The following is a 72,089-nucleotide window of genomic DNA, read 5'->3' as shown; positions in this document are numbered from 1 at the left end:
AAATAAATAAAAAACAGATTTCAGAGTGGATTCATACATACATACATACCCTGATAACAACATCTCAACAAAAGTGTAACAACCTCTTGAGAGCTATTAGAATCGTTATCACAAAGCAAAATCTTTACTTTACTTCTATCAACAAAACCATCACCCATCTTACACTTATTCACACCACTTGTTTCTCTATTCAGATCAAGCCCCTTTCTCTCCATACTAAAAAAAGAACTACTCAAAACAAAAACCCTTCACCTTCCCAAAACCTCACTGAGCAAAACCATTGATTTAAGCCATAAAACTAAGAACTCGTGATTCTCCAAGTTGACCAACTCTCTGAATCCGACAAAACCAGAACGACGTTTCGATGGCGCATCTTAGCGGAGCTTCGTAACATTATTACATTTTATAAAAATTGAAATTCGATGATTTCGAAAAGATGAAGCATTGTTGCAACTTGGGGTTTGATTTTAGCGTAAGAAATGGTGGTGACTAACATACGCGGGAGGGGTGCGCTGTGCGCACATGGAGCAGGGTAGGAGAAAGGAGGGACGTGGAAAAGAGAGAGAAAAAGTGCAATAAAAAAATAGGGAAGGGGAATGGGTGTTAGGATAGTTGGGTAGCGATAGAGGAGAAGACACGTCATTCGTAGATCTTTCTTTACTCAATTCAAGACTCAAGTGGGGTACACGTCCAAAATATTCCTCACTAGTCACTAGTATGAAATCTTGTTGAATAAATTACATTGCATCTATCAACGTGTTTGCGAGTCGGTTTGTTTCGGTTTTGAGAAAATAAGATGTTTAGATCAATCAAAATTATATAGATTGTTTTTATTAAATTTTCATATCTTTTTTATAAAGTTCAAACCAAATCAAATCGAAAAATAATAGGTTGATTTGTGTTGGAATGATTGAATACATTAAAAATAAGGTAAAAATATTTTTAAAAAATATCAAATTTATATCGATTAATTTTCGTTTTTCGTTTTTTTATATAAGTTTTGAATGTCACAAATAACATTTTATTTTTTTCTTCTTGAAGTTTAATATTTTACATTAATTTCTATGATAATGATGTTATAAATTATATGAATTAATATGATTGGTTTGGATAGACGGACTCGCGAGGAGAATTTTGAAAATCAATTGTCCGAAACAATTAACATCAAATTTCATTAGTTTGATTTGATTTTTGACGGCAACAATTCATAGACATTAAAAATCAAATTTTACAATTTTAAATTTAAAAGATGTAGTGTTGGTTTGTCACCTCTACCCCTTGTATATCCTCTCTTTAGGCTTGATAAGATGTTTATCCTCCTCGTCTCCAACAATAATGAATAATTAAATTCAAAGTTTGCTTCAAGAGGATTAGCATCCAACCCCACGTCAAAATCATTTTTTAAAAATTGGATTAATCTAATTCTCCAATCATATAAAGCCAGAATTGAGAAAGGAGAGAATATCATGAGTAGAAGTGATATAAGACATGAAGTCAATTTTAAAAATAAGGTGGTTCAAAGGGACACAAAAATTAATTTTTTCTCTAACTTCAATAGACCACCCGATTCTATAATAAGTAAAATATCCAAAACTATAGTGAATAAAAGTAGTAGTGATGTGGATTGTAGCATGGAGACTGAGGAATATGTGGATGCTTCATAGCAAGGCGATAACATTATTTATGACAAGGATATGGAAGAGGTCCTTAAGGCACCTGTGGGGACTCAACATATAGTATAACTTGGGTGACCTATTTTCTACATAAAGATTTTTAATAATGAATAGAAAAATACTAATATTCTAGTGTGGAATTGTATATGTGCTTCAAGTAAAGCTTTTTTCAAATATTGCAAACAATATGTTGATATGCATAAGCCAACCATGATGGTAGTAGTAGAAACCATGTGTGACTTGACAAAAGTCAATAAAGCTTTGAAATTGTTGTGTTTCGATGATTTCATTGCTATGGAGAATCAAATATTTTCTGAAGGAATAGTTGCATCCTAGAATAAGGATCACATGGAAGTAAAGTTGTGTGTTTTGAACCAGTTCGATTCGTGAAATACTTACACATTTAAGTATGAAATATCTTCAGGGAAAAGAGATACACTTAAGTGAGATTTTAGATTAGACAGTATGATATTTATACACTTAAGTGTGAAATATCTTCAGGGCAAAAAGTGGTTGCTTAAAGCAATCTATGTCAGTTTAAATGAAAAAAGTAGAAGAATTCTTTGGGAAGATTTGGAAGACATTGCGAAGAATAACAAAATCCTGTGGATGTTAGTTGTGTTGGACATATGGCTCCACACATAATAGAGGAGGTGAATTGTAGGTTTCAGAAAAACTGTAGTTTGAAAATTATTTAGGGTCATTTTCAGAATTTAAATTCATTTTAAAAGAATTTTAGAAATTAGTTGCGGAAATAAAATGCAAAAAGTAAAGACTTAAAGGATAGAGAGATAACACCAGGAAATATAAAAGTTCGATAAAAAAGAAAATATTTAATCCTCTCTCAGTTATTTGTTCTTGAGAGTATCCAGTAAATCTTAAGAGCTTTTAGTAGGTTGAATTCTCGAAGCCCCTTATATAAGGAAAATAAAGTTTTTGGATAACTTTCTTCTAAACAACGGATTGAAGCGGTTAGTATTCTTTCCAAACTTAAAGAGGTTACTCTCCAAGTTAAACCGAGATTTTACACGGGTTGATCTCAAACTTGGGTGACCTTTTTGAAGGAGAACGGCGATCCAAAACGCAGTGGAAATTAAAATTTTCTCCTTTAGTGATCCTTACGAATGGGCATGATCAATGATAGAAAGGTTACCTCTTATGACGATTGAAACCTTTGATGCAAATCTCTTGTGACGATTGAAACCTTTGATGCAGATCTACGGAGCGATCACGAACGTTGAACGATGACAACGTCTCTACTCAGTCCACACGAACGAATTCCTTCAATCTTAGTGCTAGCTGCTACTAATGAAGGCTTTGAGTGAGAGAGAGAGAGAGAAAGGGAGAGAAAACGAAAATGCAAACGCAATGAATGCTTCTGCACAAGGGTTCTATTTATAGAACCACTTGTGTGGGCTTCAAGCTAAAAACCCCACTTAAGTGTATGTGGCCCATATCTTATAATATGCCCAAAATCACTTAAGCCCATGGTACCTTACCATATTTCATATTCTACTTAAGTACACTGTACCTTACGATGTTCTACAATTCACTTAAGGGCACCGTACCTTACGGTGTTCCTCAGTTACTCTATCTCTCATCAATTCGTCCTTTGTGTGTGACCCTGTAGGTTTTCGCGGCATTGACAATTATATTAAATCACGTATTTAACATAATAAACAGTGAGCGGTATCTAGCAACACATCACTGTTACCCAAGACACGAAAATGTCATGTGATCTGACAAATCCTTTTGTGATAATACTTATGTGTAGAATTACCCTTTTTCCCTTATGTCTATATTGAACACAAGACATAGACTGTGTCATCCTTGTCCAGTTCAATATTGGGTCCATAGACATTTATCTTGTTACGCGTGATGGGAAAATTCCATCTAGGTCACTCATGTTCCTCAATATGCTTCGTGGAGTACCCATCAACTGTCTTTATGGTTATTCAGTTACGGACAACGTTTGATCAGCAATAAAGCACTCGACTCTACATCTAGGGTCCATAGTGGTTTCAGGTCGAAGAGTGGTATACACCATTATCACCATGAGAATAACTTATGACACTTTGCATAACATTCTATATAGTATTCTCATAGCGGGTCAATCCAGTATAAATATTACTCTTAATATTCATACCTATGTTTAAGACTTGATAACTCCTTATCCATGATCCATGAGATGTGATCATCAGTCTATATACATAATAGTCTTAATGCTTTAATGTTATCCCACTTCACAATAAAGCTCGACTACGGATACTTTAAGAATAGTGTCCTTATGTTTAATGTGATCTCATGATCAAGTCACACTTGATCCATTAAACAAACTAGTTATTCTAGGGACTTTATTAAACAAACGTAATAAAGAAAAAGCATTTTATTATTAATAAATAATTCGATACAAGTACCAAAAGTATTGGCCTCTAGGGCTTACACCAACACTTTTAATATAGGATAAACTCATGAACCGAACCAAGGTTTTGACGGGATGAACACGAATCAATGAGATTTTATATCGGGCTTATCTCTAACCTTAGAAATCTTTTAACCGAGTTGAGATTACGAACCAAATCGGGCTTTTACCAGGATAACCACAAACCAAAGTGAGATTTTGTATCAGGCTGATCTCGAACTGGTGAAAGCTTTTGAATGGAATGAGCTTTTTGAGCTTTTGAGAGAAAGTGATTTTTTTAGAGAAAGAATGAGGAGTGAGATATGAGAGCTCTCAATTATGGATGTAAAAATATGAAGGAATTATGCTTTATTTATAGGCTAGAGTGTGACACGAAAAAGGAAAAAAATTTGAGCCATCATTAATGCGTGAATCGATTGACATCTTGCTCCAATTGATTGGAAGATCTCAAATTAATCATTTAGGTTGTTTAAACAGGAAGGAAAATATATATAACTATTGTCATTTATTAAGACATTGTCCTAAATGATTAAGGACAATTTTTACATTGACCCAATCAATTAGGTATAGGTGTCAATCAATTAGACAATACATATTTTATCCAAAATCATTCAGAAAATTCCTGATTCAACTAGCACGCTTCAAAACATTTTTAGGAATAATTCTTTAAGAAAAATAGGTTTTAAAACATGTTTTTAGTGTGTGTGATTTAGCCGTATAACTTTACAAAAATGTCATTTGCTTTTACAACATATTGTTCACTTAGACGCAACATAACGAGCTTTCATACTTTGAAGATTCAAAACTTGTAAGGTACTTTAATCTTATAGACATTTTCTTGAATTTTATTTAAAGATGAGGCTTGAGTTATATTATATTTAGGTGCCATCATCAGAGGATGTTTGTAGTGATCATAAAATTCATCAAACTCTACTTAGTTTGTTTGCATCTTTAACAACTTGTAATGCTTGCCTTTAGTTGTCATAATCAAAAGCATATACATCATTAAAGTTTTCTTAACAGGCAAAACATGGTTCAACATTCTCCCCATTTTTTATGATGACAACACATATCTCGTGGAGGTGGTAAAAAAAATAAACAAATATATTTTGAGTGTTTAAACGTCCCCTAAATTAAGTACAGAGTATACTCTATTTGCTCTGAGAGTATACTTCTCCCCCTTTGTCAAAATAAAAAATGTGGGTAAAGGATGAATGGATAAAATTTGAAGTATGCAAACAAAAGCACATAAACACTTAACAAAGGAAAATACATCACACTTTTCTTAATTCAAATTTATAAAATTCAAAGTACAAGAATTGGGAAACTTGTGGAATTTAAAATAACAGAAAGAAACACACTGAATGAAAAACAAAGCACATAAGTGAGACTATTCTATGTCAGAATCATCATTCAAGAATAGGTCTTGAGGTAGTTGTGTCGGGTTGGCAATAAAGTGACGGGTTATAAAGTAGATTTTGTCATTAATAACATTAATATTTCAAATCATGGCTTTGAGTAGGTCTTTAGTTGAGGACATTGTGGAAGGTGTAGTCAAAACATTCTAACTCTATAGGTGCTTCTTGATTTTTTTTTCTTTCTTTCTCTTTTTCTCATTTAAGGGATTTTTAATTAATTTTCCATTGATGACCTCATATTTCATTGTCGCTAAGATTGATTTTCCAATCTTTGTTGCATCTTTTATGTAATCTTCTTCTCTAAAATTGAATTCGGCGTGTTCCAAGATCCTTGTTATCAAATTACCATATGATAGACATACTTATTATTTCTTAATTCCCATCACGTATTTAATTAATTTCTTTGCCTAGTTTACCTTGGTTTTGTTCTCTATCACCCATACAGCTTCAACATCAAATTGAGTTATGAGGCCAAAGTTACTCTTTATTGGAAATAGTATGTAATTGGTCATATAATGGATCATAAGACTATCATGGATGATGTATCCAACAATGAATGGTTTTGTATAAAGGGTGATGAATTCTTCATTAGAGAATATGCAATAATATTGTGGTTGAATTTGTATCATTTTTCTCCAAGGTTCAGGATTGTATCTTCATGGGGGAGATTTAGAATGTTTGTAAGTTCTTCTAGTGACAGAGATATTCTATGCCTCTTTACTTTAGATTGGATTATTCCATCAACGAAGTGGATATTTGAGAAGAAAACTGTAACTAATGATGTGTATACCTTTCTTGAGGGGCTGTAGAGGAAGGTGGACAAGTTTAGTTCTTTAAAAGTGTTAACGAATTCACATTCTTTAAAATCTTGTAAATCCAAAATGTGAATTCTTAGGAGGGTTCCGTTGGCAAACTATTGGGTGAATCTCACTTCTTGTTGTTAAGTGGTGAAGGAATTAGATATGGGGCTGGAAGAAATATTATACTTCAAGGAGCCATGTTGATTTTGAGAAAATAATCTCACACTCACATAATTTGAGAGAAAAATATGCAATGCAAAAGAATGAAAGATGAATACATATTTATAGTGTGCTTTCTGACAGTTTGAGCGTGTAATTGTTGCAAGTCTTTAATGATGATTGTGCATATTGAAAATTAGATCAAAATCATTCGAAAAGTGGTGTGCAAATGGATTGGATTGGGGCTTCAATCGATTGGATGATCAGATATTTCAAGATATTGAGCGTTTATCATAAATGTTGGGATTTGATTGCCTTAGATCACACGTTTAGCTTGGATATGAAATGAAAACATGAGTTACAAGCTTCTCCAATCGATTGCCTCAATTTTCCAACCGATTGGGCTTGCGTTAGTCAACCTTCTTGGTGCTTTTATGGGCTCCGTGATGGATTTTCTTTTGACTATTACTTTTATGCACCACTACTTATCTTTATTTGCACCTCCTTTCTATAAAATACTTGAAAACTCGTCTATTGGTTAGCAAAATAATTTTATTTGATGAACATAATTAAATCCACTATTTTAAAGATTTAATCATATTTTTCTGATTATTCTAAAAATAGTGTACTACCTTAAATATTAAGAGGTATTGATAAACTTTCCCTTAAAAGGTATCACTAACACATCATGACGCGTCCTTCTTTATGAATCATTGGGATATGATATTTGGTTTAAACAACGAGTTGGATATGTCGATCATAAATGTATCCACTCAACCTACTATGAGGTTAATTGGTCATTTGGGATTATAAATGTTAAAATATCCTCAACGTAAAACTTATTTTGATCACTATCGTTGATATCCACATCATCGATTATTCTTGGACCAGAGACTTAAAATACCGTAAACTTTAAAGTATACTCTTTGCACAACTTAATTTAATATCTATTAAAGCTTCGAAATGTAAAACATACTTGGGTTTCACCTATGGTACCCAATTTTTTTTGGGTCCAGGTGCGTTAGTTTTTCCAGAAGGTTTAATGTTATTACCCTTAGACCTTTTTAATTTATCAAAATAGAAAGGCTCTAAGTGATCCAATTCTTATAATAAGAGAATTTATAAACTGGACAATTCTTTTTATTATTAAAACCTTTACTAGGTGTTATGTCTAGTTTGAATCCTATTCCATTTTTATTTAAGGAAGACCTTTGACCTGATAACATCAAGTTATAGTTCTCTTTCCCCTTAGTAAATTTACTTAGGGTTCCATACAAATATGTCATTTTCTTTTTCAATGAGACATAAATATCACAAACTTTTATTGAGTTTCTAATATTGGTCATTTCTAATTTAAGCGATTTATTTATTTCTTAAATAAATTCTACATATTCCTTAAGGTGTAAATTTTTTAATCCTATTGTTTTATTTAACCAACTTAACACTAATTTTAGATAATTTTATGTAAGACGATTTAGTTACCTCATAATCATCTTCCTCGTATGATGCCTTTAAGCAAACTTCCTCATCTTCATTCGAGGAGGATTCTTCTATGGTTCTCCCCGAGGTTGATGCATCATCTTCTTTTCTTCTTTCAAAGATTTCGGTGGATGATACTTCTTTTTTGCAGTCTCTTACAACTGAGGTTCCTTTATTTGATGTTGAATATTCAAAAGATTGTTTAACTACTGAGTATGTTCTTTCGAAGGAATCCATGAGAGTTGTTTGATAGGAGATTGATAAAGTTAGTGATTCTTTATTCTTTGAGTATATACCTTCATCTTTAAGTAATTGAACTATTTCATTCAATTTCTTAATAATTTCCTCTTTCTTTTCCTGAGATATACAAACATTCCCATCTCTTGATTTAAAGATTGGGTTATGTTTCTACTTATTAATACTTAGATATTGATTAGTGACAAATGTTACAATATAGTTTCTAGCAACTCTAAACATTGAAAAACATTGACGAATAATATCTTCATCTTCTTCGCCTCGTATATTCATCTCCCATTGTTCGATACTTGGAGAAACTTCATATATCATTTCAAGAGTATCACATATTTCCTTGACGATTTTATTATTATTATAGATATAAAGAAGCCTACTATCATCTAAAGTTATTACTAAAAAGATTTGGGTTTAAAATCTATTTCAAATTTTTTATTTTCTTATACGGTCCTAAGAGAATCGGATTTATCTACTACTTCTTCATCAATATGGTGAGTAGGGATAAACAGACTGTTGATTATTATTTCCCACAATTCAAAACAAATACTTCAAAGAAAGATTATAAATCTAGATTTCCATAATTCAAACCTAGCACCATTAAATGATGGAGGTGTATTTAGGAAAGATCTATTGTTTAAAAATGTGTTGGAAGTCATCTTCCTTCTAAGACTATTAGTCCTTAAACATGAGTTAGTCTTTGATGTCACTTGTTGGACATATGACTCCACACGCAAGAGGGGGGTGAATTGTGGGTCTTAGAAAAACTGTAGTTTGAAAAAAAATTAGGATCATTTTCAGAGTTTAAATTCATTTTAAAAGAATTTTAGAAATTAATAGCGAGAATAAAATGCAAAAAGCAAAGAGTTAATGAATAGAGATATATCCAAGACTTATAAAGGTTCAGTAAAAAATAAAAGACCTAATCCTCTCCCCGAGATTTATTCTTGAAAGTATCTTGTAAATCTTAAGAGTCTTTAGTATGTTGAACTCTCGAACCCCCTTATACAAGGAAAATGAAGTTTCTAACTAACTTCAAACCAATCTGCGAACAAGGAGAGAAGCGGTGAGTCGTCCTTTCAAAAATTTAATTGAAGCAATTAGTCTTATTTCCAAACTTGAAGCAGTTAGTCCCCAATTTAAACCGAGATTTTACACGAGCTAATCTCAAACCTGAGTGAGCTTTTAATTTGGGCTAAACTTATGAACCGAACCGAGGTTTTGACGGACTGACCACGAACCTATGAGATTTTATATTAGGCTTATCTCCAACCTTAACAAGATTTTAATTATACTGAGCTTACGAACCAAATTAGGGTTTTACTAGAATAACCACGATCCAAAGTGAGATTTTATACCGAGTTGATCTCGAACCGTTGAAAACTTTTGAATAGGTTGAGCTTTCGAACCGAAGATGCGACTTAGAAACTAAATCGTCAAACCAAAGATTTCAAAGGGTTTAGATTTGAACACAAACAAACAATACCTAATTGGATAAATTATTCAACCAAGGTAAAAATATTCCTTGGTGAATTTACAATACTACCCTTCTAGAATTACAAAGATGCCTCACTTGCAAAAGATATTTCTCGAAAGCATTACGACTAAATTTCTAAGTGATTGAAAGTGTTAAAATGATTTTAGAGAGAGGCAGAGAGTGAGGAGTGAGATATGAGAGTTCACGATTCTGGATGTAAAAATATGAAGGAATGGTCCTTTATATATATGCTAGAGGGTGGCCAAAAAAATGAAAATTTCTTGGATCATAATTAATGTGACAATCGATTGGAAGGCCTCAAATTAATCATTTAGGCTGTTTAAAGAGGAATAAAAATATATATAACATTTGTCGTTCATTAAGACATTGTCCTAAATGATTAAGGATCATTTTTGCACTGACCTAATCGATTCGGCATAGGTGTCAATCGATTGGACAATACAAATTTTGTCCAAAATCTTTCAGACAATTTTTTATTCAAGTGGCAAGACTTCAAAACATTTTTTACGAATAATTATTTAAGAAAATAGTTTTGAAAACATGTTTTTAACATGTTGTATGTGTGTGTGCGCATGTGTATGTGTGTGTGCGCGCATGCGTATGTGCGTGTGTGTCTGCATGTATGTGTGTGTGTGCGCGCGTGCGCGTGCATGCGTGTGTGTGTGATTCATATGTATAACTATATGAAAACGTCATTTGCTTTTATAAAATACTATTCACTCAGACGCAACAAGACAAACTTTCATACTTTAAAGCTTCAAAAATTGTCAGGTACTTCAATCTTATAGACACTTGCTTGAATTTTATTGGAAGATGAGGCTTGAGTTATATTCCATTTAGGTGCCATCATCAGAGCATGTTTGAAATGGTCATTAAACTTGCATCTTTAACCACTTTTAATGATTGCCTTTAGTTGTCATCATCAAATACATATTCATCATTAAAGATTCCTTAACCTTCAAAACATGGTTCCACAAGCGGGAGATTTTAATGATATAGCTAGCGTCGTGAAAAAGAAAGGTGGGGCACTAGTTTCTTTTTGAAAATGTGCATCTTTCATAGATAGAATTAATTCTTGTAAGTTGTTAGATATTGGGACAAAAGGACCAAAGTTAACGTGTAAAGGACCTATTTTCAGTAACTAGACGGAGCTTTCAGCAACGAAGCATGGAGGATGAAATTTCCAAAAGCTTATGTTAAATTTTTAATAAGGGTTGGATTTTTTGATCACCATCCCATATTGACCGCACCAATTGCTCTTACACATAATATGTCTACAAGAAAGTTCAAATTTGAAAGTGTTTGGATGATTGATGACTCGTATCAAAATTTGATTAAAAAGGCGCAGATATAAGAGGTTAGCTTGGAAATGAATCTTAAGCTGCTAGAGGATGATATCAAAGGCAAAGCGTAATGATCAAGTCATTGTGAAGAATAAAGATATTACAGCCAGATTAAATGGTATTGAGATTTGCCTTCAAAGAAATTATATTTATGCAGGGTTAAAAAAGTTTGAGCAAAATCTGCAAGTTGAATTGAGCATTATCCATAAAAAGGAATACCTAATATGGTTTCATAGATATCGTGCGCAATGGATAGATATCATACACAATGGTTAAGTGACGATGATCAAAATAAGATATTTTGGCCTATATCTCTGTCTAACATAGAGCAATCCAAACGATAGTTCAATTTTGGCCTATATCTCTGTCCAACACTATATATAAAGTGGTGATAAATGTTATGATGGATAGATTAAAGAACAACATTCCTAAGCTGGTGTCACCCTATCAAACTGGGACAAGTTGGTGTCACCCTATCAAATTGGGACAAGTTGGTGTCACCCTATCAAACTAATTTTGTCCCGGGAAGAAATATACATGAAAATATCATCATTGCCAAAGAGGTATTGCATAATATGCACAAGATGAAAGGCAAGAAAGGATACTTCATAATCAAGGTAGATTTGTCCAAAGCATATGATAAGCTGAGTTGGAATGAAGCAAGAAGCGAATTTTTTTCGACCTCAGCATGGGATTAGACAATGAGATCCAATATCTCCTTATCTTTTTGCTTTGTGAACGGATAAGCTTTGCCATTTAATTGAATAGACTATGAATGAGAAAAAAAATGGAAAAAAACTTTTCATGGGAAAGCATGGACCAATCATATCACATATGATGTTTGCAGACGATCTCTTACTTTTTGTTGAAGCAACGGAAAATCAATTGAAGTGTGTTATGGATACTCTTCAAACTTTTTGTAATGCGTTTGGATAAGAAGTGAGCAATTATAAAACCAGTGTGTTGATCTCTAATAATGTTGCTAGGAATGTCAATAGGAGGTTAACTCAGATATAGGGCAAACGACCATTTTGGAAAGCATCTTAGTGTGCAGCTTAGTGGCAAATCTCTCAAACGGGATGACTTCTAGTATGTTGTTGATCAGCAAGTTTCATCGAAGCTTGCAAATTGGAAAACTTATCAGCTCTCTTTTACAGAACATGTTACTTTGGCGAAAAGCATTATGGAAGCAATTCCAATCTTTCCAATGATGACAAATACGCTACTTAAAGCTTGACAGAAGAAACAACTGATTTATAAACTTCTGTATTTCATTTGAGTACAATTTTGGTCTTTATACATACTCAGAAACCTTAGCCGTGGCAACGGCATTTGATTCATCATGTTTGCCATTAGCTCTGATGCCAATTTGTGATAAGAGAAGACAAATCAATTGCAACGTCTGTATTTTTATTGAGTACAATTTTGGTCTTTATACATACTCAGAAACCTTAGCTATTCTAGGAATTATGGTAATTAGTAAATACTATTAATTTGCCCACTGTCTATTGACCTTCCAAATCTCTCCATTAACTTATTAATAAAACCCATTAACTCTAACATTAAAGTTTATTCAACAAAACTCCTCTGTAAACTTAAATGTTTCTTCTATTCATCATGCCTATCAATTTCTTGCCTCTGTCGAAGATTTCTTTTGATAGTGGTTTTGTGAAAATGTTTGCTGCTTGGTCCTTACTTGCTACATGCTTCAATTCGACATTTCCTTCCTTCACGTGTTCTCGAATGAAGTGGAAGCGAACGTCAATGTGTTTGCTCCTCTCATGGTTTACTGGATTCTTTGCTAACTCAATTGCTGACCTGTTGTCAACTTGTATTATTGTAGCATCTTTCTGTTCTAGCTCCATTTTACTCATCAATCTTCTGAGCCATATTGCATGACAAACGCACCAGGATGCTGCTACATATTCTGCTTCACATGTCGAAAGTGTTACTATTGGTTGCTTTTTAGAAAGCCAAGTAAATGCAGTATTTCCCATGAAAAACACATATCCAGAAGTGCTTTTTCGATCATCTATGTCTCCGCACCAATCACTGTCAGAGTAACCAACCAACTTGTATTTCTCTGAATTCGAGTAAAACATCCCAAGTGACACTGTTCCTTGGATGTACCTCAGAATTCGCTTCAATGCCTTCCAATGTGTGTAAATTGGCTCCTCCATGAATCGACTTACAATGCCTACACTTAATGAGATATCTGGTCTTGTACATGTGAGATAGCAAAGACTTCCTACCAAACTTCGATATTTGCCTGCTTTGACACGTTCTCCTCCATCAAATTTCGACAATTTTGTTCCTGGTTCCATTGGCGTCGAAGCCGGATTACAGCTTTCCATCTTATATTTTTTCAAGATTTCTTTTGCATATTTTTCTTGTGAGATGAAGATTCATGTTTCTTCTTGTCGAACTTCCAGACTAAGAAAGAATCTCATCAGGCCTAAATCTGTCATCTCGAATTCACGTGTCATTGTGCTTTTGAATTCTTCTATCATCTGATCATTACTGTAACACCCTTCTAAAATACCCCAATAATTAATTAATTCAACAAAATATAAATCAGAGTAGATATGCAATTTAAGGGTGTCACACTTGACACTTCACACCAATCACCAAATAACTTGTCATGCTCATTTATTAATCAAAATAAAACATTGCACAATTCGTAGCGGATAGAAATCTAACAACATTCGAACCATGTAACACCTTACATGTAAAATTGTTCAACAACCAACAATGAAAACAAAGTAAAACATCCCGTCCCGATGTTACATATACCAGAGCATGACCCACTAAGGAACTACACTAGACTCCAAGCACTAGCTTCTACTCAATCACTGCTTGTTACCTGAAACATAGTTGTAAGGGTGAGTTCCTCAATCGATATAATAAGCATTATAAAATATCATGTAATGCTAAGTAAATTAACACATTCATCACCCTAATCAGATCACACATTCAGCAACGGCAACATCAACTCAAATCATACTCAACACAAACACAAAACACACGTATAATATTGGAATACATCCATTCATATTATACGCCATACATACATTATGCAATGAGACTCCATGCATGCGGTACCGACTATTCGTGAACACATAGTTCAACCTCACCGATCAAACCCAGATACGGCTACCAAGCTCACTAGTCCCACTCATTTGAGACCTAGTGACTCACTCACTAATTCCTCACCATGGGAATTAGCTACCACCATAAAGGCCATGCTATGCACGCTAAATCACCTAGCATGCAAACATCAACAACAATCCACAATGGACATATGCTCACACTCTAAGCCATAAACAACTCACTAATTCCTCACCATGGGAATTAGCTACCACCATAAAGGCCATGTTATACACGCTAAATCACCTAGCATGCACACATCAACAACAATTCACAATGGACATACATAATAGATATATTCACAGCATTATGCATACCATCATACATCATCAGCATATTTATCACAGAATCATATCATGTCATGCCAAATAATAAATCACAGTATTAGCACACTCTACTAATACTTATACTGCTCAAAACCACGGGAAATGATCCCTACTATATCATACATCAGCTAAATTACATCACTCAGCTGAAACGACCACAACTGCACACAACATCTCAGAAAAATCAAACTTCTGCCCATACAATATGGACACAATATTTAAATATCAATTTTTCACTTTTCGAACAGCGTTAACCCGTTAACGCATTTGGTTAACCTGTTAACGCAAGACAGAATACAATTTTTCAGTTTTTCAACAGTGTTAACCGGTTAACGCCCTGGGTTAACCTATTAACGCAAGACAGAATACAAATTTAACAGTTTTTCAACAGTGTTAACCGGTTAACGCCCTGGGTTAACCTGTTAACGCAAGACAGAATGCAATTCTAACAGTATTTCAACAGCGTTAACCTGTTAACGCCCTGGGTTAACCCGTTAACGCAAGACAGAATACGCTTTTGGCAAATTATAACAGTGTTAACCCGTTAACGCCCTGGGTTAACCCGTTAACGCAAAACAGAAATTAATTATTAATTATCATAACAGTGTTAACCGGTTAACACCCTGGGTTAACCGGTTAACGCAAGACAGAAAGCTGTTCCTGCGCTAACACGAACAGAATGCAGAATTACCCGCATTTTTCGCCGTTGGAGGACTTCCGGACCTCCGATTTCGATTCCGTAAAAAGCTACACGTCCAGGAAATTACGACTCATCCAAATATAGATTCATTCACAGTTTTAACGTAATTTATTTATCACAATTCAGGATATTTATCAAAACCTAATTAGAGTCGATTCAATGGCTTATTACTACCCATTACATGTTAACCCATAATACCCATTAAACGACGATAAACCCCCCTTACCTGAGTTAATCCGGCAACTGATTCTTCGACCTTCAACAATCGTGAATTCTCCTCTTGAGCCCTAGCCTCTTCTTCTCCCTTTCTCAGTTTCTTCTTTGTTTTCCCCTTTTTCCACTTTTCAGTCGCTTCTCTGTTTCCACGTGAAAAACCCTTTTTCTAAATGGGACTCTTTACTGATTCCAAAAATCGTTCTAATTCCAACTTTATAATTCCAATAATAATAATCCAATAATATTCCAATTATTTAATTAAATTAATAAATATAATAATAATAATATATATGAATGGTTTATATAAATAATACCCTCTCATTCATATTATCATCATAATATACTATTAAACTTAAATTAAATAATTATCATATTTTATCGGGGTGTTACAACTCTCCCCCACTAAAAGAGTTTTCGTCCTCGAAAACATACCTCAAGCGAATAACTCTGGATAAGACTCCTTCATCTGACTCTCAAGTTCCCAAGTCACATTGCCACCTGCTGGTCCTCCCCAAGCTACCTTTACCAAGGCAATCTCTTTACCCCGCAACTGCTTCAACTCTCGATCCTCGATCCTCATAGGTGATGTTTAAACAGTCAGGTTATCTCCCACCTGTACATCATCTACTTGGACCACATGCGACGGATCAGGAATGTACCTCCTCAACTGAGACACATGAAAAACCTCATGCAAATTCGCAAGTGACGGCGGTAAAGCGATACGATAGGCTACCTCCCCTATCCTCTCCAAAATCTGATAAGGACCAATAAATCGAGGTGTCAACTTCTTCGACTTCAAAGCTCGACCAACCCCAATTATCGGAGTAACACGAAGAAACACATGATCTCCCTCTTGAAACTCAAGTGACTTCCTCCTCTTGTCGTGATAACTCTTCTGACGACTCTGAGCAATCCTCATCTTCTCCTGAATCATCTTAATCTTTTCCGTAGTTTGTTGAACAATCTCCGGTCCAACCACAGCACTCTCACCGAACTCATACCAACATAAAGGTGTCCGACATCTCCTACCATACAAAGCTTCAAACGGTGCCATACCAATGCTCGAATGAAAACTATTGTTGTAGGTAAACTCAATCAAAGGTAAATAACAATCCCAAGCACCTCCCTTTTCCAAAACACAAGCCCTCAAAAGATCCTCCAGTGACTGAATCGTCCTCTCAGTCTGACCATCAGTCTGCGGATGATATGCAGAACTCAATCTCAGCTTAGTTCCCAAAGCCCTCTGCAAACCTTCCCAGAACTTCGATGTAAATCTAGGATCTCTGTCCGAAACAATACTCGACGGAATACCATGCAAACTTACAATTTTCTCAATATACAACTCAGCTAATCTCTCTAACGGATAATCCATTCTGATCGGAATGAAATGAGCCGATTTTGTCAATCTGTCAACAATCACCCAAATAGCTTCAAAATTCTTAATTGTCCTCGGTAAACCAGAAATAAAATCCATACTGATACTATCCCACTTCCACTCTGGAATAGCCAACGGTTGCATTAGCCCAGACGGCTTCTGATGCTCAATCTTTGACTTCTGACAAGTCAAACAAGAATAAACAAAACTCGCAATTTCTCTTTTCATTCCCGGCCACCAAAATAACTTTTTCAAATCATGATACATCTTCGTAGCCCCAGGATGAATACTCAGGCCACTACGATGTCCTTCCTCAAGAATACTCTTCTTAAGTTCGGTAACATCCGGAATACACACCCGATTACCAAATTTCAAAACACCATTCTCATCAACTCTGAATTCACCACCTTGACCTTGATTCACTAGAGTCAACTTATCAACCAAAAGCACATCGGATTTCTGACCCTCTCTAATCTCATCCAGAATACCACTCGTTAACTTCAACATTCCCAATTTAACACTATTGTGAGTACTCTCACACACCAAACTCAATTCTCTAAACTGCTCAATTAAATCCAATTCCTTAACCATTAACATAGACATATGCAATGATTTCCGACTCAATGCATCAGCCACTACGTTTGCTTTACCCGGATGGTAATTCAAACCAAAGTCATAATCCTTCAGAAACTCTAACCATCTCCTCTGTCTCATATTCAGCTCTTTCTGATCAAACAAATACTTTAAACTTTTATGGTCACTGAAAACCTCAAATCTTGACCCGTACAAGTAATGCCTTCATAACTTCAGAACAAATACCACAGCTGCTAACTCTAAATCGTGTGTCGGATAGTTCCTCTCATGAACCTTCAGTTGTCTCGAAGCATAAGCTACAACCTGCTTATTCTGCATCAAAACACCACCCAAACCCAACAATGAAGCATCACAGTAAACCTCAAATGGTTCTGACGGACTCGGTAATATCAGAATAGGAGCAGTAGTTAACCTTCTCTTTAACTCTTGGAAACCTTCTTCACATTTTGAGTCCCAAACAAACGCTTGCCCCTTTCTAGTCAACATCGTCAACGGTAACGCCAACTTAGAAAATCCCTCAATGAATTTCCTATAATAACCTGCAAGTCCAAGAAAACTCCTTATCTCAGAAACTGACTTCGGAGCTTCCCACTTAGATACCGCTTCTATCTTAGAAGGATCAACAACAACACCACCTCTTGAAACCACATGACCCAGAAAACTAACCTCTTCTAACCAAAATTCACACTTGGACAGTTTAGCAAATAACTTCTTTTCTCATAGAACTCCTAAAACCACTCTCAAATGTTCAGCATGCTCTTCTTCAGATTTCGAATACACCAAAATATCGTCAATAAACACCACAACAAACTTGTCTAGGTACGGATGGAAAATCCTATTCATATACTCCATAAATACCCCAGGCGCATTAGTCACACCAAAAGGCATTACAGAATACTCAAAATGTCCATACCTTGTTCTGAAAGCAGTCTTCTGAATATCCTCAGTTTTCACACGTATCTGATGATACCCCGATCTCAAATCTATTTTGCTGAACACACTCGCACCAACCAACTGATCCATCAAATCATCAATCCTCGGCAAAGGATACCGATTCTTGATCGTCACTTTATTCAGTTGCTTGTAGTCCACACACAACCTCATAGTACCTTCTTTCTTCTTAACCAATAACACTGGTGCGCCCCACAGTGACACACTCGGACGAATAAATTTCTTATCCAACAGATCTTCCAGCTGACTCTTCAATTCAGTTAACTCAACAGCAGACATACGGTACGGAGCCATCGATATCGGCCTAGTACCAGGTACCAAATCAATCGAGAACTCAACTTCACGCTCTGGCGGTAATTCATTCACTTCTTCAGGAAACACATCAGGAAAATCACACACCACGGCTAGATCGCAAATCACCAGTTTATCTTTAGCCTCCAAAGTCGCTAACAGCATAAACAACTCTGCCCCATCTGCTACTGCCTCATCATAGGGAGTGTAATACTTCGACAGCTCTGTGAACTTAGCAGCATACTCAGTAACAGACCGGTTGCCCTGCTTCAATTCTAAGAACTCTATCTCTTTCTTTCCTCTGACATCCTCTGGAAAGTACTTCCTCAGGAATCTCTCTCTGAACACCGCCCAAGTGATCTCAGCACTCCCAGCAGCTTCCAACTCAGTGCGAGCAGCAACCCACCAATCATCTGCTTCCTCTGACAGCATATGCGTACCGAACCTGACCTTCTGGTTATCGGCACACTCAGTAACTCGGAAGATCCTCTCGATCTCCTTCAACCACTTCTGAGCACCATCTGGATCGTATGCTCCCTTGAACATTGGAGGATTGTTCTTCTGGAACTCACTCAGTTGACGAGCAGCTCCCAATCCCACAACATTCAGATTCCCTCCAAGTACTCCAGCTACCATACCCAGAGCCTCAGCAATCGCAGCATCGTCTCTACCTCTTCCAGCCATCTCTATTCTGAGAACCCAACAAGCTAAAACAATAAGTACTGATAGGGTTACACAACACCTATCACATACAGGGAAACAGAATAATTACGACTCGACTCGACCGACTATGCTCTGATACCACTAATGTAACACCCTTCTAAAATACCCCAATAATCAATTAATTCAACAAAATATAAATCAGAGTAGACATGCAATTTAAGGGTGTCACACTTGACACTTCACACCAATCACCAAATAACTTGTCATGCTCATTTATTAATCAAAATAAAACATTGCACAATTCGCAGCGGATAGAAATCTAACAACATTCGAACCATGTAACACCTTACATGTAAAATTGTTCAACAACCAACAATGAAAACAAAGTAAAACATCCCGTCCCGATGTTACATATACCAGACCATGACCCACTAAGGAACTACACTAGACTCCAAGCACTAGCTTCTACTCAATCACTGCTCGTTACCTGAAACATAGTTGTAAGGGTGAGTTCCTCAATCGATATAATAAGCATTATAAAATATCATGTAATGCTAAGTAAATTAACACATTCATCACCCTAATCAGATCACACATTCAGCAACAGCAACATCAACTCAAATCATACTCAACACAAACACAAAACACACGTATAATATTGGAATACATCCATTCATATTATACGCCATACATACATTATGCAATGAGACTCCATGCATGCGGTACCGACTATTCGTGAACACATAGTTCAACCTCACCGATCAAACCCAGATACGGCTACCAAGCTCACTAGTCCCACTCATTTGAGACCTAGTGACTCACTCACTAATTCCTCACCATGGGAATTAGCTACCACCATAAAGGCCATGCTATGCACGCTAAATCACCTAGCATGCAAACATCAACAACAATCCACAATGGACATATGCTCACACTCTAAGCCATAAACAACTCACTAATTCCTCACCATGGGAATTAGCTACCACCATAAAGGCCATGTTATACACGCTAAATCACCTAGCATGCACACATCAACAACAATTCACAATGGACATACATAATAGATATATTCACAGCATTATGCATACCATCATACATCATCAGCATATTTATCACAGAATCATATCATGTCATGCCAAATAATAAATCACAGTATTAGCACACTCTACTAATACTTATACTGCTCAAAACCACGGGAAATGATCCCTACTATATCATACATCAGCTAAATTACATCACTCAGCTGAAACGACCACAACTGCACACAACATCTCAGAAAAATCAAACTTCTGCCCATACAATATGGACACAATATTTAAATATCAATTTTTCACTTTTCGAACAGCGTTAACCCGTTAACGCATTTGGTTAACCTGTTAACGCAAGACAGAATACAATTTTTCAGTTTTTCAACAGTGTTAACCGGTTAACGCCCTGGGTTAACCTGTTAACGCAAGACAGAATACAAATTTAACAGTTTTTCAACAGTGTTAATCGGTTAACGCCCTGGGTTAACCTGTTAACGCAAGACAGAATGCAATTCTAACAGTATTTCAACAGCGTTAACCTGTTAACGCCCTGGGTTAACCCATTAACGCAAGACAGAATATGCTTTTTGGCAAATTATAACAGTGTTAACCCGTTAACGCCCTGGGTTAACCCGTTAACGCAAAACAGAAATTAATTATTAATTATCATAACAGTGTTAACCGGTTAACACCCTGGGTTAACCGGTTAACGCAAGACAGAAAGCTGTTCCTGCGCTAACACGAACAGAATGCAGAATTACCCGCATTTTTCGCCGTTGAAGGACTTCCGGACCTCCGATTTCGATTCCGTAAAAAGCTACACGTCCAGGAAATTACGACTCATCCAAATATAGATTCATTCACAGTTTTAACGTAATTTATTCATCACAATTCAGGGTATTTATCAAAACCTAATTAGAGTCGATTCAATGGCTTATTACTACCCATTACATGTTAACCCATAATACCCATTAAACGACGATAAACCCCCCTTACCTGAGTTAATCCGGCAACTGATTCTTTGACCTTCAACAATCGTGAATTCTCCTCTTGAGCCCTAGCCTCTTCTTCTCCCTTTCTCAGTTTCTTCTCTGTTTTCCCCTTTTTCCACTTTTTAGTCGCTTCTCTGTTTCCACGTGAAAAACCCTTTTTCTAAATGGGACTCTTTACTGATTCCAAAAATCGTTCTAATTCCAACTTTATAATTCCAATAATAATAATCCAATAATATTCCAATTATTTAATTAAATTAATAAATATAATAATAATAATATATATGAATGGTTTATCTAAATAATACTCTCTCATTCATATTATCATCATAATATACTATTAAACTTAAATTAAATAATTATCATATTTTATCGGGGTGTTACAATTACTGCACAGAAAAATAAGATCATCAACATAGAGAGCAACAAGTAATACATTCCTTCCATTTTTCTTCACATAGAGGGCATGTTCGTACGGGCATTGCTCGAAGCCGTTCTCCTTGAAATATGTGTCGATACGTGTGTTCCATGCCCGCGGTGCTTGCTTCAGCCCATATAGCGCTTTCTTCAATTTCAGTACCTTCTTCTCTTCTCCAGCTTTCATGTACCCGAGTGGTTGTTCGACATAGACTTCTTCTTCTAGTACACCATTCAGAAAAGCTGTTTTGACATCCATTTGAAATATTGGCCATTTGAATTGAGCAGCTTGAGATATGAGTAATCGAATTGTCTCCATTCTTGCAACAGGTGCAAATACTTCGTCATAATCAACTCCTGCTTTCTGTCTGTATCCCTTCGCAACAAGTCTCGCTTTGTATCGTTCTATTTCTCCTTGAGCGTTCATCTTTTTCTTGAATACCCACTTTACACCAATGGGTTGACTACCTTTTGGCAATTCAACTAGCTCCCAAGTGTTGTTGTGGATAATCGCCCTCATCTCTTCGTCCATGGCACTTTTCCACTTCTTGTCTCGTACTGGTTCTTCAAAACTGATGTTTTCAGCATCTGCCAAAAGACATACAAGGTGCACTTCACTTGTCGAATCATACAGATCTTGCAAACTTCGCATTCTGGGTTGTGTAGGTTCATCTTCACTATCAGAATCTCCAAGTTTTGTCGAAATGTTTGGTGGTACAGCGACATATGATTCTTCAACTTCGACAACAGCTTCTGTCGAACTGTTCCAGTCCCACTTACTTGCTTCGTTTATTCGAACGTCTCTACTCACTATCACTTTCTTTCTTATGGGATCAAATAGCTTGTACCCTTTTGTTTTCTCATCATACCCAATGAGTATGTATTTCTGACTTTTGTCTTTAAGTTTCGTTCTTCGTTGATCTGGTACGTGTGCATAAGCAACACTTCCAAATACTTTGAGATGAGAGACTGTTGGCTTCTGTTCGCTCCACGCTTCTTGTGGTGTTTGATCTTCTAACTTCGAATGTGGACATCGATTTTGAACATAAATGGCATATTGTACAGCTTCTGCCCAAAATTCCTTTGGCATGTTCTTGCTTTTAAGCATTGAACGAACCATGTCAAGGACTGTTCGATTCTTCCTTTCAGCCACCCCATTTTGTTGAGGTGAGTATGCTGCAGTTAGAAATCTCCTTATACCCTGCTCTTCACAATACTTCATAAAAGTTGTCGAAGTATACTCACCACCTCTATCTGATCGAACTGCTTTAATGTGTCTGTCGGTTTCCTTCTCCACCATTACTTTGAACCTTTTGAACACCTCGAATGCTTCAGACTTTTCTTTCAAGAAATAAACCCATGTCTTCCGTGAGTAATCGTCGATAAAGGAAATAAAGTACCTTTTGCTACTGAAAGATTCTGGCGTGATTGGCCCACATATGTCGGTGTGAATCAAATCAAGGATATGCTCAGCTTGATATTCTGCCTTCTTTTGGAATGAAGTTCTTGTTTGTTTGCTAAGCACACATTCTTCACAGAACTTTCCTTCATAATTCATATCTGGTAGTCCATGCACCATGTTCTTTTTCGCCAACCTTTTTAAACCAGCATGATGTAGATGACCAAAGCGTAGATGCCATAGTGACGCTTTGTCTTCGACACTTACTTGTAAACATTTTTCTCGAACGTTTATCAGATTCAGTTTGTACATTCGATTTCTCTCCATTTCGACACGAGCAATCAGATGTCCCAGCTTGTCCTTCAAATGCAATATCCGTTCTTTCATAAGTATCGAATAACCTTTTTCTGTAAGTTGTCCCAAACTCAAGATGTTGGTTTTAAGATTTGGTACATAATAAACATCTTGAATTGATCCAATCAACCCATCCTTCTGCAAGTAGCGGATCGTTCCCTTGCCTTCGACCTTCACTTTCGATGCATCTCCGAAAGACACATTGCCATCTTCAATCTTTCTCATTTCTTTAAACAGGTGTTTGTGACCACACATATGGTTACTTGCTCCTGAGTCAAGATACCAAACGTTGTCATTTGTGTTGATCTCATTTTGAGCCATCAAGAGAAAACCTTCATTTGCTTCAGCTTCCAAAGTTAGATTGGTTGTTTCTTCTACCTTCTTTTCGATTCAACAATCTTTTGCAAGATGTCCCACTTTATCACAATTATAGCATTTGAATGAGTTGCAATCCTTCGCATAATGACCATACTTGCCACACTTGTAGCATTCAAAGTTGGAATGGTTCGACCTACCACCTCTTTGACCACGTCCTCTGCCACGCCAATTTTGCTGACTCGACTGTCCTCTCTCGAAGTTGCTGCCTCTACCACTTCGACCACTGTCACGTCCTCCACGACCACGTCCTCTTCCTCGAAAGTTTTGAGAAAAAAGTACCTTTTCGTCTTTGATTTGCTCCTTGGTTTGATTTGCATCCTCTACTCCTTCTTCCTTCTTTTTCATCTTACGTTGTTCGTGTGCTTCGAGGGAACCAGCGAGCTCTTCGACTGCGAGCGTCGAAAGGTCCTTCGACTCTTCTATTGCACACACAATATTCTCAAACTTATCTGTTAAAGATATCAAAATCTTTTCGACAACTCGTGCATCAGTTACTGTTTCGCCATTTCTGGTGAGTTGGTTCACCACCTTTTGTACACGCGTGATGTAGTCAGATACATTTTCTGACTCCTTCATTTGCATCCTCTCCAATTCACCACGAAGTGTTTGGAGTCGAACTTGCTTTACTCGATCTGCTCCTTTGAACACTTTCTCTAGCGTGTCCCACGCCTCTTTCGACGTAGTCGAACCGACAATCTTTTCGAAGCCTGATTCATCAACAACCCTAAACAGCATGTATAGTGCCGTTTTATCCTTCGATCGCGTCTCTTTCAACGCCTTGTTTTGAGCTGCCGTATATCCCTCAACATCTGTTGGTTCTTCAAACCCATCTTTGGTTACCTCCCACGCGTCTAGAGATCCGAGAAGAGCTTTCATTTGGATACTCCAGTTTTCATAATTTAACTTCGTTAGCCGTGGCAACGGCATTTGATTCATCATGTTTGCCATTAGCTCTGATGCCAATTTGTGATAAGAGAAGACAAATCAATTGCAACGTCTGTATTTTTATTGAGTACAATTTTGGTCTTTATACATACTCAGAAACCTTAGCTATTCTAGGAATTATGGTAATTAGTAAATACTATTAATTTGCCCACTGTCTATTGACCTTCCAAATCTCTCCATTAACTTATTAATAAAACCCATTAACTCTAACATTAAAGTTTATTCAACAAAGCTTGCATCGAGGAAATTCAGGGTACTCATAGGAACATTATTTGGGGAGATACATCGGATAAAAATAAAGTTCATTAAATTAATTGAGAAATAGAAACCAAACTGAAAGTGTTAGAAGTGCTTAGCTTAAGGAGGCTCGATGTTATGAATAAAGTGTGTGTAATGAAGCTTGGTTGGAAACTTCTTATTAGGTCAAAAGAGATGCGGTGTAAGGTTTTAAGCAATAAATATAAATGCACTAATAATTTCCTTGAAGTATAGCAGTATAGAGGCACTGGTTCGAGCTTATGGAAAGATATTGTTAAGATACTGCCTCAGTTACTCAATACTGGATGTTGGAGTATAAGAGATGGCAAAGATATTGATGCTTAGAATGATATATGGATGGACAACGGGAGATGCATTAGTCAGTGTAACTTGAAAATTCTTGAAGATTTAGATGAAGCTAAACTGAGGGATCTGGTTAATGATAATGGGGTCTGGAACTAGTAGAAGCTTAAGAGCTGGATGGTCCGTGAATTAACGCAAAAGGTTAACATGTGTCTTCCTCCAAATGAAGATTATGGAAAATATGAGTATACAATGTTTGGAACTTGCGATGGTGTATTTTCGATTCGTGACATGTACATGGCTCTACCTAAGTTTGATGAGCAGAACATGGATGGTGTATGGGATGTTATTTGGAAACTCAATGTCAATGAGAGAATCAATTGCTTTTTATGGATATTAGAACAAGATAGATTGCTTACCAACTTCAGCAAGAGTAAGAAAGGATTGGGTTATGCTATGTGTAGTATGTGTGATCATGCATGTGAAACCACCATGCATGTTGTGAGAGAGTTCCCTAGAGCCATGCAAGTTGGAAAATTTTGGTGCCTTCAAGTATATTGCATGCCTTTTTCCATGTTGGTCTATTGGAGTTAATGGATATACCTAAACCTCAACTTTCAAAGTAGTGTGTCAAAACAAAGAAGAACATGATGATACTTACCAAATACCATACAACCTGGCCAACTATGTTGTTAATTTGGTTAAATAGTATGATACAACTAGTCAACTATGGCTAAAGTTAGTACAGTTATGTAAAAGTCTAGAGCATTTTTCATCAGGCCCGGTCTAAGGGGCATGCAAACTAGGCATTTGTCTAGGGCCTCATAATTTAATTTATTATTCCCTATTATACTTGATTGCATCCTGCTAAAAAAAATTAATAACATTCAATTTTAATAATATCATTACTAATTTGTTCATTTTCAATAAAGTGAGAATAATTACACTTTCTTATTAGCATACAGGGTCCCACTGATATGTTAAAATGATTAAAATAACTCTGATCACATTTTTCTAACTAGTATTATTATATTGTTGATTGATTAACATAAACTCTCACCTTCAACTCTTCATATAAATGTGCTCCCACTTTTCTTTTGGATAGTTGTATCCACTTTTCAAAAGAGAGTTGTGTCCATTTTTCCTCTGGTAAAATCATTTTCCAATAAAAAGTTGTTTAGTCAATCATATCAAGCTCTTGGAGCTTACTTTAGACCATAAATAGACTTTTTCAATTTAAAAACAAGATCAGGATTTTGAGAACTTTTAAAACTAGGAGGTTGATGCACATAAACTTCTTCAGAAATATAACCATTCAAGAATGCACTCTTAACATCCATCTGATAAAGTATGATGTTATGATTTACTGCAAAAGAAATTAAAAGACGAATAGACTCTAACCTGACAACTAGAGAAAAGGTTTCTGTATAGTTTATACATTCTTGCTGACTATAACCTTGTGTTACAAGTCGATCTTTGTTTCTAACGACTTCGCCTTTCTCATTCAACTTGTTCTGAAAACCCATCTAGTTCCAATGACATGAAAGCCTTTTGGTTTCTGAACAAGATCCCAAACATCATTTCTGGTGAATTGATTCAGTTCATCTTGCATGGCCAGAATCCATTCATTATCCATAAGAGTCTCTTCAGAGGGTATGAATGAAGATCTAGTTCTGACTAGAGCATTCTTGTCTCCCAGAATCAGTTCTTTGAAAGGAGAAGTTCTTGATCTACTCTTCTTCCGATGAGTTGGATCAACGATTGCTTCTGATTTAGCCATTTCTTTATATTCTTTGGCTTTGCCTTCTGAGTCTTTTTCTCCAGAGACAATATCTTTGGATTTTGAAGGGTTGATCTTCAGATCTGCAAGTTTCTCAACTAACTTTGACATTTCAGGGTCAAGATTATCATTGAATCTAACATTAATTGATTCCTCAATAATTCATGTTTTTATATTAAAGATTATGTAGCCTTTAGAGCGTTCAGAATATCCTAACAATAAACACTTATGTGCCTTAGAGTCAAACTTGCCAAGATTCTCTTTAGTGTTTAACATAAAGCATTCATGTTGCACCTTTAAAAAATAATAACACGACTTAGCAAAGCGGAATCCCACACTCGTACGATGGACTGAACAGAGTTGCCATCGATAAAACCCAAGAAAGAACGACAATGATTATGGTCGTCGCAACCAAATCAGGGTTCGGGAGTCGATTATGCAAGGGGAAGATATTAGCACCCCTCACGTCCGTTGTACTCAACGGGAACCGTTAGGTTAGTTTTGCGCGTTAGTGTTAGCTTAGAAATGTTAGGCGTCTCGAATTTGTTAAGAGGGAAAGAAGAATATGATCAAAAGAAAGGAGGATATGTTTTTTTTGGATTTTTTGCAACGAAGGAGACTAAACCTAAGTTTTTTTATTAATGAGCCTAACAAGATTTCGCAATCCTGCTCCTACGTATCTCTATAGAGAACTCAAGACACACGTAGTTATGGGTAGAAAATATTTGTTTGTTGGTTGATTTTAGGGAAAGTTGTCTTGTATTAATCGACAAGAAACATTGTTTTACCCAAAATAGATGAGGAGCGGACGTATACATCACATCAAATGGATTTACAAGACAACATTCGAAAAAAACGTCCCTTATCTCAATTCAACAATTATGGATGAAGCATTATTTTGCATCATCTTAAGACAAGATGTCTTTCATTTATGAAAAGGTTTTTCTGATCAATCTCACGGCGGCAAAAAAAGAGTTTGATTTGTTGAATGTATTTTTGGGCTTGAAGGATGGGTATTTATGACTTGCAAGCTCTTACAACTTGGGTCTAATACTCAGGACTACGTCTGAACCTTTCACCCAGGTAATCTTTTTCTTTCAATTTTATTTAGAAAAGAAGTTTGAATATTTACAAATGTTTTAGAGGGAAGACGAACACTTATGGTTTGCAAGATCTTACAACTTGGGCATAATATTCGAGATTACAACTGGACCTTTCACCCAGATAATCTTTTTCTTCCAATTTTAATTAAGAAAATGTATTGAAATTAAATTAAAAAGATCAATGTACGGAAGTTTGAAATTATTGAAAATTAAATGGATATTGCTTAAAAGCTCAATGTAAGAATGCCCCAAAAGTAAGCCGAGTGAAATAAAGAAAGAAATAATATAAAAAAACAAGTTATTTACAACAACTTAATAATTAAATTGAAAAGAGTAAAATCAACAAGTATTAAAAAAATAGGACTAGATAAAAAGGTACAAAATGGTAAAATAAGTCGTGAGAAGTTATAAAAAACATTTCAATAAAGTAGCAAGTATAAAAATAAAAATAAATTAAATTAACAAATGTTGTCACCAGAGATTAAACCCATGGCCTAATGGGAAGCAACAAATGCCTTAACAACCCGACCATGGGTGACTAGTTGGAAGGTAAACGCATTCATTAATACAAGTACAAAAACCATTCAAAAAAATTTAAAATAAAAAACAGTTGGGCCCAAATGGGCGGACGATTGGGCTTGGAGAGGGTCGGATCCTTCCCAATCTGACTCGACTTTAAATCAAAAGCCAAAGAAACCTAAACTCGCGGTCGTTTCCCTCTTCTTCTTGCAGAAATGCGGCCGCCCCCTCTTTCTCACACTTCCTCTCTGAAACTCGCTCTTCTTCTTCCAAATCCAGTTACGATAAAAGAAAATAGATAGCAAGCATGGCATTGGCTATTTAAAATCCACCCTCAGTCAAACATCAACACACATTATGATGAAACCTTCACAAACCAATTCTTCGGGCAAGATAAACATGTTATCGACAATAATGATCAAGTAATGAATATTGAATGGAAACGATACATGTTTAAACATTAATCAAGAACAATATACTTATTTGATGGAACAGGAAGAAGAAAAGAAAATGAATGTGAGGAAAGATGAAGCGTAACGGAATGAAGTGAAATAGAGTATGAAAAAACCTCTGAAGTTAAGATTCTCGATCCACTCTTTTACGCGTATCTTTGGCCCTCCTTATCTTCTAACTTTTATGTTGTTTGGATATGGCAGTATGATTGTGAAAAAACTCTCTGTGTGCTTTTGATTCAAATATATGCTCTCAATCTTCTGGTGCTACTAGTTTTGTGCTATGGTGCGATTTAGGTTCCTTAGTTGTTAAAACCTTCTGATATGTGCTTCTTATAATCCGAATATGGTGGCTGTTGTTTTTTCGAAAACATCCCCCTCTCCTCATTCTTCTGCTTGCTGCCTTTTATACTGAGTGCACTAGGTTTTTTTATGGTGAGACCAAACCATAAATGTCTTAAATTTGATTCCCCTTTTTGAATTTTCAGACTTGTTGACATTTTAGTGAAAAGCATAAAATTGTCTTGCTAAACTATTATGCCCTGTTCTGCTGTTTTTTTTTACCTTTGCCTTATTTGTCTTTTGAATATATCAGTAAAACTTGTTGCCATAAAGCTTATGTAATAGCAACATCTTATTTTTTTCTCCCTTTTTTTAAAAAATTTGAAAGCTTAGCAATTCGTCTTGGTTCAATAGGCCTATCTTGCAAAATTTGCATTGAGAACGCATGCCAAAATGGTGAATCAATATGCTTGATAACGAAGGAGTCAAAAGGAAAATTTAGAGGATCTTAAAAAATGAAGAAATTTAAAGATGATTTGGACTTATGAAGCAAAAATCATGGAAGATATAGGACATGAGTTTTTTTAGGGGTGTCTTAGCATTGAAAGAACTTGTATCAAAATGTGACCCAATGAACCTTGAAGACCAATTTGAAGTTTGGTAACACTAGATCTTAGTTGGGAACAAAATTGGTCATGAAGTTGTAAATGTGTAATGACATGGACTTTGTACATTGTGATCCCTTATTATTATTCCAATTGTAATACTAAACTTGAATTGATAAATCTCTTTGTACCATAATGATATATTGTGAAGCTTTTCAAATATTTTGAAAACAATTGAATGCATATTTGTTACTTTGAGTTCAAATAGGTCCTTGGGTTGTGATATTGTAAAAAAAATGTGTGCCATTTGAAAACAATTTGATCCGTGAATTTAAACATTAAGAGTGCGAGATCAAATGAAAATCAAAGCCAAAAAATGATTTGTGCCATTGAAATCAACTTAAATCATCTGAGTGAGATGGTAATACAAAGAAAAATTAAAATGAAAGTAAAATGTCAATTTGCAAAGTTTTTCTGATTTTGTTTTTTAAAAAAAGACAACAATATGATTTAAAACCAAGAAAAATAATACACTCATTATTTAAATCTATATTCCAAACCAAAGTCAAACATTATTCAAAAAATAAGACTTATTTGTTAAACTGGAATTGTGATGACAATGATCATAGATGGTAGATTCAAACGGTATGAGATTCAAAATTATCCTAAATTTAATGAAAGGGTGTATATATATATATATATATATATATATATATATATATATATATATATATATATATATATATATATATATATATATATATATATATATATATATATATATATATATATATATATTGATCTTAATAAAGTAGCACAAGCAAAGTTAATTAATCCTCGATTAATGAATTCTGACTGATGCATGGAAATGGGATCTTAATTTGATGAAATGATCATGAGACACAGTGCAGATGAAACACCTAATGAAATATAAATTTAGGAAAATGAATGGATGCAAACTAATGAATACAGATGACTGGAATACATATGAATGACTTTAGGCAGGGCAAAATTTAGGATATGACAATTCACATCCAAAAGGATGAAAGTAAGAAATGTTGGGCTTTCTGTTCTTCCACAATTCATAAGGAGTCTTACCCAGAATAGGTCGGATAGAAATCCTATTCTGAATATAACATGATATGTTGACTGCTTCTTCCCAGAAATGCTTAGCCATATTAGTTTCTTGGATCATGGTGCGGCCCATTTTTTGCAACGCCTTATTCTTCCTTTCTAAAACTCCATTTTGCTGTGAAGTTCTAGGATATGAGAAATCATGGGAAATACCATTTGAATAAAAAATATTTTCAAAATTTTTATTTTTAAATTTACCACATGATCACTTTTGACTTTGACTATTTTGCAATTCATTTTTTGTTTGCACTAGTGAGTAGAAGGTAAAAAACACAGAGTGTGACTCATCCTTGTGTTTCAAGAACTTTACCCATGTCCAACGACTATAGTCATCAACAATGACTAATCGATACTTCTTTCCATTGATAGAAGCAGTTTTCACTGGTCCAAACAAATCAATGTGCAGAAGTTCTAACGGTCTAGAGGTAGAAACAACAGTTTTAGCTTTGAAAGATGTTTTAGAAAACTTGCCTTTCTGACATGCTTCACAAAGAGCATCTGAAGCGAACTTCAGTTTGGGTAGACCTATGATTAATTCAAGATTATTTAGCTGAGAAATCCTTCTCATGCTAACATGAACCAAACGTGTATGTCAGACCCATTGCTCTTCATTAACAGACATTAGACATTTTACATTTTGATCTTCAAGATCACAAAGTCTAATTTTATAAATGTTATTTTTCCTCTTTTCGTTAAATAGGATTATGCCATCTTTCTGACTAACAGCCTTACAAGACTTTTGATTAAAGATGATATCATAACCATTTTCACTAAGTTGTCTAATGGACAATAGATTATGCATTAGACCATCAACTAAAATAACATTAGTAATAGAAGGAAGTTTATCGTTACCAATGGTTCCAGAGCCAATGATTTTCCCCTTATGGTTTCCTCTGAAACCAACGAAGCCTCCAGGATTTAGTTCCAAATCTTGGAACATATACCTTCTTCCCATCATATGCCGCGAGCATCCACTGTCCAGGTACCATGACTGGTGTCTCAGCCGAGCTATTAAGGATGTCTGCAACATAAATTATTTTATCCTTATGTACCCACTTTTTGGATCCTCTTTTGTTAGTTTTCCCAGATTTTCTCATAACTTTGGGTTTTTTGGCAGAAGGATAATCTTGAGGGATTTGTGCATGATACTTACGTTTCAGAATGGAGTTCATATCCTTAGTATGCTTCTGTGTCTGTGTAGAAATATCATATTCAGTATCAGTAGGCACGAAATGCCCATATAGAGGTTTTGGTTTAACCTTCTGACTTTCATCAGGTTTTGTAATTTCTGTACAACCCAAACCTTTCTTTCCATTTCTGCTAACTCCATAGATTAAGAAAGCCATTTTTGCTTATATTTATGCTTTTAGCCAGAAAGTACTGAAATGCTCTGTCATATCTGATGACGCAATCAGTACCATAAGCTTCTGAAGTTATTTCCTCCTCTAGTTTTGAAATTTTGCTTTTCAAAGCAAAGTTATTACTTTCTAAAGAAAATACTTTTTCGTTTAGAGAGGAAATATCATTCTCAAGCTCTTTCCTAGTTTCAGAAGAAATTACTTGGACTTGTTTAAGGTCCTTGTATTTGCTTTGAAGACTTTGGTACTTTTCCAGCATTTCAGAAAGACAAATTTCAATATCATAACGAGATAGATTAGAGAATACCTCTTAAGAATCAGAGTCAAATATTAATTATGATAAAACCTTGTCTTCTGGTTCCTCAAAGCTTGTGGGATCCTCAATAGTTACCATCAGTGCAACATTAGCTTTTCCTTCATCTGAATATTCTTCTTTAGATTCTAAGTCATCCCAGGTACCCATTATCCCCTTCTTGACTTTAAAGAAGTTCTTCTCGGGCCTTCTGTTGTTCTTCAGCTTGGGACAATCATTCTTGTAGTGGCTTGACTCCTTTCACTCGAAATAGATAACTTATTTTCCAGAAGTTTGCTTCTTTTGACCAGATGAGGATTCAAAGAGACCATCAGTCCTTCTGACTCCTTTGAATTTCTCTTGACCACTCTGCCTGTGTTTCCAGAGTTTGTTGACGCTTTTTGGGATTTGAGATAGCTAATCATCATCTTCTGAATCTTCATCAGATCCTTCTGATTCTTCCTCAGCTTGATATGCTCTAGTCTTCTCAGGCTTGGATTTTAGAGCTACAGATTTACCACTCTTGTGAGGTTCATCTTCTTCTAGCTCAATCTCATGACTTCTTAAAGAACTAATAAGTTCTTCAAGACTGATGTTGTTAAGATCATTAGCCATCTTTAATGCATTTACCATAGGTCTCCATTTTTTGGGGAGACTTTTGATGATTTTCTTGACATGATCAGTTGTAGAATACCCTTTGTCCAGGACCTTAAGTCCTACAACAAGCATCTGAAACCTTGAGAACACGATTTCGACATTTTCATCATCTTCCATTTTGAAAGTCTAATATTTATGGATTAAGGCCAAGGCCTTTGTCTCCTTTACTTGAGTGTTTCCCTCATGAGTCATTCTCAGAGAGTCAAAAATGGAGTTGGTAGAATCTTTGTTGTTATCTTCCATTACTCCGTATAAGAGATAACATTGAGCAATATGGTTATGGCCTTATGAAGATTTTTGAAGTCTTTCTTTTGTTGATCAGACATAGCACTTCTTGCTAAAATATTTCCATCAACATTTACTGGGTGAACATAATCATCAACTACGAGATCCCAGAGATCAACATCGTAACCAAGAAAGAAACTTTCTATTATATCTTTCCAGTAGTCAAATTTTTCACCATAAAAAATTGGTGGTTTAGCACTATAATGATCTCTATCATTATTATTAACAACGTTAGCACCAACCATTATTTCTCACACAACTGGATCGGTCCTGAATACTATGAGGTGTTGATAAAAACTTTTTATCATAATTAGAATCAGATCTCTGATACCAATTGAAGGTATGAAAAACACAAGAGGGGGGGGGGTGGGGAGTGAATTGGGTTTTACAAGCAAAAGCTTTTTCCAAAATAAAAACACCACTAACAAGTTTAATAATGAAGAGATAAAAACACAATAATTTTTATTCTGGTTCGCTTGAAACTCAAAGCTAATCCAGTCCACCCGCCAAAGTGATTTGCCTTATACACAAGGACTTAATCCACTATAATCAATAGATTACAATAAACATAAAGAATACCCTTCTTTGTCTTCTCAAGGATCCAACTAAACCTTAGTCTCCTCAAGGACTCACAAAGAATAAATTTATTTGTCTTCTCAAGGATAACCTCCTTAAGGAATCAAACAAATAATTCGAATAATAGTTTGTGTGTTACAAGGTGCTTCTACAAAAGCAGATTTACACAAAAGAGTAATAAATACTTAAAGAACATTATATACAAAAAATGATATCTTTTCACAAAGAAAAATAGCTTGTCAAAATACTTGTGCAAATCAACATTTTCTTTAAGTCTCCAATGCATGCTTATATAGTGTAAGCATGTGAGCGTAGGAGGGGAAAATGGGGGAAGCTCCTTGAGCGGCTGTCCACTGTTGGATGGGAAAGGAATGATACCACGTATTGTCCTTTCGCTACATATTCAGTGACAAGTGTGATGAATAGTATAGTCCTTGCCCACGAAATTAAGTAGTGGAAAGATTGTTTGATTTGTACTATGTACTATTTTATCATGTTCTCTTTTGATCTTATCTTCAGATTCATTGGCTTCTGATAAAAGGTGATTGAAACATGAAGTGAAGAAGTAGAGAGCTGGATTCATAAACTTTAGAATCTTGGGTCAGAACCTTGACAGCGTCAATAGTCTGACTTGAGTTCTTCAGTGTCTTCAGAATCCTTAGTCAGAACCTTGATAACTTCAATCGTCTGTCTTGAGATCTTCAGAATCTTCAACTACATAACACAACTTTAGAAGCTTTCCATTCTTCAGAAGTTTGTTGATCAGAGTCATGTCCAGAAGCAAAAACTAAGAGAACATTGCCACAATAATATAGAGTTTCCTCAGAAGCTTCTGATGGGTGAAATAACACAGAAGCAGAAAGAACATTGCAGCAACAATATTGACGTCTTTCAGAACTTCTAATTGCAGCACATAAGAGGTTTTGGAATGCAAAGTTCAGAAACTGATGATGTTACACGTCATATGATCAGAATTAGAACTAGTTGTTAAAGCTACACAATAACAAACCATTAAGGTACCAAAATTATTCTCACACAAATACAACATTGTTATCATAAAAACTCAAGGTATAGATGCAGAACTGAATTTGTTCTAACAATTTTGATCCATCTGAGTGTTCTAACCAGGCGCTTTCCATTTCAAAATTTGATAAAAACTTGTATGTTTCGCACTGATCATTAGGGTGCAGTTACTTTAATTTTCCGGACACTTTCGCGCCCGATTTTTATTTTATTTTTTATCATTTTATTTGTATTTTTTTAGTCAAAATGATTGATTTAATTAATTAGACTTTTTTTGATTATTTAGTTTGAGTTTTGATTAAGAGTTTTTGTTTTTACTTTATTTACTAAAAAAATTATTTAATAAAAAATAATAATAATCTCCAAATAAGGAAGTTGATATTATTTGAACTAACTTTGGATCCCCTTTTACCAACAATTGTCCAATGACAGCCAGCATTGGCCAAAACGAATCTCTTCTCCACTAAATATATCACACACGCCCTCCACTTACAATATTCCTTCTATTGGTGACACTCCACTCACATGGCCAGTTGTAGGAGGGTGTTTTGTTTCAAAATTAGAGGCACGTGTCTTCTCTTTTTGGAAGAAGAAGAAAAATGTTATTTTGATCCTCCCCTTTACACAATGACAGTTGGTCGGTCCCATGCAAGAAATAATTGTTTTCCAATTTTCATGACACTATCTTAATATGTTGAGGGAATTAACTGAAAAAAAGAGCTCCCCACTCAAGTAGGGACGCACGTCCTAATGAAAGAGAAAAAGGCGACAATAAACGTAGGATGTTACTCTCCGTCACGTTCATTGCCAGTGGATGGGGGGACTCTCAAAAAGAAAAGGAAAAAACCATTCACTAAAATTTCTTTTTTTCTTGGTTCATCTGTCATACTGTTCATCACCTTCACGTCCCCTCAGTTATGGTATTTCCGACAACTTTACCCTCCTCCTTATTCTAACACAACAACCATAACTTCACCATTTTATCCGCCTACAACAAAACAACACCAGGCTGAAACCTCCATCCACTCACAACCTTCAATATCATATGGAGTTTCGTAGTGAATCCTTTTAATTTCCACCGGACCAACCGTGTTTTTTTCTTCGTTGGCGTAAATAATTCTGTGAGCAAATTCTTTACTTTGAATAAGTTTTGAATGATAGCAAATTGTGTGATCATTGTCTAATTGTTGGTTGTGCATTATTTTACATGTTTCATTTGTGCTTTTAGCCTATACTATTGTTTCGTGTCTATACATAAAGATCCACATTGATACAATTCTTAAAAGAACTCATAAAAACTGTTTTGTGTCAGTATGTATCGATACATGTTCATCTGCATCGATACATAAATTTGTTTTAAATCACAAAACGTTTTTGCTTCAGTATGTATCGATACATACGAGCTTTGTATCGATACATGCTTGTATTAATTCTCTAAAATTAATCAAAGCTATAGTATGTATCGATGCATAATCTTTTGTATAAATACATAATTATGTTTTGTCTACTAACAACTTCTGTCTTTCACATATAAGAAGTATTTTGACAGCTCAGTTGGAGTGACGAATTCAGAAGTGAAAAACAGTTGAACACAAATCAAAGGAGTGTGTAGCAGCAATTGTTTTTTTGAGCAGTTAGAAACTTGAAAGAGACTTCATCTTCTTCATCTTCTCAATCTCTTTTCTTCAAGAACATCAACATATAATCATTCTTGTTCTTTGGATTAAAGGATCAACGAGATAACATTCAGTGGAACGATCAAGGATCTAGCTGAGGTGTTCAGTGGAACGATCGAGGATCTAGCTGAGTTGAAGGTTGAAGGGGGTTTCTAGGAAAAAACCAAATGGTTTGTCCTTCAAGAACTGGAGTGTTCTTGCGGGTTTGTTAGTCACGTTTGCAGAACAGATTCAGCCGTAGCGTAGGGTTTGGAAATTGGGTAATTTCGCAAACAGGTCATGGAACCGGTGAATTATTTGCAATTTCTTGCAGGAAATTCTTGATCGAGCTCAGATCAAGTGGAGGTTTTATACAAGAAGAAGATCTTGGGATTTAGATTTCTGTCTTTGTATTGTAACCTTGCATCAACGAATTCGGCATTATTGATAATAACAGTTCTCAATTTCATTTGAATTTGAGAGGGAGACGTACCCACACGCGAGGACGACAGTGGGGAACTTCCTTACCAAATCTCTGCGTATCTTATTCCTTCCTTATCTCTCTTTACGTTTTCAACAGTTTTGTGATTTCAGTTGGTGGATTATGACTGTACATTTCGTGATACAATAGTGGAAAGAAAACGTCTTTATATAAACTCCACCATTGTTCATCATTGATCACATACACACCAAATGTTTGACAAAACTGTCAGCTGAGTTTTATTCATTGGAATCAGAATTTAGTGATAAGTGCATTTGATTTGATAATATTCTGGTGTTAATAATCTCTATCGTTCCTATTCAAATCCAGCAATAAATTCGCTTGTCCGGTTTTCTAGTAGCGGTTCAGATTAGACGAAAGTCGATTCGGGACTGTAATTTTCCGCTAAGTTTCAATAACTCTGATAAGATTTTTTAAATCCGTTTATTAAAAAGAGGTGATCTATTCACCCCCTCTGGATCACTAGCCATACCGTCTAACAAGTGATATCAGAGCGCCGGTTCGCTGGTGTTATGTCGCTTCCTGTAACGATATGGATTCTGAACCAAAGGGGGCGTATAATAGAGCGCCGATTTTCAACGGTGAAAATTACGGCTACTGGAAAGACTGCATGCGAGTTCATATAAATTCTGTTGATAGGCTAGTATGGGCTGCCATTGAAAATGGTCCTTTTCAAATTACTATGACAAATGCGGCTGGCGCCATAGTTCCTAAACCAGAAGCTGATTGGAATGAGAAAGATGAGAAAAAGTGGTCGAGTGATTGGAGAGCTCGAAATATGCTAATTTCAGCACTTGGTGTTGATGAGTATTATCGGGTATCCCATTGCACGACAGCTAAAGAAATGTGGGATGCTTTAGAAGTTGCTCATGAGGGTACTACTGAAGTAAAACAGTCCCGCATTAACACACTCAATCAAGAGTTTGAGCTCTTTCGCATGAAACAAGGAGAATATATCTCCGACATGCAAAAGAGATTCACTCATCTCACTAATCGGTTGAATGCACTTGGAAAACCTGTTTCCAATGAAATAGCTACTAATAAAATTCTGAGATGTCTTAGCAGGGAATGGCAACCTAAAGTAACAGCTATTAAGGAAGCCAACGATCTAACGACACTTACGATTACAACTCTGTTTGGAAAGCTGGAAGAACATCAGCAAGCATTAGAAAGTCTTGAAAAGTTTGAGAACAAAAGTAAGAAGGAAAAGGAGAAGAAGAGAGACAAAGAGGGAGAGAAGAAGCCAATAGCTCTTGTGGCCTGCAGCTCTAAGTCCTCACGAAAAGAGCAAAGTGACAATGATTCTAGTAGTGACAAAGATTCGGATGATGAGGAAATGGGACTTTTTGTAAGGAGATATAATAGATTCATTCGAAAGAATGGAGTCAAGCATTCCGACAAAAACCTCATGAAGTTTCGAAGACAATCTACAGATTCAAAACAGGAAGAGAATAAGAAGAGTAGAGGAAAAGGATCTTGTTTTAATTGTGGTAAATCTGGACATTATAAAACAGATTGTCCTATGAAGTATAAGGATCAAGGAAAAGCTCCATCAAAAGGGTACAACAAACAAACAAGAGCTTACATTGCATGGGAAAGTGATAGTGATTCATCAAGCACACAAAGCTCAAGTGATAGTGATGAAACCGCAAATCTGTGCCTTATGGCTCACACCAAAAATCTGTCCTACCACAAGAAGAAAATCAATGATAAAAAGGTAAAACAAGCCTACTATAATAATTTCTCTTCTATGTCTTTTTCTGAACTGAAAATAGCTTTTGAAAAACCGCATAACGAAGCTGTAGATGCTTTTAAAAGATTATCTTCCGATAATTTTTTTTTTCATTTCTGGAAGGTAAAGTATACAAAGCTGAAAAAGATTTAGAATGGTTAAAAGCTAGTATTGCAGAAAATTCAAAAAATATTGACATTGATGGATGTAGTAAAGTTGGGTATTGTGAAGCTTGTCATATTTGGCAACAAGAGGTAAACATTCTCAAGGTCAAATTGGAAAAAGCTTTACAACCTAAGGTTACTTATGCCGTTGACTCTAGGTTGTTTAAGAAGTCATTAAATCCACCATATGCAAAATACTCTTTTATTCCAAAGGATTTAATGAACAAGAATAAACAAACACATCATCATGGTTTATGTCATTATTGTTGTCGTGCTGACCATACCATTGAGAAATGCAAGTTTAGGAGATTTCTTGTTCCTAAAGGTATTTATCAATGGAAGCCAAAAGGCAACCATGTTAGCACTTACCCACTTGGACCCAATGAAAATTGGGTACCAACTTCTCTCTTTTGATATTGTAGGATGAGTGCCTTGCTTCCGTAGATAGGAGATGGTTTCTTGACAGCGGTTGCTCAAGGCACATGACCGGTGACATATCGCTTTTTATAGACTTCAAAGCAAAGAAGAAGGGATATGTTACTTATGGAGACAATAACAAAGGAGCTATACTTGGCAAAGGTAGTGTAGGTAATCCCTCTACCACTACTATTTCTGATGTCCATTTAGTAGAGGGGCTTAAACACAATTTGTTAAGCATAAGTCAATTGTGTGACAAGGGTTATAAAGTTTCGTTCACAAAAACTTGCTGCATAATTGAACATGCTGAACAGAACGTTGTGTTTAAGGGTGTAAGAGTAAACAATATCTATATGCTTGACCTTTTTGATGTATCTTTAACAAGTACTAAATGTCTAGTTACCTTGAATGATGATTCTTGGCTTTGGCATAGACGTTTAGCGCATGTTAATTTCGATTTGCTTAATAAGGTTGTTGAAGGTGAGAAAAACAAGAAAGGGGGGTTTGAATTGTTTTGGAAAATAAGCGCTTTTGGAAGATAAAATCACACAGGATTTTATACTGGTTCGCTTATAACACAAGGCTACTCCAGTCCACCCAGCCAAGGTGATTTCGCCTTCAACAAGGACTTAATCCACTAATCTTGAAAGATTATTACAACCAACGTCTAAGAGAAAGATCTCTTAGTCCTCTCAAGTATACAGACTGCGCAGAGTCACTTGAGGAATATAAAAACAACTTAGATAAAAACAGAGTTTGTAATCTAGAGTGCTTCTAGGATAAAGTAAGTATTACAGCAGTAAGAGCAAATAAAATATTTCACGTTCTGAGCAAAAGCTCGTGAAACTTTGAGAGAGAGAGAGAGAGAATATTTCAATGTGTTCAGGTGTGTCTCTCAATGATGTTTGCTGTCCTTTATATAGAGGTGAAAGGACCGTTGAAATTGATGGCAGATGATTTTGCTTTGATTAGGAATCAATGCCATAACTTCTGTTGTTTCTTGCCAAAACAGCTTTGTCTCCCTGAATAACTTCTTTCCAATAATAGTTCCTTTCCATTTAATTCAAAGTTGACGTTATTCTTTCTGAATTAGGAAATCCATTATCAGAGTCTACGTAACTCTGTAAATCTGAGATCTTGCTATGTGGCTTCAGAGCTTCTGATGTTTTGATCTCTTAGGGTTCTGATGATGTCTTCAGATGACGCTGAGAGCTTCTGGAATTTGGATATGCCTTTGTTCAGAGTCAGAACTTCTAGAGCGTACTCCTTGTTCAGATGCCTCTGATGTTTTGCTGTTGTGCTCAGAGTTAGAACACCTTGAGCGCGTTACTTCTTCAGATGCTTCTGATAATTTGTATCTGATATGATTCTGTATCTGATGACGCAATCAAATTCCTTTCTTTTTGTTTAGATTCCTGCACATATAGAAACTTTTTGTTAGAGTGCCATTTTTGGTTTCGTCCTTTGTTATCATCAAAATCTTGGTATCTGTTGTAGAACAATTTTTGTTCTTACAATCTCCCCCTTTTTGATGATGACAAAACAAACTCAATTAGCAGATGAAACAAAAAAATCAGATCAGATAGAAGTGAGCTCCCCCTGAGATAGGCTAGGGAGTTCAGAAGTTCTTACCAGAGCTTCCAAGCAATGAAGTTTCTTGATACCTTCTGCAATTCTTAAGTCCAGTGTTAGATGAATTTAATTTTAGAGAATAGTATGTTTGCAGAGTGCTTAAGGTATTAGGCAATTTTTCATCAGAGCTATTTGATTTCTCCCCCTTTTTGTCAGAATCAAAAAGACTTAAACAAAATAATCAACAAAACATTGTATATATTCAGATAACAGACATCAGAGATAAGGGCAAGAAAAACAAACATCATAAACAAAGATAAGCAAGGCAACAGGCAAAAGATCCTAAGTGCCTAAGGGTTGGGAGGAGGAGGCATTCTCTGAAGCAGTTGAGTCAGCAGGTTCTGGATATTGTCGTTGACGGTGTCCTATTTGTCCATTCTGGCTTTGAGTTCCTTCTGGTCTTTCTGAAGTTCTTCAAGCGTCTTGAGAACCATAAGAACGACAGTAGAGGACTCCCCCTGAGTCAGAGCACTCTGTTCTTCAGCAGTTCTGGCTTCAGCTTCTGCAGCTGCCTTTGCTTCAGCTTCAGCAACAGCGTCAGCTAGAGCTTTGGCCTCAGCTTCCTTGGCCCTTTGGATTTCTACTTGTCTGGCTTTTTCTTCTTCTTGCCTTCTGGCTTCTTCTTCAGCTTCTCTGGCTAGACGCTCCTGTAGTCTTGCCTCAGCATCTCTGATGAAGTCGTTTCTGACTTGCTCAGAGATGTGCTTCAGCTTGAAGGCCTCAGAAGTCATCCAGCCAATGACTCTGTTCCAGTGTGTCCTTACAGAGTCAGGATCATCACTGATGCCAGAGTTTATGGTCAGAGACTTGACCTTTTATACTGAAGCCCCTGCGAACAACATAATGGCTTCCTCTAGGGTAGGCAAGGAATGTTCAGGTTCAGATGTTTGAGGTGGAGAGGTTGGAGGGCTTAGGTTTAGTGTTTGAGGTTCAGGTTCAGGTTCAGCGGAAGGGTTTGGAGGGATAGTGTCAGAGGTATGAAGGTCAGAGGGTTGAACTTCAGAAGGAGTGATGGTTGGTTGTTCTGTGGGTGGTGAAGTTACTTCAGGTGGAGGTTGTGTTGGTTGTTGAGAGGCAAAGTTTTGAGCCTGAAGTTGGGCTAGGGTTGGAGAAGTTGGGTCAGAGTATTCTGTATCTGAGGAAATGATAAAATAGGGAGGTGATTCTGGGGCTGAAGATGAGGAAGTGGTTTGATTTAATTGTTCAGCTTCGGATAGGGGTAGGGAGGTATTGTCAAGGTTGAATTTGGGTAAGGGTTGAGAAGTTCTGATGGTGGAGGGAGGAGTTTCAGAGGTGGTGTAGATGGGTGTAGGTAGAGGAGTAGAAGAAGCCAATGGCTGTACAGAGGGAATAGCAGAGGCAGACTTACCAGAAGATTCTTGCAGAGGCGCTGGAGGTCTTGATTCAGAAGTTTCTCCTAGCCTTGCTTTCTTCGCTCTTGAAGATTTCTCAGATGGACCTCTTTTGAACTTTACGAAGTCTGGTTCTGAATCTAGCAGATCGTCTAGTCTGAAGTCTGAGATGTCCACTCCTTCATCCTTCAGACGTTGGAGATAGTGGAGGATTGCCTCTCTGGGTTCATTCTTGTAGAACCTTGCGAGACCATTTGGCATATTCCTCTGATCTTTTAAAGCGTCCCAAGAGGTGTCCAGCGTAGGTTTGACTTGAATCTTCTTCAGAATTCCCATGCTCTTCAGATTTCTGGAGTTCAGAGGCCTTCCAGTATCTATTGCCAAATCTTCCATGAGTTTGTTTTTCTCCAGATGATCTACGAGCCCATTTTCTATCAGAACATCAGAGAGAAGTCTTCCCAGAGGGATGTAGGTTCTGGGTTTCATGTTGTTCCTGGTCTCCCGTACGGAGTCTCTGAGATATTTGAAGAGGAGGGCTGGGAGGCAAAGCTTCAGACCCTTATGAATACAGTACAGAATACACTTCTGATTTGTATTGATGTAATCTGATGAGTTGGATGCTGGGCGATGATGAATAGTTCCCAGAATGATCTTGAGCCACACTCGGAGATTCTGATGTAGTTCTTTGTTCTTTGAGGGATTGCCTTCTGTGTTGAGTTTGAAGATGGTGGGGTTGATTTCCCGAGCAATGTACCTTGCCCTAGGATTGATGTTGTAAATCCTTCTTCCTCCAGCTTTTTCCATGTTCAGCAAAGAGGCAATTGATTTTTTAGTAATCACAATTTTTACTCCCAAAACGTAGGAGACGATGAAATGGTCGTCAGCGTCAGCAAACCTCCAGAATTCCTTGATGAGGTTTGGGTAAACAGGGCCATAGAGCCGTTGAAAGTAGTTTTCCCAACCTTGTTGACGGAGTTCTTCAGTTAGGTCTACACCATTCCTCTTCATGTTGTTGAAATCCACAAGAGATTCACACAAAACTTCCAGTTTTTCAAAAGGAGTTGCAAGAGTGATGTGAGCCTCACGGTCAAGAATATGAGGTTCCTTGTAAACTGGTGTTATGGTTACGCCTGTAATTGTTGGAGTAGGAGTGCTTGTGCTTTGAGCTGCGTTGCTGGAGTCCATTTGTTGAGAGTAGTTGAATACTAATTGTTGTTGAGAATCCATTGATGATGAAGAACAAGATGAAGATGAACTGCTTGCAGAAATGCCTGAGAGAGCTGATTTGAGAAAGTGAGTGAGAGTGAAGTGTGTGCACAATGTGAGAGAGGTGTTTATATACTAAAACGAACTGCATGCAAAACGACACAACAATCAGAGTTTAGCACAAAAACCAAGTTAGCACGCTTAGAGGGAGAAATGATTATGGCTCATTAATGAATGTCTAATCCCAACAGTATGCACACTGCTCGAGGAGATCTCAAACGTCTGTCCTTTGAATTTTTTCTGGACAACTGTCTAGAAGTTCCAAGGTTAGACGCAATTCACTCCACGTGTTGATGTATCTGATCTTCAGGAATACCAAAGGATAAGTTCCTGGAGATTTCTAACTCAGATATCTTCTTAACTTGGTAGAAGTATCAGAGTCAGAGGCATAAACTCATTTGTTTATGTCAGAGTCTCATTTTACATCTTCAGAGGCACAATTTATTCAGGGCAATTTTGAATGTTCAGATTCTCTAAGATAAAAAGGAATCTATCTTCAGCTAGAGGTTTAGTAAATATATCTTCCCATTGATGATCTGTATCAATGAACTTCAATGTTAATATCCCTTTCTGAACATAGTCTCTGATAAAATGATGTTTTATTTCAATGTGCTTAGCTCTGGAGTGTAAGATGGGATTCTTACTTAAACAAATGGCAGCAGTATTATCACAGAAGATAGGAATGTTACTTTCGAAGATTTGCAGATCTTCTAACTGATTTTTCATCCAGAGCATCTGAGTTGTGCACAGTGATGCTGAGATGTATTCAGCTTCTGCAGTTGATAGAGCGATAGTTGACTGTCTTTTGCTGGCCCAGGATATAAGATTGTTTCCTAGGAGCTGACAATTTCCAGATGTGCTTTTTCGTTCCAATCTATCTCCTGCGTAATCTGCATCACAGTAACCCGAAAGTCTATACTCTGATGTTTTCTCATACATCAGGCCCATGTTAGGAGTTCCTTTCAGATATTTGAAAATTCTCTTAACTGCTTTTAAGTGAGTTTCTCTAGGATCTGATTGGAATCTGGCACAGAGACAGACACTAAAGAGAATATCAGGTCGAGTAGCAGTCATATAGAGAAGGGAGCCTATCATACCACGATAGAGCTTTTGACAAACCTTTTTACTGACTTCTTCCTTTTCAAGAATGCATGTTGGATGCATGGGAGTCTTTGCAGGGTTGCATTCAGCCATGTCAAATTTCTTCAGAACATCTTTTATGTGTTTGCTTTGATGAACGTACGTGACTTCTGAAGTTTGGTTAATTTGAATTCCTAGAAAGAACTTTAGTTCTTGCATTAAGCTCATTTCAAATTCTGCCTGCATTAACTCAGAGAATTCTTGACAAACAAAGGCGTTAGCAGAACCAAAAATAATATCATCAACATATATCTGACATATCATGAGGTCATTGTTAAGGTTCTTACAAAAGAGTGTGGAGTCAACTTTCCCTCTGATAAAATTGTGTTTCAGAAGAAAATTACTTAAACGTTCATACCAAGCTCTGGGAGCTTGTTTAAGTCCATATAAAGATTTTTTAAGTTTAAAGACATGTTCTGGAAAATTTGGATTTTCAAAACCTGGAGGTTGGTTGACATACACTTCTTCTGATATATAACCGTTAAGGAATGCGCTCTTGACATCCATTTGATATAATTTAATAGAATGGTTAATAGAAAAAGATACAAGAAGCCGAATAGATTCTAACCTTGCGACTGGAGCAAAGGTTTCATTGTAGTCAATACCTTCTTGTTGACTGTAACCTTGAGCTACCGGTCGAGCTTTGTTTCTGACGACTTCTCCTTTCTCATTCAGTTTGTTTCTAAATACCCATCTGGTTCCAATAACGTGAGTGCTTCTGGGCTTGGGAACAAGATCCCAGACATCATTCTTTGTGAATTGATCTAACTCTTCTTGCTTAGCTGAAACCCAATCGTTATCTTGAAGTGCTTCATCACAGGACGTAGGCTCGATCAGAGACACTAGTCCCAGAGGCGTCTCTTCAGAAGTCCTGAAGGTAGATCTGGTTCTGACAGGTTCGTCTTTGTTGCCCAGAATCAAATCTTCAGATACATTGATGCGACTTTTAGCTTTCTTTGGGATTACTGGGGAATTAATTTCCTCAGAGTTCTGAGTGGTAGTTGCCTCTGGAGCTTTATCAGATCCTGCAAGAGTGATTTCTAAATCTGCAAAATTTTCAACTAGCTTTGACTTTTCAGGGTCAAGCTTATCGTCAAATCTGACATGAATTGATTCTTCCACAATTTTGGTTTCTGTATTGTATACTCTGTAGCCTTTAGAGCGTTCTGAGTATCCTAACATAATACCTTTCTGTGCTTTGGAATCAAACTTGTTCAGATGTTCTTTAGTGTTTAAAATAAAGCAAGAACATCCAAATGGATGGAAATATGAAATGTTTGGTTTTCTTCCTTTACACAGTTCATAGGGAGTCTTTTCCAGAATAGGTCTTATGGAGATTCTATTCTGAATATAACACGCTGTATTTACAGCTTCGGCCCAAAAGTGCTTAGCCACATTCGTTTCATTGATCATGGTTCTGGCCATCTCTTGGAGTGTCCTATTCTTCCTCTCTACAACTCCATTTTGTTGTGGAGTTCTAGGGCAGGAGAAATCATGGGATATTCCATTAGAGTCAAATAATTCCTCAAAATTTTTATTCTCAAATTCCCCACCATGATCACTTCTGACTCTAATAATTTTAGAGTCAAATTCTTTTTGCACTTTGGAGCAGAAACTAGTGAATACAGAGTGTGACTCACTCTTGTGTTTTAGGAATTTCACCCATGTCCAGCGACTGAAATCATCAACAATGACTAGTCCATACTTCTTTCCATTGACTGATGTTGTTTTCACAGGACCAAATAAATCAATGTAAAGAAGTTCCAGAGGCTTAGAGGTAGTAACAATAGTTTTCTTTTTGAAAGATGTTTTTGAAAATTTTCCTTTCTGACATGCTTCACATAGAGCATCAGAAGAAAACTTCAGTTTAGGTAGGCCTCTGACTAACTCGAGTTTATTTAGCTGAGATAGTTTTCTCATGCTAATGTGGCCCAAGCGTCTATGCCATACCCATTGCTCTTCGTGAACCGACATCAGACATTTCACATTTTGTTCTTTTAAATCAGAAAGATTAATTTTATAAATATTGTTTTTCCTCTTGCCTGTGAATAGGACAGAACCATTGTTTTGATTTATGGCTTTACATGTTTTTTGATTAAAGATCACGTCATAGCCGTTATCACTTAATTGACTTATGGATAACAAATTATGCATTAATCCTTCTACGTAAAGGACATCAGATATAGAGGGAAGAGTACCATTACCAATAGTTCTGGAGCCTCTGATCCTTCCTTTCTGATCTCCTCCGAAACCTACGAATCCAGCGTCTTTAAGTTCCAGGCTTTGGAACATAGACTTTCTTCCCGTCATGTGTCGCGAGCATCCAGAGTCCAGGTACCATGACTGGTGTTTGAACTTTGCTGCATAAGATATCTGCAACATAAACAATCTTATCTTTTGGTACCCAGAGTCTCTTGGGTCCTTTTTGATTAGTTTTCCCAGAGTTTCTTATAACTTTGGGTTTTCTAGCATTTTCAATTTTTGTTCTTGAGTGTGTGTATAGTGATATGAAAATGGAGATTTAAGTTGATCACTAGTAGAGGTTTTATCTTTCTTAGGATCATACCCAATTCCTTTTCTATTGTTCTGACTGACTCCATAAATCATGGATGCCATTACACTCCTTCCTATCCCATTTTTCAGAAACTTTTGAAAGGCTTTTTCGTATTTATAAATTATTGTATTTGAAGTTTGTGGAGCTTGAGATAACGCTTCTTCCAGTTTTAAACAATTTTTCTTTGCAGCATCTCTTTGTAATGTTAAAGATCTGTTTTCATCTTTTAATTCTAGAATTGTCATCTCAAGTTTGCCACATTCTTCAAATTTTTCTTCAAGACAGCCTTTTATTGCTTTAAACTTTTGTTTTAGTTTCTGATATGAGCTAAGAGTTTCAGACAAACATGATTCTAGATCAGATCGAGAGAGTTCAGAAAATACCTCTTTAGATTCTTCATCTGAACTGTCATTGGATGTGGTAGCCATGAATGCTACATTGGCCTGTTCATCAGAGTCAGGTTTTGATGAGTCAGACTCGCTATCATCCCAGGTAGCCATTAACCCCTTTTTGGTTCTGAGGGAATTTTTCTTGAAGCTCTCTTTTCTGGAACTGTCTTTCTTTAACTTTGGGCATTCGTTCCTGTAGTGACCTATTTCTTTACATTCATAACAAGTAACATCTTTGTTAGTTTTACCTTTAGACGTTGATTCTGATCGATCCCCTCTGGGTCTTGGTCTTATGAAGTTGTTGTTCCTCTTTTTCCAGAGTTGTTTAACTCTCCTGGTCAGGAGGGACAATTCTTCTTCCTCATCAGAATCTTCTTGTTCAGAGTCATCTACATCTTCTGTCTCGGCCTGGAATGCTTTGGTTCAATCAGATTTGCGTCTTTCAGATCTGGACTTTAATGCTACAGACTTGTTCTTCTTCTGAGGCTCATCTTCCTCTAGTTCTATCTCATGGCTTCTGAGGGAACTGACAAGTTCTTCAAGACTGATATTGTTCAGATCCTTAGACAGCTTCAGAGCAGTGACCATGGGTCTCCACTTCTTTGGCAAGCTTCTGACTATCTTTTTGACGTGGTCTGCAGTTGTGTACCCTTTGTCTAGAACTTTGAGACCTGCAATAAGAGTTTGGAATCTGGAGAACATTACCTCTATGGCTTCGTCATCCTCCATTTTGAAGGCTTCATATTTCTGGATAAACGCTAGAGCCTTTGTCTCTTTGACCTGAGAGTTTCCTTCATGAGTCATCCTCAGAGAGTCAAGTATGTCTTTGGCTGTTTCTCTGTTGGTGATCTTTTCATACTCGTTGTAAGATATAGCATTGAGAAGTATGGTTCTGTCCTTGTGATGGTTTTTGAAAACTCGCTTCTGATCATCTGACATCTTACTTCTGGGAACTTCAACTCCATCCTCTGTGACAAGAGGTTTGTATCCATCTGTGACAATGTCCCAGAGATCAGCATCATAGCCTAGAAAGAAGCTCTCAATCCTATCTTTCCAGTAGTCGAATTTTTCTCCATCAAAGACAGGAGGCTTAGCATTGTAACTGTCTCTTTCATTTGTGTGGGCCATGGTTTTTCTCGTTCTGGATCTCTCTACACTGTTAAGTGTTTGATTAGAAAATCAATAACAGAGCCGAAGCTCTGATACCAATTGAAGGTGAGAAAAACAAGAAAGGGGGGTTTGAATTGTTTTGGAAAATAAGCGCTTTTGGAAGATAAAATCACACAGGATTTTATACTGGTTCACTTATAACACAAGGCTACTCCAGTCCACCCGGCCAAGGTGATTTCGCCTTCAACAAGGACTTAATCCACTAATCTTGAAAGATTATTACAACCAACGTCTAAGAGAAAGATCTCTTAGTCCTCTCAAGTATACAGACTGCGCAGAGTCACTTGAGGAATATAAAAACAACTTAGATAAAAATAGAGTTTGTAATCTAGAGTGCTTCTAGGATAAAGCAAGTATTACATCAGTAAGAGCAAATAGAATATTTCACGTTCTGAGCAAAAGCTCGTGAAACTTTGAGAGAGAGAGAGAGAGAGAGAGAATATTTCAATGTGTTCAGGTGTGTCTCTCAATGCTGTTTGCCGTCCTTTATATAGAGGTGAAAGGACCGTTGAAATTGATGGCAGATGATTTTGCTTTGATTAGGAATCAATGCCATAACTTCTGTTGTTTCTTGCCAAAACAACTTTGTCTCCCTGAATAACTTCTTTCCAATAATAGTTCCTTTCCATTTAATTCAAAGTTGACGTTATTCTTTCTGAATTAGGAAATCCATTATCAGAGTCTACGTAACTCTGTAAATCTGAGATCTTGCTATGTGGCTTCAGAGCTTCTGATGTTTTGATCTCTTAGGGTTCTGATGATGTCTTTAGATGACGCTGAGAGCTTTTGGAATTTGGATATGCCTTTGTTCAGAGTCAGAACTTCTAGAGCGTACTCCTTGTTCAGATGCCTCTGATGTTTTGCTGTTGTGCTCAGAGTTAGAACACCTTGAGCGCGTTACTTCTTCAGATGCTTCTGATAATTTGTATCTGATATGATTCTGTATCTGATGACGCAATCAGATTCCTTTCTTTTTGTTTAGATTCCTGCACACTTAGAAACTTTTTGTTAGAGTGCCATTTTTGGTTTCGTCCTTTGTTATCATCAAAATCTTGGTATATGTTGTAGAACAATTTTTGTTCTTACAGTTGTATCTAAGGATCTAGTAGTCGGTGTTCCAAAAATAAAATTTTCAAAAGACCACCTATGTGACGCGTGCCAAATGGGAAAACAAACGAGGGTCTCTTTTAAATCTAAAAATGTAATTTCAACTTCACGACCCCTTGAGCTTCTCCATATGGATCTCTTTGGACCTTCTAGGACAAAGAGCTTCGGTGGAAATTATTATGGTTTTGTAATCGTTGATGACTATTCTAGATTTACTTGGACTATATTCCTTCATAGAAAAGATGAAACTTTTTCTGCTTTTAAGAATTTTGCAAATCTGTCCCAAAACAAAATGAATTCCAAAATAGTTACAATTCGTAGCGATCATGGTGGTGAATTTGAAAACTATCACTTTGATAAGTACTGTGACAAGTATGGTATTGAGCATAACTTTTCAGCTCCTCGAACTCCACAACAAAATGGCGTTGTGGAGCGTAAAAATTGTGTTTTAGAGGAGTTGGCAAGAACAATGCAAAATGAGGGTGGATTACCAAAATATTTTTGGGCTGATGCAGTTAGCACAACTTGTTATGTTTTAAACAGGATCTTAATTCGTCCTATTTTAAATAAAACTCCTTATGAGCTTTTAAAAGGAAGAAAGCCAAACTTGTCACATCTTCACGTATTCGGTTGTAAGTGTTTTGTTTTGAATAATGGTAAGGAAAATATTGGGAAGCTTGATGCAAAAGCGGATGAAGGTGTCTTTCTTGGATACTCACAATCAAGTAAAGCATATAGAGTATATAATAAGCGTTTACTTACTGTTGAAGAATCTGTCCATGTTTCTTTTGATGAGTCTTATCCGAAAAGTGTCGGAAAAGGTATTTCTTTTGATGACGCAGGTGTATCTACAGAAGACATACTCAAGGAAGCTGTTACGGAAACTGATCAGTCCAGAACAGTTGCCCATGAGAAGGAGGAAGATACTAGTCATGAAGAAGATGAGGAAGAAAGGACAGCTGAAGTGAATGACCTCCCACCAGCTTGGAAATATTCAAAAGACCATCCTATTGACAACATCTTGGGAGATATTTCAAAGGGAGTAATGACTCGTTCTAAGATAAGTAATTTTTGTTCTCACTTAGCTTTTGTTTCACAAGTAGAACCTAAAAATGCCAAAGAGGCCTTGATTGATGAATGTTGGCTAATGGCCATGCAAGAAGAGCTTAATCAATTTAAAAGAAATTACGTTTGGGAACTTGTCCCTCGTCCGCGAGATCATCATATCATAGGTACTAAATGGGTTTTTAGAAATAAGCTTGATGAAAACGGAGTGATAACTAGGAACAAGGCACGTTTAGTAGCACAAGGGTATAACCAAGAGGAGGGCATAGACTATGAGGAAACTTATGCTCCAGTTGCTCGCCTTGAAGCTATACGTCTCTTGCTTGCCTATGCTTGTTCTAATAATTTTAAGCTTTACCAAATGGACGTAAAGAGTGCGTTTCTAAATGGTGTCATAAATGAAGAGGTATATGTCTCACAACCTCCTGGTTTTGAGAATGCTGAAAATCCAGATTATGTTTACAAATTAAAACGAGCTTTGTATGGTCTTAAACAAGCCCCTCGGGTTTGGTATGAAAGGCTTAGCAAATTTCTAATTGATCATGGATATTCAAGAGGTAAAGTGGATAATACTCTCTTTATTAAACACAAGGGAAAGCACATTCTTTTAGTTCAAGTTTATGTAGACGATATAGTTTTTGGTTCAACTAACACACACTTGGTCGAAGAATTTTCTAAGGTTATGCAGGGTGAATTTGAGATGAGTCTTATGGGGGAGCTAAATTACTTCCTAGGTCTTCAGATAAAGCAACTTGATGAGGGTATAACAGTATGTCAAACAAAGTAATGCAGAGAACTACTCAAGCGCTTTGGAATGAACGACTCAAAATCATTTGACACCCCTATGTCTACCAACGGAAATCTAGATAAAGATGAGCATGGTAAGAGTGTAGATGTCAAAAAGTTTAGAGGGATCTTAGATCTCTCTCCATTGTTGTCTTAAGCATGTTAGTTCTTATTTATATTATGCCTCACCTTGGTTGATGAGATTTGTTTTAGATTTCATTTATACCTCACAAGGTTACATCAACAGAGGTAATATCACTCCTTTCTATATCTCTTTTAGAACTATGTGATTGTGTATGTTAGACAAAATTCCTTATTTTCGTTTATGTGAATTTCTTTGCATATATTGTTTGAACATTAATATCTGATTTGTGAATTATACTTGGGCATCATTATCATGACATACTTCATAATGCATAACCATACTGCATAAAAATTAATTAAAATTTGGTTTGGCATCAGTATGTATCGATTCAAAGATGTATGTATCGATTCATGTCTTTTTCATTTCACATCTGTCAAAATTGGTTCAGTATGTATCGATTCATTCGTCGTTTGTATCGATACATAGACCCTTTAAAAACAAAAATGCGTGACATGGATCGATCCATTCCCATATGTATCGACACATACTGATTGTTTTTGGATTAAATGCATTTTATTTCACTCATGGATCGACACATCAGCAACTCTTATCACATCTTTTCACAAACTTGGTATCAGCAGTTCCCCTACCTATCAAAACCTGCGGCTAACCCTAATCTCCTTCATCATCATTCTTTCCAAAACCCTAAATTCATCTCACTTTTCTTCAATTTTTCATCACCATGCCTCCAAGAATCATTCCGGCTAGAGCAAGGGGAAAAGGAAAAGGAAAGGAACCGGTTGGCACCTCTCAGCAGTTACCAAAAATTCCTCCTAATGCCTTAGATTTGCTTCATCCTGCAATTGCTACTGAGTTTGAGGATTCTTTCAAGACAAGACTAGTTATGAAACCCCATGTCTTCGATAAACATGATGCTATTCATCTGCATCTCAAGGATGCGGTTGAACTCCTTAATGCACAAAAACTTGGTTCATTTTTGACTACAAAGGATGATTACCATGAGGATTTTATCCGTGCATTTTATGCTGGCTTACAATCTGGTAAAGGATATATGTTTAAGTGTTCTATTAGTGTCAGAACCTATACTTTTGAGGCTGGTGATTGGGAAACAGTGTTTCAAATTCCGCTTTCGTCGCATAATTTCAAGACTTGGCATGACTTGAAGTTTGATACTGACTTTAACCTGAAGGAGTTTACTCTATCTATCTTGAAATTGGACAGACCGCTGGGTGAGGATGAACAGGTTACGTCTGGTATGATTAAGAAAATTCCTCGTATACTTCATTGGATTATCTCGCACATTCTGCGTCCAGCAAACAGTGGACATTCTAGGTTAGACAGGGCAAGCATTCATCTCTTGTATATTCTTCAAAATAAGGTTCCCTTGAATTGGGCAAATTACTTTTTGAAGCGTCTCTTTTTCGTGCGTAATAGTGCCAAGAATGTTGCTCTTGGTTATGCGTCTCAAATCATGAAAATTCTTACGTTCTAGAATGTTGCAATCCCTTTAGTTCCTCTCATATCACCATCTGCTGCTGTCATACGGTGAACTGACTTTGGTGTATTTTTGCTTTGGAAAGCAAATGTCGCGGATAGCAAGAGTCGCCACCGACTTTTCTTTTATCCAATAAGGAAAGGTGGAAAAGAACAGGAAAGACCTTGATTAGATTTTGGGTTCGGGAGGTACATTATACAAAGGGAAGGTGTTAGCACCCTTTGTATCCATGGTTATCCATGGGCTCTTAATTGCTGGATCACTTATATTTTTCTTGTCTGAAAAAGTGTTTGTGAGCTGCTTAGAAAATGTTTTGAAAAGAGAGTTTAGCTTTGTAATGATTCTTGTCCGAATGTATACAAAGTATTTATCTCATTTAATTTTGAAAGTTGTTTAGAAAAATATAACTGGGCAATGATTCTAGTATGAATGTATACCAAGTGGTGATTTTCTAGTAGATGTTTTGCAAAGTGTGATGTATGAAAAATGTTTTAGGTTGGGAGACAGCAATTAAGAGTTATACCTACCCAAGGTCTTTATGGGTATTTCCTATCCTTATGAGGGTAAAACTGTCCTTACTATTGAGAAGTAAGTAGTTTTATCCTTTGGATGTAAAAGGGTCATCGATTGGTCATGGAAGGCAACATTTGTAAGGATACCTTAGCATTCGAAGGGACGATCATCATTAACCGTAGGCTACAACGACGGGTCATCGAGGGACAAAATCATATATTCGCAAGCAACATCCGAGGGACAATGATTTATTTTATAGGGACATGATGATTTAATCGAAGGGTCTTTGCTAAGTGTATACCCACATTCGCGGGACATGACCATAATACCGTAATACCGTAAGGCAACAAAGAGAGGTCCAAGATCACATATTCCAAGGCAATATTTTACAATCAATTAGGTAGTTGTAATCAATTAGGTAATTAGGGTGAATCTCCACAAGGGTATCCCACAAATAAAGTGGAATACCTAGCAAGCTACCTTCTCCGGGAGTATGTGAACCCTTACAAAATTCAGCAAACAGGTCAGAATACCAAATCAGGGTGCAATCGAGAATTACACCACAAAAGAAACACAGCGGTAGGAATGTCAGGCAAAATAACGCATGGTTAGAATAAAACAGATCAGATAAGCATAGAACAGAACAGAAAAATCAGCGACTGCCACGTTCGCCCCTGTCTCGCCTAGCGAAGGCTTAGCGAATACTCGCTACATGCTCGCTTAGCGATGTGCTAGCGAGCGGCTGCGGGTTTTGGTTTTGGTAACAGTACAATTCCAGAAAGTTTCACACCCTATGGCATCCATTACAGAAATTACATGGTTAAACGTTCAAGATATTCATACATACTTAAATTCACATGCAAAAACTTAAGATATTTTTATAGATTCAATCATAATGCCACATGCAAGTTAAGAACATAAAGCGGTAATAGTAATGCAAACCTGTTTGCAACTGAATTGCAACCTTGAATTGGCAAGTCGCTCTTAGGGTTGGCGCCGGATTGAGTTGGGCGGAGGTAACCTTAGTGCAGATGAGTTTCCTTCAGGGTTTCCTTGCTAGGGTTTCTGTCTGTCTGCCTCTGTCCCCTTTTTCTGAATGAAGCTCTGCTATTTATAATAATTTTTGTGACCTGATGGGTGTCCTACACTCCAATTGTCTCCATTTTCTATAACTGGTGTATCAAGCTTTCGTCCTTTGTCGCGGATGATCTCGCCAAGTTGAGACTTATCTAGTGCCTCCCAAATGTCTTTATCGGAGTGCTCCTCAAGAGGATCAAGATTGCCTCGAATGGTCCCTTCAAACAAGGTCGGATCCTGTGGTATGATACTGAGATGACTTCGGAGGTCATGAAGACCGATGTGTAAAATATTGATGTTGTCTATGTGGATACTTCCTTCTGCAGGTTCAATCAGTCGAAACAATGCTTGAATCAATGTAGATTTGCCACTGCCGGTGCGTCCAACTATTCTTATATTCTTCCCACCAGGAAATATGCATGATACTCCATGAAGCACCAAAGGAGGATTTTCTTTGTAACGGACCTTCAAATCAACTATTTCAATTGTCCCGTTTTCAGGCCATAAGGATGAAGGACGGGAATCTTCAATAACTGTCGGTGCTTCACTCTGAATTTGGCTGTACTGATAAATTCTTTCAATTATTTTGTTTTCAAATTTGCAAAAAGCTAAGTACCCAACGGGATAACCGCACATTTAAATTCAGACCATATGTCACAGCAAGTCCAACCATGCTAGGGTCAATACTTCCATGGGGAAAGCTAACAAGCAATAGCATGCAGAAAGAAAATACACAGGTGGACAGGAGCTCCATACGAAGGCAGAGCCACTCAATAGCAGCAAGAATGTAGAAGAAAGGTCGTGCAAAATAATCAAGAAGATAGAGGTTCCGCTTCATGAACCTTTTCTTGTCCGAAACCCCTGATTGTGGATGTTATTGGTTTAGACATGATACTACTGTTATGGAATTCTTATGGGATTGGAATTGGGACTTGTTTTTTTTTGTTGGGTAATTGTTTTAGATTAATGAACTTTGGGTTAATTGGTTAATTGTTATGATTGAATGGATTTTGGATATGGATTGGTTTAAATTGGTTCCGAATGGATAATGAAAATGGATATGGATTTTGGATATGGATTTAAAAATAGAGTTGGGTTGTTGGATTGGAAAAAATGGATTTAATTGTGGGTTCAAGGAATTTGGATATTTGATTATAAAAATGGATATGGATTTTTTTAGGAATAATCCAAGACTAATCTAAATATCAATTTAAATAATAATAACAAATCAGCATAAACCAAATTAAAATCAAATTAATCTATAATTCGTTAAAACTACTTTGATATCAACTCTAACATTCATTTGGAAATTAAAATCAATTAGAGTTTGAATCATTAGTAAAATAAACAATTAAGATTAAATTGAAATTTGGAATTAAACTTAATTCGAAATTAAAATTTAATTGAAAATTAAAAAAAGTCAAATAATTAAAATCCATTTTATAATAAAAAACATCATGATCAAGAAGCTAGATAATGACCAATGTCTATCAATAAAAAAATGGATTTGGGAATGAATGTATGCAAATGAATTTTAGGTCAAGTGCCAAATAAAAATGAAAAAATGGAAAGAAAATCAGGACCAAAATCGGGGTATGACAGTTGCCCCTATTTAAGTATCTTCTACTAGAGAATATGAAGCAGGACACTCTTCATATGATCATAGTGGGAGATGGTTAAATACTAAGTTGACCTGGATACCAAAATAAATGGTAACACAGGAATACCCATGGCCTGAACGCCGCACATTAGTCTGAACACTAAGCATCAGAATATGAGAGTATCAATGTTGGTCTGATCACCGGAAATCTGGTCTGAACACCACTTCGATCTGGAAATCGGAAAACTGGCCTGAATGCCACAAGTACTTCGACTTGATCGTCGGAAACTTCTTCGATCTGAAAATCGGAAAAACTGGCCTGAATGCCATAAGTACTTCGACCTGATTGTCGGAAACTTCTTCGATCTGAACATCGGAAACTGGCCTGAATGCCACTTCGGTCTGGATACCGGGAACTGGCCTGAATGCCACAAGTTGCATCGACCTGAATGTCGGAAACTTCTTCGATCTGAAAATCGGAAAAAACTGGCCTGAATGCCACTTCGGTCTGAATACCGGAAACTGGCCTGAATGCCACAAGTACTTCGACCTGATTGTCGGAAACTTCTTCGATCTGAATATCGGAAACTGGCCTGAATGCCACAAGTACTTCGACCTGATTGTCGGAAACTTCTTCGATCTGAATATCGGAAAAACTGGCCTGAATGCCACTTCAGTCTGGATACCGGAAACTGGCCTGAATGCCACAAGTACTTCGACCTGAATGTCGGAAAATTCTTCGATCTGAAAATCGGAAAAACTGGCCTGAATGCCACTTCGGTCTGGATACCGGAAACTGGCCTGAATGCCACAAGTACTTCGACCTGATTGTCGGAAACTTCTTCGATCTGAACATCGGAAACTGGCCTGAATGCCACTTCGGTCTGGATACCGGGAACTTCATGCCTATCAGCCTCGGCAGAAATAGGGAAAATGATAATTGAGGCGGCACGTGGGCCAACGACCCATGCTGGGGATAATAAGTCATGAACAAACTTCAGTCTGAGCACTGGAAACAAACTTCTGGCTTATCACTTGGGATACCGAGAATGTTTTATGCTTACATGCGTATGTTTGAATTTTGCGATGGCGTAATGCTCCATGAAAATGGAAATGCTACGCGATTTGGGAGGATGCAATGCAATATGATTCTACATGCAGGGATGCGAAATGCTGGGGAAAATGCCAAGCTGAAGCAAGGAATCCTGTAGGGGAAATGATCACAATCTTCCGGACCCTGGCACTACTGTTGGAGATGCACAACATAATGAACTATGTGGGGAAATGACCGGCCACGCGGTATTCTGGCAATGACGAGATACCGAGACTCTGACTGGGGAGAGAACGGCGCTGCAAAACTGTTGTTGGGGGAAGCGATAGTGGTTTTGGCAACCATAATCTACGAGAGATGACTCAGCAGGGGGGAGCAAACACCGATACGGTACCGAGGTTATGCTTCCAGGAAAGAGATCATCGATCTGGGATTGAAATCCTCGATCTGGCATCGAACTCTGAGGAGCAGCTGCTTCTGCTGGGAAGATACAGTCTGGTACTGTCAACTCCGCTGGGGAGTGTATAGTCTGACACACATGCTTAGGAAATGCCCCGAGGGTATCTGTTCTGAATAGATGATCCAAAGCACTTAAAATTCACAGCAACTTTAAATGTTTATTAAGCATATACCTGTAAAGCCCTTATGTGTCATGATGCAATGTTTATCAAAAATTCGGACGTCATTTTTGCAAACAAAACAGTAAAATGAAAATGAAAACAGAGATATACTGAGTAACATGATTTTATTGATTGAATGGCCTCTGAATAGGCATTTACATCAGGAAGCAATCCCTAGGAAGAGGTAATCGCAAAACAGAAATTAATCTAGTGGCAATGTGAAATGGATTTCTACTGGGTTCCAATTCTGCTATGACTTGCCCGTCTTCAAGATCCTCCAGATGATCAGCCTTCTGAAAAAGTGACTGGACTGTTTCCTACCCTTTTGAAAGTTTCCAGTCACCGACATGAGATGAGATTCAGAACTAACTCAGAACGCAGTCATTCACTAAATCCCTAACTTTTGCCTGGATTTCCCTTTTCGGGTTTTCAATCCACCGGGATACCCATTTTTGCCTAAGTTGCCTTTTCAGGTTTTCAACTTACCAGGTGTACGATCTTTTCATTTTTAAATCCCTAATTTTTGCCCGAACCTTTTCATTTTCTTGGTTCGTCGGGATGCCCATTTTTGCCTGGACTGTTCTTTTTACCGTCCAGCGGGTCTATTTTATGCGAAGTATTTTTTAACTGCGTCTGAGTTTACCGGGGAAGTGAAGTCTTCACCATCCATCGTTGCAAGCATTAAGGCCCCACCATCGAAAACCTTGGTGACGATATACGGTCCCTCATAGTTAGGAGTCCACTTGCCCCTGTGATCCGTCTGAGGAGGAAGGATCCTTTTCAACACCAAATCTCCGACTTGGAAACATCGAGGGCGCACTTTCTGGTCAAAGGCTCTCTTCATCCGACTCTGATACAACTGCCCATGACAAATGGCTGCCATTCGCTTCTCTTCGATAAGACTCAACTCATTGAACCTTGTCCGAATCCATTCAGCTTCATCTAGCTTAACATCCAACAGGACTCTTAGAGAAGGAATCTCCACTTCAACAGGTAGGACTGCTTCCATACCATACACCAGGGAGTAAGGGGTCGCCCCGGTCGACGTACGTACTGAAGTGCGGTACCCATGCAAGGCGAAGGGTAGCATCTCGTGCCAATCTCTGTACGTAACGACCATCTTCTGCACAATCTTCTTTATGTTCTTATTTGCTGCCTCAACAACACCGTTCATTTTAGGACGATAGGGGGAAGAATTGTGATGCTGAATGTTGAAGTTCTGACACAACTCCCTCATCATTTTGTTATTGAGATTGGAACCATTATCAGTAATGATTCTTTCGGGAATCCCATAGCGACAAATGATTTCTTTCTTGATGAAACGGGCAACCACATGTCTGGTGACATTCGCGAATGACGCTGCTTCGACCCACTTGGTGAAATAGTCGATGGCAACAAGGATGAAGCGATGCCCATTGGAAGCAGTCGGCTCAATCTTTCCAATCATGTCAATGCCCCACATTGCAAATGGCCACGGCGAAGACATCACATTCAGAGGATTCGGCGGTACATGCACCTTATCAGCATAAATCTGACATTTATGACACTTCCGAGCATACTTGAAACAATCTGATTCCATGGTCATCCAGTAATAACCCGCCCTTAACAATTTCTTAGCCATTGCATGTCCGCCGGCATGAGTACCGAAGGAACCTTCATGAACTTCCTGCATTAACATGTCCGCCTCGTGTTTGTCCATGCATCTGAGCAAAACCACGTCGAAGTTCCTCTTATACAGCACATCGTCTTTGTTCAAGAAGAAACTGCCTGCCAATCTTCTCAAAGTTTTTCTGTCATTGTTGGATGCCCCTGCAGGGTACTCTTGATTCTTCAGAAAGCACTTGATATCGTGATACCAGGGCTTGTCATCAACCATTAGTTCAGCGGCAAACACATACGCGGCCCTATCAAGGCGCATAACATCGATCCTAGGAGCATGGTTCCACCGAACCACCTTGATCATGGAGGATAGAGTAGCAAGAGCATCTGCCATCTGGTTCTCATCACGAGGTATATGATACAGCTTTACTGTTGTGAAGAAAGTCAACAGTCTTCTCGTGTAATCTCTGTAGGGGACCAGAGTGGGCTGGAGAGTATTCCAATCACCATTCACTTGATTGATCACTAGAGCTGAATCTCCGAAGATGTCCAGAGTCTTGATTCTCAAATCAATGGCTTGCTCAATACCCAAGATACAAGCCTCGTACTCAGCTTCATTATTGGTGCACTCGAAGGTCAGACGAGCGGTGAAAGGCATGTGGGCACCTTTCGGAGTGGTAATGACAGCACCAATTCCACTTCCTCTGGCATTGACGGCCCCATCAAACAACAAAGTCCACTTTTCATCTGGATAAGGTCCCTCCCCAACAACTGGCTCTTCACAGTCTTTCATCTTGAGGAACATGATGTCTTCATCTGGAAAATCAAACTTCATCGGCTCATAGTCTTCAATCGGTTGTTGAGCAAGATAGTCTGATAAGAATACTCCCCTTGATGGATTTCTGGGATGTATACTGGATATCATACTCTGTCAGTACCATTTGCCAACGAGCAACTCTTCCGGTGAAAGCTGGCTTCTCGAATATATACTTGACTGGATCCATCTTGGAGATCAGTAAAGTTGTGTGAGTCAGCATATATTGTCTCAATCGCTTAGCAGCCCATGCAAGTGCACAACATGTCTTCTCAAGCATTGAGTATCTCGACTCACAATCTGTGAATTTCTTACTCAAGTAGTAGATGGCATGCTCTTTCTTACCTGTCTCGTCGTGTTGACCGAGAACACAACCCATGGAATTGTCTAGTACTGTCAAGTACATAATCAGTGGTTTCTCTGGGACTGGAGGCATGAGGATAAGGGGATTCTGCAAATACTCTTTTATCTTTTCAAAAGCCCTTTGACAATCGTCGTTCCACCTGATAACCTGATCTTTCCTCAACAATTTGAAAATTGGCTCACACGTGGCTGTTAGGTGAGAGATGAACCTTGCAATGTAGTTCAACCTTCCTAAGAAACCACGGACTTGCTTCTCTGTTCTTGGCTCAGGCATTTCCTGTATTGCTTTCACTTTGTCAGGATCCACCTCAATCCCTTTTCCACTAACAATAAAACCCAACAATTTTCCAGATCTCACCCCGAAAGTGCACTTGTTCGGATTAAGCCTCAGCTTGAATTTCCTTAAACGCTCAAACAGTTTCTGCAGATTCACCAGATGTTCTTCTTCTGTCTGAGATTTGGCAATCATATCGTCCACATAAACCTCGATTTCATGATGAATCATGTCATGGAACAGAGTCACCATAGCTCGTTGATATGTTGCCCCAGCGCTTTTCAGACCAAACGACATCACCTTGTAGCAGAAGGTCCCCCATGGGGTTATGAAAGTTGTCTTCTCCATGTCTTCTGGTGCCATCTTGATTTGGTTATAGCCAGAAAAACCATCCATGAAGGAGAATACCGAGAACTGAGCTGTGTTATCCACCAAAACGTCGATGTGAGGTAATGGGAAATCATCTTTAGGACTGGCTCTGTTCAGATCCTGGTAGTCGACACACATCCGTACCTTTCCATCCTTCTTAGGTACTGGGACGATATTTGCGACCCATGGCGGATAATTGGTAACCGCTAGAAACCCTGCATCCAACTGTTTTTGCACTTCTTCTTTTATCTCGACAACCATCTCTGGTCTTGTTCTTCTGAGCTTCTACTTGACCGGAGGACAACCCTCTTTGAGAGGTAAACGGTGTACCACAATGTCTGTGTCAAGCCCTGGCATATCCTGATAAGACCAAGCGAAGACGTCAACATACTCTTGCAACAATTCAATCAACCCCTTCTTTACATCGTCTTCCAAAGCAGCCCCTATCTTGATTTCTCTCTTGGCGTCCTCGGTGCCGAGATTAATCACTTCAGTAGCCTCTTGATGTGGTTGAATGACCCTTTCCTCTTGCTTTAACAGCCTGGCAAGTTCTTCAGGGAGTTCACAGTCTTCATCACCCTCTTCTTCAGCTTGGAAGATTGGGTTTTCGAAGTCGAAGCGAGCCATAGCAGAATCGTTATCAATAAGATCCGGTGATGTGCATCTGCATGAGTGATGGTATGTGCTTATGAGTGTGAACAGTGAGTGAAAACTAAACAAAACATTGCCAAATATTTTTATTCTTTTGAAATTTTGAAAACTGTAAAAATAGAAAAACAGTGAACAAGATTTTGAATGCAAAAGACGTCCTTCATTTATGATAAACAATGCAGGTATTCACATAGATGAGCCCTACAATGAGTCATTACGCCCTGGGCGGAACGTAAGACTTGGACATGCATGAATAAAACAAATAAAAATTACTCCTCTAGAAGAGTGACTTGGACAATTTCCTCGGAAGACCAATTGTTGATGACTTCACCAGGGATCCTCGGACGCACCCAGTTGTCGATGTCGCAATCACTATCTCCATTTTCATCGTTGATCGCAGAGATCTGGCCATATTGGATGACGCCAGCACTGGAGAAAGTAATCGGCCCCTGACGAGTCTGAAGTGCTGAAGTTGTAGAAGTCAGCGCTGGTTGATACCCAATCCCGAACTTGTCGTCCTTCATTGGTAACTCCAACAGACGTCCCCAACCGAGAGCAATACCTGAATCCACCAAGGCTTGCGCCTGCTTGAAAGATGAGATAGGAGCTCCTGCTTTAACCCCTTCCACCGGACCTGCATCCTTGATCTGAACTGACTCAAAGGCCTGACAGAGAGTCTCATGAATTTCACCTTCTACCTCTACGTACTTGAAGGTAGACAGGTTACTTACCAGTATGTCCTCCTCACCACAGACGGTGACAATTCTGCCATTGACTGGGAACTTGATCTTCTGATGCAGTGTTGAGGAGACTGCCCCAGCATTGTGGATCCAAGGACGACCCAGAAGGAAACTGTACGAGGGACTGATATCCATCACATAGAATACGGTGTTGAAGGTTTGTGATCCAATCAGGATTGGCAATTCCACCTCTCCAAACACCGACCTCTTAGAACCATCGAAGGCTTTCACCACGAGATTAGAAGGCTTCAAGACCAAACCTTCTACTTCTAACCTTGACAGGGCTCTCTTGGGTAGCACATTGAGAGAGGAGCCTGTATCCACCAGAACATGTGATAACATAGTGTCTCTGCATTCCATCGAGATGTGCAAAGCCTTGTTATGATTGCGTCCGGCTGAGATCAGTAAAACCCAACCCGTTGCTTGCATGAACGTTTGCAATGATCCCTTCTAGTTGGTTTACTGAGATCTCCTGAGGCACATATGCAGCATTAAGGACCTTCAGAAGTGCCTCCCTGTGTGCCTCGGAACACAACAGGAGTGAGAGAATGGATATCTTAGACGGCGTCTGAACCAACTGATCAACTACTTTGTAGTCGCTTTTCTTTATGATTCTTAAGAGCTCGTCCACATCATTCGAGAAAGTAGGCTCTGAGCCAGCCTGGGGTGCAGAGGTACCCTCATTCCCAACTTGTTTGCCTTTGGCCTTAGCCGCGGCATCGACACTATTATTTTGGGTAACGGGTGGCGAGAATAGCCTGCCACTCCTGGTGAATCGCCCGATTCCACCAACATTGTCCACTGCGGAACCTTCAACTTCGAGTTCAGACTTCTGACCCTCTTCTACCTTCAATGGTTGTTCCACCCCATGATCGTGCGTGTATACACTCCCCCCACAATGCCAAGGAATGGCCCTATCGCTTGTGAAAGGTAAAGGACCAGGGGTTGTGATTGTCATAGAGGACGGTCGCACTGGTGGCACTGGTTGTGCTTCTGGCACATTGATCTGATTAGTCGGGTAGAAAATGGTGATAGTAGCGACATCATAGTCATACTCAGGAATCTCATTCATTGAAACAAAAACATTCGGAACATCGGAATCAAGTTCAGTTACATCAAAATCAGACACATTGTTTGGTATATCAGCAACAACATTTGAAAAATTAAATACATCAATGGGAACTACACAGTCAGCAGGAACAACATCTGTGAATTCTTCAACAGCATCTTCAAACACCTCTTCAACTACCCCTTCAGCAAACTCTTTGACAGGCAAGTCTTCAACTTGGAGGGTATCAGTGTCAAGCAAGACCTGGATACCCTGCTGCAGCTTCAAGCAATCCTTACCCTGTGTAGCGCAATCCAAACAACCTTTCCCACAACCGGGGAAAACGTCGGCCTTCAGCAAGCATTCCTTAATTTCCAACAACGGAGTCTTCAACTTCAACACATCCTTAACGGACTTGGCTTCTTCTTCCAGCATATTCACGTTTGCACCACCATGCTGTGGCATGGGATTGTTGACGACATTAGGAGCCGGTGCAAGGTTGATAGCCTTTGAATCTATGAGGTCCTGAACTACGTGCTTAAAAGCTTTGCAGTTCTCAATATTGTGGCCAGGTGCCCCAGAGTGGAAACTACACCTAGCATTGGCATCGTAACCCACCGGAAGTCTACCAACCGGAGGAGCCAGAGTGCGTAGCTGCACAAGTTGTAGTTGTTGAAGACTTGTAAGCAGCTGAGCGTACGACATTGGAAGAGTGTCGAAACGCAGGTCCATCATCCTCTGCCTCTGTTGATAGGCGGGTCTGTTACCTGGCTGTTGTTGTTGTTGATACTGAGTTTGCTGACGTTGTGGTTGTTGTTGTTGTAGTGGTGCTGCAGCCGGAATAGTCACAGCTGCAACATACGGTCGCTGATGATAGTTTTGAAAATTATTCCTCCTATTTTGATATGAAGACACAGAATTCACACCCCCTTCCCTCTGCTTCTGTCCTCCCATAAATGGCTTCTTTACTCCTGATGAAGATCCACCTCCATTGTGGCTCTTGTAGGTCTTCAGGTAATTCTCTACCCTCTCTCCGGTAGAGACCACATCAGCAAAGTTGGAGGCATTGCACCCCACCAGACGCTCCAGGTAAGGTCCAGGCAACGTATTCATGAACATGTTGGCCATTTCCTTTTCCAACATGGGAGGTTGAACACGGGAAGCTGTCTCCCTCCAGCGTTGAGCGTATTCCCTGAAGCACTCACTGCTTTTAAGAGACAGGTTCTGGAGTTGAGTTCTGTCCGGGGCCATGTCTGCATTATACTGGTATTGCTTCACAAAAGCTTCCGCCAAATCCCTTCAGCAACGGATGTGGGCTCTATCCAACCTCATGTACCATTCCAGGGATGCCCCAGCTAGGCTGTCCTGGAAGAAGTACATGAGTAGCTTCTCGTCATCAGAGTATGCAACCATCTTTCGGAAGTAGGCTTGCACGTGGGTCTTCGGGCAAGAGCTACCATTGTACTTGTCAAAGATTGGGACTTTGAACTTCGGTGGGACCCTCACGCCTGGGACCAATCCCAAGTCAGAAACATCTACCCCCAGAGGGTTTTGTCCTTCCACCGCCTTCAGCCTCTCCTCTAATCTCCTGAACATGGGATCCATGCCATGGCCCAAACCAAAGTCTCCTGGCAGCAAGAACTGCTCCTCACTTCAGCCAGCAATGCTATCGTGTCAGGATGATCTGAGAATTCCATCAAACGCCGGATAAGCAGATTCCTTTGGTGAATAACTCCACCCAACTCGTTGATGTGCTCTCTGTAGTAATTCCCATCATCTTCTCCGAATACCTCTTCAAGTCTGGATTTCTTCAAACCTGCCAACACCTTAAGTTCTTCAATCTGTCCTCGAGCCTCATTGAGTTGATCGGTGATGTAACCACTGGTAGAACGGGCGCACAGAAGCTCATTGTTCTTCTCCTTCAGCAAAGTCTTCAATTTCTCCATCTGACCAGTCAGTTCGGTCACCATCTCCTCCTCCTTTTCCTTCCGAGAAGTTGAAAATGCATCCCATCGCTCTTGCCACCCTGCCAATTTACCATGAGCATCCATTAATTGTTGCTTGACTCGCTTCAACTCAGAACTGGATGATCCCAAGGCCTTGTCTGTCTTCCTGAAGAAGTCCACCTCCACAGCTAATTTCCTTTCTGCTTCCCCTTGCAATCTGACGGCTTCCCCCTTCTGATATTCTGCCTCATGGAATTGATGCATATAGTCTTGCAACTTCACACTTAACTCCGAGTTATCAATTTGAAGCTCCTCCATGGCTTTCTTCAATTTGTCATACTCCTCTCGGCTCACCATTGTTGACTGCGCAGGAGTTGGTGGATACAAAGGTTCTTCTATAGGAAACGGCAGACCCAACTCTTCGACTCTTCCTTGAAGCCACTCTCCATACTGAGGGTAAGTTCTACAATCTCCTTTTCCAAGCACAGTTCTTCCTCTCTTGATCACCTTGAGCCATGCCTCAGCTGCCTTACGGGATACAGTCAAATCAGGCGAAGAATGGAAAAACAGAGATTCTTCCACATCCTTTTCCAAAGGCGGAGTTCTTAAAGCATATCCAAACTGTCTGACTGCTAGAGAAGGATTATAGTTGATTCCTCTTCTTCTTCCTACCAACGGTACATTTGGGAAGTTCCCACAACTGTGAATAATATCCGCCCGAAGCAAGCTCCGGTCAGACCACCAAGAAATATCTTCAGCTCTCAACCCCATCAATCTCTTCGACCAACTCAACGAGTCCTCGACATCAACGAACGCTCCTGATTTGGGTAGGTGAGAACTGAACCACTTATAAAACAAAGACGCACAACAATTCAACAATCCTCCTTTTCTATTCTCATTCCTGTGGTGCACCGAATGAAAGAAATCTCCCAACAAGGTCGGCACTAGATTACCCAACACAAAAAGGCGTATTGCGTCTACGTCCACAAATTTTGCAACATTAGGGAACAGGACAACCCCATACACACAAAGAGCCAACACAACATTGAAACCCCTCTGGTCACCATCTTCAAGCTTCTTCTTTGCTTCTCCCAGTAAGAAACTTAAATGAAAACCACTGACTCCTCCCTTCTGACACATATTAGCCTTCAAGACTGATTTCCCCAAATATGTGGCCGAAGCAACCATGCTGAGATCGGGAAGAAACTCAGAACTGTAGAATAACAACTGTGACTTGATAGGAACTCTGAGAAAACTGGAAATCTCCTCCAAAGTAGGGACCAAAATATAATCCGGGAATGTGAAACACCTCAATGGAGGGTCATAGAACTGCAACAGTGTGAAGAGAGCATCATGTTGATCCTTGGAAAGAACCGTGACGAAACTTAGAATCAAACCGTACTCCTTCCGGAATCCTTCTAGAGAATCGTGATTCATTAACTTCGTCATTTGTTGAATAGGCTCCAAACAAACCACAGGAAACTTGTAGGCGACATGTCTCTTTCTGCCAATGTCCATCGTAGAAAAACCAAAGAACCGCGACCGGAATCAAGAAGAAGATGTAAACCCCTGGGAATAGATAAACATGTATTAAGTGATATGAATGCAAAATGATGTGATGCAATGCAGTGACATGGAAATCAGGACTGTTGTATCTGCTTGAACATCTGTCGGGTTGCACTGTCTGAAGAGAAAACCCACTGAAGAATATAATATAAGATCAAAACTCTGCTCCAGAAAACCGGGTTGGTTGGAGGTTAAGGTTTCCTGAATTTAGCCCGCCCCTCACTGTAGGTTCTAAGAACAGAAGTTTGTCAGCTTTAGCCCTTCAGTCGAGAATAATACGTTTACCACTGAAGGTTTGGCATTATTACAGGATAAAAGACCTCCGCTGACTCCCCTCAACAGGATATCCTAAAGCAAGTTCCCAGTCTCGGGGTCCTCGGATTGAGCAGCGAGAATGCGCCCACCAGAGCTAACATAATCACGTCTCGGAGGAGAGGCCTCGACTGAGTTCTCGGGAAATGGTCACCAGAGTCGACGATTTCTAAAGGAATATCTGTCGTTATGGAACACCCATAGGACAAAATATATCCAACAGAAACCTCGTCTTGCATGTGGGTCTCATGAACGAGTTAACGTAGCAACATACCACGCAAGCCTCATGACTATCCACTCTAACACCTATGCGTACACTCAAGCCTGGGTAGTGGGCTTATCTCTCATAGAACAGTCCCAACCCAACAAACAAACAACCCACAGAACCCACAGATACAGCAAACATATGTACATGAATGCAATAAGGTAAAGCGGGTAAATGCTGAAAATAAACAACTGTACAAAAGAATAAACACCCAACAAACAAGAAACCTACAAAAGCTAGGAGGGACTCGCTTAGGGGACCTGGTTTCCCCAGCAGAGTCGCCAGCTGTCCTACACTCCCATTGTCTCCATTTTCTATAACTGGTGTATCAAGCTTTCGTCCTTTGTCGCAGATGATCTCGCCAAGTTAAGACTTATCTAGTGCCTCCCAAATGTCTTTATCGGAGTGCTCCTCAAGAGGATCAAGATTGCCTCGAATGGTCCCTTCAAACAAGGTCGGATCCTGTGGTATGATACTGAGATGACTTCGGAGGTCATGAAGACCGATGTGTAAAATATTGATGTTGTCTATGTGGATACTTCCTTCTGCAGGTTCAATCAGTCGAAACAATGCTTGAATCAATGTAGATTTGCCACTGCCGGTGCGTCCAACTATTCCTATATTCTTCCCACCAGGAAATATGCATGATACTCCATGAAGCACCAAAGGAGGATTTTCTTTGTAACGGACCTTCAAATCAACTATTTCAATTGTCCCGTTTTCAGGCCATAAGGATGAAGGGCGGGAATCTTCAATAACTGCCGGTGCTTCACTAGGAATTTGGCTGTACTGATAAATTCTTTCAATTATTTTGTTTTCAAATTTGCAAAAGCTAAGTACCCAACGGGATAACCGCGCATTTAAATTCAGACCATATGTCACAGCAAGTCCAGCCATGCTAGGGTCAATACTTCCATGGGGAAAGCTAACAAGCAATAGCATGCAGAAAGAAAATGCACAGGTGGACAGGAGCTCCATACGAAGGCAGAGCCACTCAATAGCAGCAAGACTGTAGAAGAAAGGTCGTGCAAAACAATCAAGAAGATAGAGGTTCCGCTTCATGAACCTTTTCTTGTCCGAAACCCCTGATTGTGGATGCTATTGGTTTAGACATGATGCTGCTGTTATGGAATTCTTATGGGATTGGAATTGGGACTTGTTTTTTTTTGTTGGGTAATTGTTTTAGATTAATGAACTTTGGGTTAATTGGTTAATTGTTATGGATTTTGGATATGGATTGGTTTAAATTGGTTCCGAATGGATAATGAAAATGGATATGGATTTTGGATATGGATTTAAAAATAGAGTTGGGTTGTTGGATTGGAAAAAATGGATTTAATTGTGGGTTCAAGGAATTTGGATATTTGATTATAAAAATGGATATGGATTTTTTTAGGAATAATCCAAGACTAATCTAAATATCAATTTAAATAATAATAACAAATCAGCATAAACCAAATTAAAATCAAATTAATCTATAATTCGTTAAAACTACTTTGATATCAACTCTAACATTCATTTGGAAATTAAAATCAATTAGAGTTTGAATCATTAGTAAAATAAACAATTAAGATTAAATTGAAATTTGGAATTAAACTTAATTCGAAATTAAAATTTAATTGAAAATTAAAAAAAGTCAAATAATTAAAATCCATTTTATAATCAAAAAACACCATGATCAAGAAGCTAGATAATGACCAATGTCTATCAATAAAAAAATGGATTTGGGAATGAATGTATGCAAATGAATTTTAGGTCAAGTGCCAAATAAAAATGAAAAAATGGAAAGAAAATCAGGACCAAAATCGGGGTATGACAATGGGCTCAGAATGAAGCCCAAAATTTTCTGGTATTCGCAAGCTTCGCTAGGCGAGTGGCGTAGCGAAGGGTTCGCTAGGCGAAGGAGTTGCTCGCCTAGCGAGCATGCCAGTTTGGGCCATTTTCTGGATTTGGCCACTTGTGTGCTGGGTCTTTGTTCTTTTAAGATCAATGCCTTGAACAATGAGTTGGAGTGCCTTGAAGAATGTCTTGAAAGATTAACGGGTAAATTTTGGGGTATGACAGCTGCCCCTGTTCAATATTCTTGAACCGAGAGAGTTAGAATGGTATGTATGTCATTCGTGGTCTGGAGGTGGAAGATTATTGAACACTAGAATGCCCCAAAATTTTGCACTTGTTAATCAAAGGCTAGTCTTGATGGAGATGGGCTTAGAGATGCCATCCAGGAAGTTTGATGATGAAAGATCAGAATGGGTCATACACTACTAGGGATAAAGGATCAGAATGGATCATACACTAGATCGTATCTGAATCGCAGAATGAGTTATTCATTAGGCGGGTGACTTCGCTGGGGAGGAAAGATCAGAATGGATCGTACGCTAGATCGTATCTGAGTTGCAGAATGAGCCGTACGTTAGGCTGTATCTAAAAAAGGGGTCAGAATGGATCGTACGTTAGATCGCATCTGAGTTGAAGATCCAAATGGGTCGTACGTTAGACCGTATTGGAGTTGCAGAATTAGTCGTACGTTAGGCTGTATCTGAAAAAGAAAGTAGTCGTACGCTAGACTACACCCCGGAATGTACCGTACGCTAGGCAGTGTCTGAGGATTTGAAGGTCAGAATGGATCGTAAGTTAGATCGTATCTGAGTTGCAGAATGAGCCGTACGTTAGGCTATATCTGAAGAAGAAAGTAGTCGTACGCTAGACTACACCCCGGAATGTACCGTACGCTAGGCAGTATCTGAGGATTTGAAGGTCCAAATAGGTCGTACGCTAGACCGTATTGGAGTTGCAGAATGAGCCGTACGTTAGGCTGTATCTGAAGAAGAAAGTAGTCGTACGCTAGACTACACCCCGGAATGTACCGTACGCTAGGCAGTATCTGAGGATTTGAGGATCAGAATGGATCGTACGTTAGATCGCATCTGAGTTGAAGGAGTCATATGTTGAGCTGAATCAGAATGAGCCGTATGTTAGGCTGTATCTGATAATATTTGTTGTATTTGCAGTAAATGTCTGGGATGGGCTTAAAGATGCCACCATTAGGAGGATATCAGAATGCTTGTCAGAATGAATGTTCATATAGACTATATCTGAGGGATGTATTTGAATCTTGAACGTAATCGATAAAGATATCTGTCTGAATGGACCTTTGTTTTGACTGTATCAGGAGGATAATTAACCTGAAAAATAAAGTTAGCTTCATGCTATGTCATGATGCATGAGATGTTTTATGCTTTCGGAAATAAATGCGAATGTTGTAGGCATGCGTATGCTGTGAAATGATGTAATGAATGAACTAT

The 72,089-nt window shown here is 38.0% G+C and overlaps 1 protein-coding gene and 1 pseudogene across 2 annotated transcripts in view; both read right to left on the bottom strand.

Moving 5' to 3' along the window:
• Positions 1 to 769, bottom strand: part of LOC127085412 (two-component response regulator-like APRR1) — an 8,361-nt gene extending 7,592 nt beyond the window's left edge. The window contains exon 1 of one of the 2 annotated variants that reach the window (XM_051025925.1): positions 42 to 769. In XM_051025925.1, coding sequence (XP_050881882.1) covers positions 42 to 63 — 22 coding nt within the window. In that variant the 5' untranslated portion in view covers positions 64 to 769. The remainder of the gene's footprint in view (positions 1 to 41) is intronic. The other variant, XM_051025924.1, reaches the window with a different exon arrangement.
• A 32,551-nt stretch (positions 770 to 33,320) lies between these two features.
• On the bottom strand, positions 33,321 to 69,849 carry LOC127081315 (ABC transporter C family member 5-like; annotated as a pseudogene).
• Positions 69,850 to 72,089: the final 2,240 nt, after the last annotated feature.

Source organism: Lathyrus oleraceus, chromosome 5 (assembly GCF_024323335.1).
Source record: "Lathyrus oleraceus cultivar Zhongwan6 chromosome 5, CAAS_Psat_ZW6_1.0, whole genome shotgun sequence".
Lineage (NCBI taxonomy): Eukaryota > Viridiplantae > Streptophyta > Magnoliopsida > Fabales > Fabaceae > Lathyrus > Lathyrus oleraceus.
Note: the sequence above shows the minus strand (reverse complement) of the source record. Positions and strands in the feature narration are given on the sequence as shown.